Source organism: Python bivittatus, unplaced genomic scaffold (assembly GCF_059951505.1).
Source record: "Python bivittatus isolate LINGU-HERP-01145 unplaced genomic scaffold, Pbiv_v1 ctg000980_np1212, whole genome shotgun sequence".
NCBI lineage: Eukaryota > Metazoa > Chordata > Lepidosauria > Squamata > Pythonidae > Python > Python bivittatus.
Genome location: NW_028277125.1, coordinates 21,993,163 through 22,053,289, shown reverse-complemented (window position 1 = coordinate 22,053,289; position 60,127 = coordinate 21,993,163). Strand labels below are relative to the sequence as shown.

The following is a 60,127-nucleotide window of genomic DNA, read 5'->3' as shown; positions in this document are numbered from 1 at the left end:
GAACTTCACCTTTGTTAACTTGCCAAGTTAATCAAAACTGAATCGAATTTGTTAAACATCAAACCACCTGCTGAAGTCAAAGCTGTTGAATGATTTTACATACCTTTGAATGGTTGTACATCAGCTGAAAATACTACTACACAGAATTCCTACCTCAAAATGAATATTGCAAAAGACGCTTACAAAATTACCTAAAAGTGATCTTCAGTCACTCTCTGTGTGACAAGGAGGAGGAGGGATAGTTGTGAATGTCTTCCGGGGCAGCTAATTCTCAAGTTCCAATGCTACTTCCAGCCTGATTCCTCAAATAGGAAAAACAGCTTTTTCTAAGGGAAGCTGCTAGAAAAAGAATTTGCAAAGTGTGCCTCCAACCTGATGCTCTCCCTGATTGTATTTCATGACAATGAACTATTGAACTGTGTTTTACTTAATTAAACCAATTCTCAGAATTTACATGATCCTGCACCAAACTAATAATAGAAGGTTGGTTTTACAAAATATACCCAGCTAATTTATGGTGTCAGTACAATACATAGAACATAGTACAGTACCATGGTATCATTGTGTTTTTTAGGCTGGTGAATCCCCAGGTATTCTTACAGGGGTGCTAGCAAAGTATCATTTATACATCATGAAATGTCACTAACGGCTCCCTGATTACCCTCTGCTTCACAATAAAAAGTAACATGGCTATTTATGCATTACTTCTGACCTTTTGCCTGCAGATTGCCTCCCACTGCCCCAACATGTTCCCGGTCTGCCAGCCAAATCCAGAAAGTGATTTTCAAACTACTGTAGGTATGATCATTTTGGTGGATAAGCAGAGCAATATGTTCTCCAGGAGGGGACAATCTGCACACGTAACAGGCCAGTGTGTGGCAAGGTTCAGCGTAGTGTGCAAACACAGCCAAACTGTATTTGCACCATTAGCCCTTCTTTCACAATTCTCTACATGTTCAGTCTGTGTTGAGAGTAGATTTTATGGGTATTTATTCCCATTTGCAACCTCCACATGTTTTGCTGAAGGAACAACAGACCTTACGTACTCATCATTACTGGAATACCTGTACCAAATGTTGTGTATTGGAGCTTGTCTTTTGTAAAGAAGAAATGGCCTCTTTTTGTTATGTTAAACTTTTATTTTGTTTATATTGGGATATTGGGACCATTTTATGCCTTCTAAATGGGATTTTGTTTTAGCTAAGAGTGAAGCTGTGGAATGTTGAATTTTACATATGTTAACTAATGTTAATATTTTAGTGCTTTGTTTGGACTTTTTACTGAGAATTGGATGGGAGAGATTACTTATTTGATTTGCCTATTGTGAAGAAATGGGTTATGGGATGAAGAGTTTACATTGGTTAGATGAGAGGAGGTGAATAGATTATGGAATTTATACTTGTTATGATGAGGGTAGGCAGTTACTTTTTTGGGGGGAGGGTTTTTTTGTTTTTGTACAGTTTGGTTTCGTTTTCTTACACTTCCCCCCCCCCTCTTTTTTAACTTGTATTCTTTTACTGTTTTATCTAAAGCTTTTAATAAAATGATTGGGGGAAAAAAAGAATATTTGTACCTGAGATCAAGATCTACCACGATTTCCAATAACTCCAATAATATATGTATATAGGTGCACTAGCATATGCCTAATCTTAAAGGAAATCCACCCTGACGGCTCATTGGAAGGACTGATAATGAAGCTCAAGCTCAGATACTTTGGTCACCTAATGCGAAGAGAGGACTCTTTGGAAAAGACCCTGATGCTGGGAAAGATTGAAGGCAAAAGGAGAAGAGGACGGCAGAGGATGAGATGGTTAGAGAGCATCACTGAAGCAATGAGCATGAAACTGAGCAAACTCAGGGAGGCAGTGAAGGACAGGAAGGCCTGGCGCAATATGGTTCATGGGCTCACGAAGTCAGACACGACTTAACGACTGAACAACAACAACAAACAGATAAAAGACAAAAAGTTTGCTAGATCTGAAGGATGAGGCTAGAATAAACGTAGAAGTCAAGAATCAGACCATCAATGGAATATTGCTCCCACTTTCTGAATGCATGTTTGCTAAAGTGATGATAGAGCTATTATGATGTGGCAGAACCCTGAGGTGGTAGAGTTGACTGGGTGAGGAATATGACTGACTGCTTCTCCCACATATATCTCTACTAATAAAAATCTAGCATTTCTGTGAAGTTCATTGAGCATTCCTTTCCATACTGCTTTTGGACTCCTCATGAGTTATTTTCTGTTGTCTTTCTTCCCCAGAACAGAATGTTTGAACCAGCATCTTCCCCCAGAATCTGAAGTGGTACAATCCATTATGCCACATCAGATCTTTGCCACTTTTACCTTTGAAAGCCAGGCCAAGCTGTTGCTCCTGAGGCATATCATCAGAGAGAAGGCCAGGTTGCCCTTACACTAGGGCCAGAAATATGGTTTCCTTTTTCTTATTTAAATGGATAGCGTCTAAGGTAATATATATGAGATAAGAAAATGCTATTTAACCAAGGAGGTGAAATGCAACTTGGGATAATGAATATTGAATTCAGTGGGCGGGTTAGCACTTTTCACATGTTTCCTGGGCTATGATCAAAACAATTTTGACTTCAGACAAGCTGAAGTTCTGTTTATCAGACTGGCTAGGGGTTAGTTCTTAAAACTCATGCAGAGGCATCTACAGAATCCAAAACTTTGGTCCAAATGGTAAAACCAGAGGCATGTCATTGTGCCCCTTCTGTCAGTGTGTTATGTCACAACACTTCTACAAAAGGAGTGGAGCTTGCAGCAAACCATGGCTTGTGCCATTTCCCTCAGCTTGACCACTGCCCTCTGGAGGGCACAGGTATGTGGAGTTGTTCCCTTAGGACTTGTTCCCACTTACATCTACCCCAATACAAATACACCCAAAGCTATCAGCATCTTTTTCTGCCATGTCATCTTATCCCCAGCTCATGAGTGACAGAGGTTTAAGTCATTTTGGTATCAGTGCCTTGCCCCTTAAGCGGATGGCATCTATCTACAGCTACAAAGCCCCTAAAACCTTCTGCTCTTCCATTGAAGCGAAGTCAGATGACTGTAGAAACTCGAAAGACAACGGGGACAACAAATTATGTTGCCTACTGAAGAATAGGTAAAGGCCCTTCAGTTCAGCAGGGGGGAAGGGTCTTTCTATTTTGTCTTGAGGCAGAAGCAACCAGTTTTTTGGTACTGTATTTGGGAGCACTGGCAGGTCACAGTGAAAGGTGATGATGTCATGGCATTACATGAGTGGGCAGCGGTGGGGATTTTGAGGTGGGGATTGTTAAGTACTGTTTTCTGTTGTTAAGATTGCTAAGTACTGTTTTCTGTATATCCAATAATTTATACACCAGTTTTGTTTCCTGCTTTTAAAATAGCAAGCTCTAGAAATCAAGTCTGCATTGTTCCATGGCTTGGTCATGAATTTCAGCAGGGTTTTGATGGGTTTCCTGAAACTGGCTAGGTGACATTGACCAATGGCTAATACAGTAGTCACATTTTGGTCTATCCTACTGCTTGGCTGAAGGGAAAAACCTGGGGACAGGCAGATGTAATAAGACTCTTTGAGATGATCTCTATAAATCAGAGGAAGAAAGTTAGGAGTTTAAACTCACAACAATTAGTTTCTATACTGGAAACTGCTTCCACTGTATATTTATGGAGTCTCCAGAAAACACTTCGATTGAATTGGAGAGATGAAACATTTGATGGTGACAGAAAGAGACCTTTGGGAAGTTGGGGAGTTAAATTTTCACAGGCATCCCTCTTTCCTCCTCATGGTTACTGAGAAGAAAGTCCCCCGTTATTCCTCGACGACCTCAATTGAGGAGTGCAGAAAATCGCGATCCCTGGAAAGATGCGATCAAGATTTCGTGTTGCAAGTCCTAGTCTCTTGACAATCCCAACCACGGGGATCTCAGCCCTTCTCGCGCCGCGAAGGGTCCGTATTATTTTCCAGGCCCGTCTTATGCGCCTTTTCGAAACGGGATGGGGGGTTAGGCGAGCGCTGGGTGCTGCTTCCTCGCCCCGCGGCTGCCCCTTCCAAGATCCCCCTGGAAAGGACGAACCAAAATCTTTAATCGGCCCCCTCCTCGCCCCCGCCTTTCCCGCTGAAAAAGACTTCCAGGAAGCAGCGTTTCATGTACTGTATTCATTTCCCTCCTCCTCTGGCGCTTCGGTCGCTCGTCAGTAGGCGGGCTACGCGCGTCGCCGCCTGCCGCTCTCGCTCGCACGCCCGGTCGGCCCCGAAGAAGGCGGGCCGCGGGGACCCGGCTCCTCCTCGCGGGAGGCGCGTCTTCGCGGGGCGGGCGGCGGGATTAGCTCATCTCGGCGGCGGAGGCAGAGCGGCAGCAGCGCTAGCGAGCGGTAGCGGCTCGTCCGCGGCAGCTTCGACTCTCGCCCTGCTGGGTTCGGCGCAGGCGGAGGGGCGCGGAGAGCTCGCTCGTCCTTCTCGTCCCCCCGTCTGGTGTTTGCCCCCGGCCGGCTCTATGGCTCTGTGCAATGGAGAAGCCAAGGTCAGTGCCGCGCCGGCGGAAGGGACGGCAAGACGCGAGGGGAAAGCGAGCGGGCGGAGGGGAACGAGCCTCCCGGCGAAGCGCGCGGTGCCTTCCCTGGCCTGCCACCTTCCTCCGGGAGCTTTGTGTGTGGCAGGGGAGGCGGGAGCCGGGTGGCAAGGGCAGACCCGCGTCCCCCTCCCTCCAGGGCCCCCCTCGGGCTTCGTCTGCAACAGCAGCAGGCTTTCCTTTCGCGCCCCCCCCCCATCCCCAGCGGCGGCATTTCCTTTTGGCCCTTCTCTCCCCCTTCCTCCTCCGCGGGAGGAGGCTTCGTGCCGGGCACATGGGAAAGAGGGCGGAGGGATGGGGAAGGAGAGGCACGAAGAAGGGTGACTGGCACTTGCTCTCCCCACCCCCAACGCCGGGCACCGGGGAGAAAGAGAGAGGAGGAGTGCGCCCGGCCTCGAAGTCTGCCGCTCGGTGGTAGTCCCTCCCCTTCCCCTTCAGGCACATCCCCGCTGCCACCCCTGGTCCCGCATGGCTTGCGGCTGCTCCCGACACGCCTGGCAGCACCGCGGCCCTTTTCTCTTTTCGCGCGTGGCTGGAGGGAAGGAGAGAAGGGGGGGGGGCAAGAAAATGGGGCGGTAAGTCTCACTTTCGAGACGCTGCTACTTCAAGCGCCCACTGTGACGGGTTCCCCGCCCTCGCTCGCCTTATTTTTTCCCCCGGCCGCTGAAGTTATGAGTTAGTTCGTCCTTGTATCCGCAGGCTAAAACAGTAAGTTCTTTTCCAAAGAATGCTGTGAGGAGCTCTCGGGTTTTTGGCAAATCAGGAGAGCAGGGCACGTGTCAGTTTTCATTACGCCTCCTAAACTCTGTTTATTGAGATAATAAAAGGATCGCCCTGTACTCTCCCTGTGCACACATGTGTACGTTTAAATGCATGCTTGTCTTGGAAGCGTAGTTTTCTTCTTTCAATGTTTGCAAGGGTCTTATCTTGAAAGAAGAATAAATGTGTGTTGGTATTAGACATCTCTAGTGCCTCAGTCACATCCTTGTTTGCTTCGATGTCGCTTAATGGTTGGTGCAGTTTCCTAAAATAAGGTAAACTTGAAATGTACACTTTCACGTCAGCAAAAAGAAAAACCTTTTCACGTTACAGTGTATCACAGACCCCTCTACCTCCCAAAATACTGCCATATCCAGAGTTTCCAAAATCTGTTATGTCTGAGCATCCTTAGATCAAAGTCAAAAGGAAGTAAGTTGATACTCTGCCAGCCAAATAGGAGCAGGAGTGTTTTGCACAGGTTCTCTCATAAGAACTGTGTAGGAGAAAATAGTAGCTGGAGGGGCTATACACAACAAACTGATTGGCATGGTTAACTTGCTTGTTGGTTCAAAACTCCTGTGTTCGTGAGATTTGATTTAGCCACAAAACACTACAGTACTAGATTTGAATGATGGCGGGTAAATCAGCAAGCTGTATCTTTTTTTATGCACCTTGCCTAGACTGAATTCTGAGGGTGTTGAGTGCTGAGGGTGTTGTATTTTTGTAGTTGGAATATATTTTTCTTTGAATGTTGCAAATAGAATGAGAAATTTCCCTCTCAACCTTACCATCATAAATGTACTTTTGCCACATACAGGCTAATGGGTTTTAAATTGTAATTGGGAATAGGGCTGTGTCAAAAAGAGGAGTCATTCTGCTGGTGTTAGAGCAATCTCTCTCTCTCTTTCTTTAACCTCTTATGGAGCTGACAAGATACATGTTTTATCTGTGTTTTCTTGGCCCTTTATTAAAAATAAACTTGATGTAAGGATTTCAGAAAATGAGAAGAATAATTCTCAAGCCACAGCATTGGGATTAAGAGCCATGTAGTGGGGAGGCATTTGCCTCACTTGGATTCTGTCATCTGATCCTTTTAAGCACCTTGCCACCATTATAGAGTTCCCGGTTCACCACAGAATTTATTCTTGGATGGCCATTTTGTCAAATTTAACAAAAAAGGGAGGCTTTGTAGTAGTTTAGCTTCTCTGACCTTAAATGTGTGCATGTGTCTATGCAAACACACACATCTTTTTGATAGTGCTATGTCAGGCAGTTGTTTTGTGCTCTTATCTCTTGCCAGGACTGTCTTTGCCTCAAAGATACTTTCTGAAATATTGTATTTGTCAATATCATCCTAGAATAAAGGTTTGTGGAGGATGGTAAAACAAACAAAGGAAAGTCAGCTGCTTTTTCTTTGCTTTCCTTGGTTCTGATGTTATGTAGATAAAAAACATTAAAAAAAAACTATGAAGCTAATTCTGAGTAGTTCAGTTCTCAGTAAGTTGCTTTTATGAAACTGTTTTGTTGGTGAATTCCTGCATTCTCCTCCTCCTAGGTATACTCCCTATATCTACTATAAGGGATTACTCACTTTCCATATACATCTTGAGATTAGGTCTGGCTTTATGCTTTATACTTCTCTTTTTGGGGAGTGATGTCTTTGCTGGTTTTTGCAGAAACAGTTTCTCCAGACCACAAAGTTATGTTTTAGTCTAAGTACAAGTTAGGTTACTTGTAGCCTGATCTTTTGCAAAATAAGATTCTGAGCAAATGTATTATTTATTTATTACATTTATACCGCAGATTCCAGATCAACTCTCTGTGGTTTAAACAAACAACAATAATGTACAATAAAAACAAAAATAAAGCATCAGAACAGTAGTTTAATATTTAAGAGGGTAAAAACCATCCTTCTGACCCACAATTATAGATAACATTATTAGACTTCAAATGCCCTGCAGAACAGATCCATCTTCAAGCCCTTCCTGAGGGAAAGAATCGTTATACAAATTTAATGAACAAATAAATAAAATTTTGAAAATAGATACTTCCCAACCTCTGGAACCTGGAAAGGAAGCTGTACTACAAGGAGGAGGCCACCATGGAAAAATGCTGACTTCAGACCCTCACCCATTTCATCTCATATTTGTAAGCAACCCTGATCACCCTCATCTGATTAAGTGTATCAGATGATCAGTTCCATCTGGAGGAGGCTGTCTGAAGATATCTTCAAGCCAAGCCATGTAAGGCTTTAAAGGTTAAAACCAGCACTTTACCTCCCGATAGGTTAACAAATGTAATTCAATTTAGCACACGCAACACTGCTGTTATATGGCTATAGTGGCTATTACTTGTCAGCATGTGAACGGTTTCATTCTGCACTGATTGCTGTTTCTCAACAGTTTTCAAAGGCAGCCCCATATAAAGTTCATTGCAGTAGTCCATTCTGATAGTGACAGGAGCACTGAAATCAGGTGGCTTGAGTACTTAACTCTGCATAGGAATGCAGGCTTCCCTTCTCCACCTTTCTGAAAACATGAATACACTCTAAAACGTTTCAAATCCATTTGCCAAATGCAAATGGTGGTGCTGGTATTTTCTAAATGCTTCACAGAAAAAAAGAAAAAGAAATTATTTCTCCAAGCCTGCCTCATTTACGTAGTCTAGTAAGAATGTGAGGTGCTTTGTCACCTTCATTCATTCATAGCTCTAGTGAAGGACTTACTGAAAATGTAAAGCCAAAATGTGGTTTGTTTCTTTCTACTAAGCATGTTGTTTGAGCCCAGACATTGTCATTTGTAGATCAAGGTTTATGGCTTAGCTTGTGGAATCTGCCTAACTGTGGCTTATTCAAAAACTAAGCTGCATACATATTCATTACATAGTGAGTGAGTGGTCTGCCTATCTATGGCTTTTTGACTTGCTGTGGTAATGGTTTAGTTTTCTCCAAAATGTCAGCTTTTTTCTTCTTTTGTAGACAAGGACTAGAATCACACATCACACTAAGTCAGAAGCAAAGAAGCCATTATATAGTTTAAGTGCAATTTGTGAACCCAGCCAGTTATAACTTACTCTGCAAACAGATGAAGGGGTTGAATGCCCAGTTGGTTTATGTGTGTAGATGAAAACAGTCTATTTTCTCCTAGGTGCCTCCTAGTTGCCTAGTTCAATTATTCTTGACCAGTTGTTGCTGTGGGAATTTTGTTATCAGATTCTTTGAGGGAAGGATTTCAGCTTCCTTGTGTTAAGACCTTGTTCACATCTTTTCCTTTGATGGTAAAATACTTCCCTGTGACTTTCTCTTGTCAGTTCTATGTTCTGAGTATTTGTTACAGAGCAGCCCTTATCAGATAGAAGGTTTGACAACTGACAACTTTCCTGGTATGATAATGTACTGCTGTCACTTTGTAGCAGGATGTATAATACTCTCCTAGTGATATTGATGAGATGAAATAGTCTTGTGGACTTACCCTGGGAAGTGGGAATGTGCGAACTGGTCTTTGGGGAAACAAATTAAAGAAAGAGACTTATACTATTAGTAGTCTTCAGTCCATGTTCTGGATGTGGGCCATAAGCATCTGGTATAACCCATGATATCAACATGACATCACTTCCCCCCTGTGGCTGCCCCTAGTATATACTCTTGGTTTTCAAGGGAGAGAGCATAGGGGAAAAACAGATCACTGAACTGAGTTGAGTGAGCATGTGGTTTCTTAAAGCATACGGAATAGACTGCTGTTAGTGCCAGGGATCTGCTTGCCTAGCTCATCCATTCTGAGAACTGTAGAAATTTCTGAGCATATTGTAGTAGGAGGATTACAGTTCTATGACTGACATTTAAAAGAAAAGTTCCACATTTACTGGGGCACCCTGCTACATGACTTTTACACTTTTTAAAATACAAAGACACTGTCCCCACTGGTGCTGAAATGACATTTAAATTCACTTGAAATAATCTACTTTTCAGTAAATAGGGTAGGAGGATAAGTCTGCAGTAGAAACATTTCAAAGGCAAGGCAGTTTCAGCTCTAGTATGTGCTGGTTATTTGCTGTAGTTCCCACCACTTGCTTTGAATGCCTGGCCCACATCTGTTCTTTCTTAGTGCAGCTGTGTGAATAATATCTGCTAAACCAGTACTATGCTCTGAGTATTTCAAGCAAAGAAGTTAGACTTGCATTTATTTATTTTGTCCACCCAAATTTCCTACATAGTTCTTTAACTTGCTAACAAAGTACATTGTATATGACTTGAACATTTTCTTCATGTAGTTAGTTTATTTGGTTGATCAGCCACAGAAAACATCAGATTTTTCATGAATGAAATGATTTCTTTCAGTGCAGATTCTTATGATTTAAATTAATCTACATGATCTGATAGCTTGGAAGTGATTAAAAAGGACTTCTTGTAATTTTATTTCTTCTCTGACTGCCATAATGTTCTTTACTGAATGAAGTTCTCTGATTCAAAATGCCAGAATGTTCCTAGCTTCTTAATGGCTTCCCCTTTTATTTAATTGTGGTTATGTCTGAGAGTATTTACAGAATTCTATTATAATTCTCTATGGATACATTTAGGATGGAGGCATATGACCAAACATGACTTGAGTAACAGTGAGGTGAGATTGGGCAATCAGCAATTTCCCTTTCCAATAAGTAAAATTCATGCTAGCAGCTTCCAGTAAGTACCCCTATCTATTTCTTTAAAAACTATTATTTTACAGATAGTTCTATTTAATTAACTTCATGTATAGCTTGCTTTGCTGTTAAAATAGTGGTTAAGGCGTCTAATGATAACAGAAAAATACATTCCAAAATGACCCCACCAGTCTTCATCACAAGGTTGTGCTTGGAATCTTTCAATATGGTTTCACAAGTGGAAAGATTTTGCCTTACTTTTTTCTTTCAAAATTTGTATTGTTTTAAAAAAAAATATTCAATAAAAATTAAATATGTGTATATACATATATGTAAATTAAAATTTTTATATACTCACACACACACACACACACACACAGAGAAATGGAAGGATTTAATTTCATATTGGCTGCTCATAAACTTCAGAATGCAGTTTCTAAAGTAATTCTGAAACACCGAAAAAGCCAAAGCAAGGCAAATTACTGTAACAGAATGGCTAATAACAGAGTCAAAAGCATCTTTCCTCCTCTTACATTCCTTGTGACACTGATATAGATCCCAAAACATTAAAATAGAACTGCCACTTTATCAATGAAATAAAAGGTTGGTTTCTTGCTGCTAGTTATGCTATTTATAATTTTGTTTACTGTTTTTTTTGTTTTGTTTTTCATTGTTAGCCACCCAGAGCCATGCCAATTTATTATATAAAATAAATAAATAAATAAATAAATGGTCTACCAACAATTACTGCAAAACAACATCCACCCACAAGATGGTGAGACAGAATGATATATAATCTTTGCCAATCAACAAAATTCACTTCTCCAAAGCTCTTGCACCCATGATGTTACCTTATAGGATAATGAAACATCTGCAACCTCCAAACCAAGTTTGGAGAACTCCACACACTGAAGTATATCTATCCTTATTTCTATTTTATCAGTGCATGTAAGACTGCTTAGGTGTTAACTGGCATATGTACACTACTTTGTGAATAAAGAGTATTTGCAAACAAGTACCATGAAGAACATTTTAAGAGCCTGCTGAAGTAGAAGAAAGATATATCTTGCCTCGCATCCTGTTTCTCACAGTGGTCAACTCATTTTCCATAGGCAGGACATGAAGACAGTGGCTTTCCCACTGTTGTTTCCTAGGAACCAGCTCTGAGAGATAAAAGTTGGCTCTGATCTTCACCAACTGCCACTGATAACTTTAGCATCCATAACTTTACTTACATATTACAATGGCCTGTGTTGGCCATCATAACAACAGTACAGTAAGTGCATAACTAAAGGCTGCTTAATGTTACGGAGAAGCAAACAGACTAAATCAAGCTCCAGCGTAGTGTTGAAGAGGATCCATGATTTGATCTCCTAATGCCATTTATTCTTCCAAAAAGTAGCTGTGGGATTACAGATATAAGCCCTGCTGTCTGAAACCAATAACTCTGAGCTGAGTTGTTCAGTTTCATATATGTGAGTCATATTTGCCAAGGGGAAGAGATGTCTCTGAATTTATGGGACCCCTAGTAATGTTCTCTGCTTCAATCTTTGTCCACTTTATTACATTTGATACGCTCTTATTTTTGGTTTAAGTAGCTATGAAACATTCTGTTCCCCATTTTCTAAACTGGGAATTCATCATTGATAACATTAAGCAGTAGTGAAGAAAATAGATTGGAAGGAAGACTTACATAAGATATCCAGCTGCACTGTTCTTTGCCCTTTAGTGTGCCTCAAATATGCTTTGGAGGGTCCCCAACCTTATACTATGGCAGTATGCAAGATGGAACTGAATTGCTGGATAAAAAAGGACTTTTCTTTCCCCAAAGTTCAATGTTAAAAGTCTATTCATGGACCCTTACTGATACTGTGCAGGAATTGTTGTTATGTTTTGGTGTTAAGCCAGGATTTTTAAAACCATTGTTGCTTGACTGAATAAATGTAGTGACTTGGTCTTACATAAGGCTAAGCAGCAATGGATAAATTTTTGATACCAATAGAAAAGAATATACTGTATGTAGCTCGAAGTTGAACTGTGGAGTCCTTGGGGTTCTCCGAGCTTGGTTGTTTTCTTGCAAATGTTTCGTTACCCAGCTAGGTAACATCTTCAGAAGCCGGGTAACGAAACATTTGCAAGAAAACAACCAAGCTCAGGGAACCCCAAGGACGCCATAAATTTTTGAGTCACATTATATTCTAAAACCAGGTTTACCTTCTGGCATAATACAATCTGTGAACTGGAACATTGAACATAAATTTGCCAATACCATAATCAGACTAATATAGCTAAATGTGCCCCTCTCTCTTATCTGCTCTTCCATTTAAATGGTTTTCGTACATTGTGATTAGCAATATGTCTGCATGGAATCAAACAGGGTCAGTTGCTAAAGAGTAGCCCATGGGTCTGCAGAGACAGGAAAGTACAAGATTGAAAAATATCTAAGACCCCTAACTTAGCAAGCTTTTCCAATACATTCAAGTAATTTTTTGCTTATTAATTATCCATATTAATCTCTAAAAAGGGTGATTTCAAAGTCATTTGCCTGTGCAGGCCGATACATCTCAGTTGGTGAAAATCATCTGAAGTTTCCTTTTGCGCTTACAGTCTTATTGAAAATCTTCCTTGATTCCACAATGGCCTTGATCTTGCATGTTTGTCAATATATATCCTTGTTTATTAAGATGCTATTTGTTTACCCTCTCTGATGCTGAAAAGCGGGAGCACCTAACTTTCTAGATTAGAGCGCACTCCAAAAACTCTTTAATGTGGCCATGCCAAAAATTAAAAGTGCATGCAACCTTTCTGTCATAGAAGATGCTAGAAATAGGCAGTGTTCCCAATCTGATGCTCTCTAGTTGTATTTTATCTTCAAATCCCAGGTTTTCTAGGTGTTCTGGAAGTTGTAGAGCTGCCATATCTTGATGGCAACAGGTTAGGAAACTATTTCAGACTAGCTTGAGACTTTTGTTTTGGACAGAGAAAACTGTTTTTGTTCACTCAAAAACTATAGAGGTAGAATGTGTCTTTGGCAAGCTTTTAATAGCATTAATCATACTATATGTTTAGATCAGTTAGCAAAATAGGACTTCAGGCTCAATTTTACAACGGTATTTCCTCAGAGGTTAACATGAGCAACTGGCACTGAAGAACTTAAGGCCTATGGTATCCTACAAGACTCCCTCTATCTTCTCTGTTTCTTAGAATCTCCATGAAACTGCCTGTTGAGGTTGTACAGACATTTGTGGGACACTCTTATCAGTACAAATGTGTACAAACTCTCTTTTTTCCATCAGATTGCAAACATTGTGTTGATGACATGTACCAGCACTTGGAGAAAATAATGGGCTTTCAGACTGAGACTTACTGAATTAGCATAGTACTTTGAGAAAGAGAGAAAAATATCCTTGTCTATTTTCTCTAGTACTTGCATGATTTGTATACAATCAAATGGGGCAGGGAAGCTTAGCAGGTGCCAAGAGATTATATTTGCACCAGGTGCAGTAGCACCTAGGTATTAAGTTCTAGGAGGTGAGAGCATCATTTATTTGTAGACTATACTCCAATATATTCATATTGTATCAGTCACTCCTTTCTAGCTTCTGCCATTTGGTGAAAGCCAACTCAGATTTTTAAGTGACTTCTTGTGCAGTTTCCTAATTTGGTTCTTAATTGTTTAAGTTGTTGACGGCTTTGTTTTTAGAATGATACTCATGGGTTTGAGTGCTTCTTTGGTAGCAATAAGATGGGAAATACTTTATCCTAATTAGTAAAGAAAACAGAGAAGTGTTGCAAGTTATATAAAAGTGACTGTGCTTTATAACTGTGGAAGGTACCTCCTTCAATAAAATTAATGCTCCAAAGGAGCATACTCTGTCATAAAAAGTTCTGTATCATCCAACTTAACGTTGTAATTCTGCACCTGGACCATCTCTCACTTCACGCCAAGGTAAATTTGTTTTCCCTCACAGCCAGGAAGTGATTCTCCCTTCTGCACCAAACAGATTCCCGACTGCAGAAAGAATGCCAGAGGCTAGATGTCAGAGGAGGCATCATGATCTACCTGAGTAGAACAAAAGAATTCAGAGCTTTGGAGAGTCTCCTAGTATTCTTCTGACAGGCTAACCTGGATTGCAAAGCTTCACTGACCAGGATGCATTAATTAAGGTATCCATCAGTGTAAGCTATGAGTCTCAAACCTCAATCACAAGGGATTGTGACCCACCTTGTTAAAAGCACAGCCACTTCGTGTGTGTGCATGTGTGTGTGCGGGTATTAAAAAGACTTTTAAAAAGGAAGATGAAAACTAATACAAACAATATAAACTAAGAAAAACAAAAAAGGAAAGAAAAAAGAAAGCTAAAAGTACAAGACAGAAAAAAGAAAAATAGAAAAGAAAGAAAAAAAAGATACAAAGAAGTAGCTTCCGATCTTCTTTACAGCAGTTATAAGTACAATTATAAATTTACCTCTTACTCTATGATTACAATATAACTTTCTTCTTTCTATAATCTATCCTGTCTAATCATCAAAACCATAAATCGTAAGTTCCTTGTTTTTCTGTTTCATGCAAAAAGTCCATAAGGGCTTTCCAGTCACCAATAAGTGCAGATATTGTCTTTTTTCTGATCAAAGAAGTCAATTTAGCCATCTCAGCAAGTTCCATCATCTTCACCAATCATTCCCCCTTGTGGGTAGTGCCGAATCTTTTCATCTTTGTGCATACAATAATATTGCTGCAGTTATCATGTACAAAAACAAGTTCCATGACTTTTTTCCAATTATTTGTCCATCAATCCCAAAAGAAAAACCTCTGGCCTCAATTGTATATTGATCTTTAAAATCCTCCGAATCAGTGTATTTATTTGAGTCCAAAATTTTCTAGTTTTTTTACATATCCACCAAACATGATAAAATGTCTCTTTTTGGTGTTCACATTTCCAACTTAAATTTGAAGTGCCTTTATACATTCTAGACAATTTCTCTGGTGACATGTACTGATGGTACATCATTTTATAAAAAAATTCTTTAAGTTTATAACATAGTGTAAATTTCAATTCTTTCAGCCACATATTTTCCCATTGTTCCATCTGTATATTATAAATAAAAAATTTAGCCTATTTTATTGTACATTGTTTCACTTGTTTTTCTTCTGTTTCAAATTTCAATAAAAGTTTATACATTTTAGCAATTATATGTTCATCATTTGTACACAATTCTATTTCAGACTCAGTCTTACAAAGTTCAAAACCATAAATTATTTTCTCTACTTTAAATTTTTCTAATAATTGAAAATAAGAGAACGATTGACAACTATATCCCTCTGCCACCAATTCTTCTCTTGATTTTAATTTGTATTCCCCTTGACAAAATTCTAGTATCTCATCATAAGTTAGCCATTTGTGTTTGTCTATTATTACTCATCTGTAAAATGCTTCTTGTGCTGAGAGCCACAGAGGTGTTTTGGGGCACAACCTGGGTTTGTATCTATTCCATATTCTCAATATAGCATGTCTAACATAATGATTTTTAAAATCCACATTAATCTTGACTTTATCATACCACAAATATCCATGCCACCCAAATCTCAGGTTGTGTTCTTCTAATTCCAAAAGCCTTCTATTTCTCAGGAATACCCACTGTTTCATCCAAACCAAACAGCAAGCTACAAAATATAATTTCAAATTGGGTAAACCCAGTCCTCCTCTTTCCTTTGCATCTTGTAACACCTTATATTTAATTTGAGTTTTTTTTCCCTTGCCATACAAACTTAGATATATCCTTTTGCCACTGTTTAAATGGTGTATCAATTGTCAAAACAGGTATTGTCTGAAACAGAAACATCATTTTAGGCAAAACATTCATTTTTATCACAGAAATTCTTCCCAGCAATGACAGTTGTAGTTTCTCCCAACTCAACATATCTTTTTAAACTTCATTCCATGTCTTAACATAATTATTTTGAAGTAACATACAATTCATATTTGTCATAGTGATACCCAAATATTTTACCTTCTCAATCTTAAAACCCGTTTTATTCATCAATTCTGTTTGATCTTCTATTTTCATATTTTTTTAACATATTTGTCTTCTGTTTATTAATCTTAAAATCTGCTAATGCACCAAATTCTTTTATTTTGCCCATTAATATTTCAGTTCCCTTAAAAGGATCTTCCAGAATCAACAAGTCATCTGCAAAAGCCCTTAACTTGTAAGTTTCTGTTTTTTAATCTTTACTCCCACAATCCTCTCATCTTATATCTCTATTCAGTATTTCAAAAACCAAAATAAACAAGAGAGGAGACAGTGAGCATCCCTGTCTTGTTCCTTTTTGTGTCTCATAGGGTTTTATAAGATCTCCATTAACAATGATCTGTGCTTTCTCTGAAGTGCAAATTGATCTTACCCATTTTATAAAGTTCTCTCCAAAGTTCATATCTTCCAAAACCTTGGACAAGAAAGCCCGTTTCAAATTGTCAAAGGCCTTCTCTGCATCGAAGAAAATCAATGCAGCTTGTTTTTCATTATGTTGCTCCAAATATTCCAAAATGTCCAACTCATTTCTAACATTATCCTTTAGCTATCTTTTAGGTAAAAACCCACATTGATCCTCATGAATAAATTCTTGCAAAATTATTTTCAGTCTATCAGCTAGAATCGTTGTGAACAACTTGTAGTCATTATTCAATAATGATATTGGCCTATAGTTCCTTGTTAGAGTCAAATCTTGTCCCTCTTTAGGTATTGATGCTATATTGGCCTCTTTCCAACTCTCTGGCATCTTTCCTCGCTGTAGGATAGAGTTCACCATGTTTTGTAAAGTTTGTAAAAGCTCATCCTCAAGACATTTATAATAAGAACCTGATAATCCATCTGGTCCAGGCACCAAAAGCACAGCCACTTTCAATATAAAGATGTATGTTATAGTGCTGAACTTGATTCTTCATGTCCTCCCATATTAGTCACTATAAACTTAACACCTACAGCTTGGCTAAAGTATTATTCAGCAGTAGAATGAAAATTATTCTTTCCAACAGCAAAATCCCACAACCATGGACAGCTGTGGTATGTTCACTGTAGGTCAGTGATACAGTGGGCCTTTCCTGAAGGTCCATTCCCTGTAGTGGAGACTGGGTATCCCGTTCACCTAGGCAGTATCAAAAAAAGGAGGAAGACACCTTGTAGCCCCATCAATATCTGCAGGGAGCGAAACATACTTCACACAAATCTCTCCTTTGTATTTTTCTGAAGTGTTATTTTTTAGCTCTTTTTCTGGCATGCCACTTTCTTAAACCCAGAAAGGAATTATCCTCTCTCACAGAAAGTTATGTAAGAGGATTTCTGAGCCCTGTTTCCAGAGCAAATAGGAAAAAGATGCCCATTTTGGGTTGCCTTGTCTCCAATGTACCATTTTGACATGGATCATCCATGTTAACGGGCAGGGGAAAGAGGAAAAAAATGGTTAGCACCACGTATCTAGGGATACTTATTTGTAGTTTTCAGAAAATTGGTAAGGATTTCTAACTCCTACTCTATTTAATAATAGCAGCAACTGATTATGACAAATCAACACAAAAAGTTAAAGTGTAGAGATCTCACACTGCTAACAAAGGATTGTCAAGGATTGGCTTTCCCAGTCATAACATATGTCTGTGAAAGGTAGACCATCAAAAAGGCTAACAAAGAAAAGATAATGCCTTGGAATTTTGCTGCTGGAGAAAATTGTTGAGAATCCACTGGGTGGAGGGAACCACAAATAATTCAGTGCTGGATGAGATCAAACCAGGCTGCTCACTGAAACTACTAATAATGAAGCTAAAGCTTAGATATTTTGGATACATAGTGTGGAGGCAAGAATCTTAGAATAATCAAAGGCAATCAGAAAAGATTCAAGAAAATAAAACATCTAATTATAATCATGGTTATAAGCTTACAAGGACTCAGAGAAGCAGTTCCTAGCAAACTGTTTTCTATCGCCATGATGAATTAGAAGGAACTGACTGATTGAACAGAAAAGCAACAATATGAGACTGTTCCACTACCCTAAATTATACTGCTGCCCTTAAGAAAGTTTGGAATGTGCAGGAACAGATTTACGTGTGGAGGGATCTCATAATGTTCTGATGCTCCGAACAAACTCCTGCCTTTGTAACTAATTCTATTTCATCAGCCTTGTCGTTCCTATTTGTTTGTTTTTTAAAGTACACCCTGGAAATCTGAAGTATCTGCTATGTGCCAGTGTTGTTCTATGTAATCTTTAACATTATGTGCGTAACTGGAGATTCAGCTCAGCACTTACGAATCACTTGTTCCATGATTAAAAGTAGAAAAATAGAATAATCCTCTCACTCTGTTTTCCTACAAAACTGATTTTGTGCTTATCTAGTACAAACCTGGTATGTATGTATGTATGTATGTATGTATGTATGTATTTAAAATTTTTATACAGCTTCCCATCTCACAAATGTGACTCTTGGCAGCATACAATAAAGTAGTTAATTTTTTTACTTTAATGTAAAAAATTTATATAGCTTCCCATCTCACAAACATGACTCTTGGCAGCATACAATAAGAGGGGTTTTTTTCTTTACTTTAATGTATGTAATTATGTACCGAATGGAAGTAATACCCTGTATTCTGGGACTATTGCTATATCAAATTCTTTCTGTTACTTTTGTCTCAGTTATAGCCTAGTATATCCTTATGTTACAAGATTGCCTTAACATTTGATGAGCATGGTAATCTTGTATCAAGTTATGTGCGTATAAATTAGGCCATATTACAACAACTTGACACAAGTCTTGAAGTTGAGTAATCCAGTGAAATCCTATTTCAAATTGGTGGCAGATTTTTAATATGGTGTCTGTTCTACACACACACTTCTTTGTTAAGCATGCATGGAAAGAAATAAGTGTTTTAGATTTGGAAAAGTTTGGAATAAAGACTTACTGAAAATGAAAGTTTTCTGATTCGATCTTCATCTGTTCTCTGCATGTGACCAAGCTATCTAAATGTATTTATTTTATCCTGTTCATTTACTTTTGTATTCAGTCCACATTCATGTAGCACCCATTCATTCTTGACCTTATCTCTTCTTAAGTGCCCATTCCCAATGCACTCAATTTACTTTTATGTTTCTCCTGACATACTCAACTCTCACTCTCATACAACAAAGTGGGTAGAAGCATGCTTTTGCGAACAACGGTTTCCTTTCTTTTGACAAATGTTCATTCCTTGCATCGGATGATAAACTATCCGCTGTCTTTCTACCAGCATTGGTAAGCCTTAATTTTTTTCACCTATTTTCCCATCTTTAATAAACATTCTACCAACATAGACAAATACACCCATTTGCTCTTCATTTTATCATTTATGTATAATAGACAGTTCCTGTCAAACATAACTATGTTGGTCTTTGTTATAATAATTTTCAGATCCATACTTATAGTATCATATATTTTAACAGTAATTAAAATCATTCAGGTTCTCAGCCAATAATACAGTTTCATCTGCATATTCATATCCACAAGCAAAATACATCTAACATTAATCCTATCAGTCCTCATATATTTATCCATAAATACATTATACTCCTAATGGGCATCACATATCCTTGTCTTATTATTTGCTCAATATTAAACTATTCACTAAGTATTCTATTTTTCTCACACATACTTTGCTTCCATTATATAGCACACTTACTATATTCAGCAACTAACTTTCAACTCCATTATTTAAACTTATTAACTTATATGCTGCTTAATTTCTAATAACCTTTCAATCAGAATTCTACAAATTTGTTTCCAGGCACACTTAATCAACTCTATAGTTTTTGCTGTCTTTCCCTTTTTAAAGGAGAACAATAAAAGCATTTTCCAATCATCATGCACAGATGTAGTCTTCACATTCGTATTAAGCAAATCACACAGCCATCGTATAAGCAAACTGCATCCATATTTCATCTTTCTCCAGTTCCATTGTGTACAGCTCCTTGCACCAGGATAAGTAAGTCTGGTATAAATAGGAGGGATCTGGGTTAAGGCTTCCCTTGGTCAAAGACCAGAGCATTTTACATCCTGAGTTTCAGCCTGTATTTGTTTCTCTCATTCCCCCACAGTTGATCATACCTGCCTGGTTCTGACATTCAGTTAATGTCTGATTTGGGACTGGAGGGGGTAGGGGGATTAATGTGATATGTTTGTGTTCAAGAATTCTGCCATTGCATAATTTGGAGGCTTCAGTTGCCAAAATTCTCAGAAATGATCATGCTTGTTGAGAAAGGCATCCAGATTGGGGAAAGTTTGCATAGTCCATAGTTCAGGGCAGGATCTGTATGCGTTATTTCTCCCTCTGTCTCTGTCTCTCTTGTCAACACCAAAGTTGACTTACAGATAGCAAACATTTAGTTGAAGTTTGCCCATTGTCTAGGGGAAGAAGTTAATGTTGTATGTTGTAGAAATTGTGGAATTTAAATTTTTTTTTGCAATTATTATTGGAGAATAAATAAAATACTGTTCTGTTAAATAAGATCCAGAAATAAGACAGTGCAGGCAACTATTGCATTAAGGAGCTATGCTGGTATTTATATTCTACCTTAGATTTTTGTAGGAGTGCAGAGAAGGATTTTAAAAACAAAGTTCTTGAAACTTAATGGCATTTTACCCCTTATATAAGAATTATGGAAATATACATTGGTTACTTAACTATATACTATACAATACAATATTGTGAAACAACACAAACCAGCTTATGGGCATCTCTTTCTCTTCCATGAGCTTCCCATGACACAGTACAGTGGTACCTCGGTTCACAAACTTAATTCGTTCCGCGACTCTGGTCGCGAACCGAATTGGTCATGAACCGAATCAAATTTTCCCATAAGGTTCAATGTAAATACGGTTAATCCGTTCTGACCCCTCCAAATTTGGTCGCCAACCGATTTTTGATCGCATCCCGAATCAAATTTCCCCATAAGGTTCAGTGTAATTACGGTTAATCCGTTCTGAACCATATGTTTTTTTTTTTAAAACCGCAAAAATATGAAACAAAATACAGCACGAAGAGAGAGAACGCTAACCTTGCTCGACGCGACTTCTAGCGTGGAGGACAGGCAGGCAGGTGGGGAGGCGGATATTGCTTGGAGGGAGAGTCCCCCTCCCTACAGGAAGCCATGACCACGTGTCACGGGAGGGAAAATGGCCACGGATCCTGTTCGTCACCCGATCCGGCGTTCGCGAACTGAGGCAAAATTTTGCGAACGGAGCTGTTCGTGAACAGAAGCGTTCGTGAACCGAGGTATTACTGTATAAGCACAGTTATAGCCAGCTCAAGTCTGCCAGCTAGATTTGCAATTTATCCACAAAACCAAAATGTCTGTTAGCAAAACTTTTATTATGCTGCTGGTGATAATTTGTGGGTGGTCCTTAGCTTGATAAAAATAATCATTTCATGTATGAAAATATCTGGGTGAACAGGGTCAGAAAATACTTGTTTATTCTCAGATAAAGGTTTCTGTCACTTCCCTTGAAAGTGCTGCTCCTCCCATTATTAGATGATGTTGCAGTTTTAGAAACAAAAAATTACTGCTGCAAATGTTTATAAAGCTGTTGTGGTCACTTATCTATTAAAGTGATAATCGCTAGCTTTTGCTGTATAAATTATAGATAATCTGGCTTTCAGGAGTTATGATATTAAAGATCTACCTAGACTTAATTTTGTGCAAAGATCAGTTTTGAACTTGAGCTGATGAAGCAGTTCCTCTAGAGATACTAAGCATGATACATTCTACATCTATATTTGTTAATAGTGCTTACACAGTGTTTCTTTAGAATTCACTAATTGTTTAGGTTCATACAATGTGCTTGTTTGGTTTAACAATCCATGAACCTAGCCACTTCATCTTAAAAACCATGGCTTATGCTTATTTTTAAACCAGAATTCAATAGCTTGTTCCAAAAATTATGATTAAAACATGGCCTGGTATGATATATGAACACAGGACTGTAATCATGTTTAGCCACAGTTCATTGAAGAAGAACACTTGTAATTTATTGAATGAACTGCGGTTGACAAAATCTTAGCATAATGTATGACACCTAGAGTGTTATGGTCAAATTCTTTGTGACTTGGTTCATAATTTCACATTAAACTATAATATGATATGCTTGTTGAATGGTGAACCCATTCATGCTTTATTGTTTAGTGTAATGCCAATCCAGCCTATGCATATTAACTTTCTTTCAGTTTAGTACTTAGTATATACACTTCTCATACCAGTAGGCAACAAGTAAACTTGTAGTAAACTTCGAATAGTTTAACTTAGCAGCTATTGCTATTTCAAAAAGACATGCTTTATGCTTATCTGCTTGTCCCAATAAGATTCTTATAAATAATGTTTATAGTTGGAGAATACCGGAGAAGATCTCAAGGATGGGGTGTGTCGTTATGAAGGAGCTGTTGTAATACTCGATGCTGGAGCTCAGTATGGAAAAGTCATAGATCGCCGGGTCAGAGAACTGTTTGTCCAGTCAGAGATCTTTCCTTTGGAAACACCTGCTTTTGCAATTAAAGAACAAGGATTCCGGTAAGATTGATTCTTGTATTAGTTTTATGTATGCTTTACCAACTGTTTTGTTTCATCTGTCAGGCCAGAAAATTACAGCTTACAGCCTTGAACTGTTAAAGACTGACTAATCTACAGAAGACTGCACTTGAGCTTTTAAGTGGTATGCAGGAACCTAGACTCTCCAAAGTCAGTAAGACTAGAAAAGAGAAGTAGCCAGATCCCGGTCATACCAGGGGCCATTTAGTTCCATTTAAATGAAAAGTGTAAATTACATTAATTCAGTGTAGTCCCATATATTTATCTATTTCCTATTGCATCACACTGAAATTAGTGGCAAATTTTAGAAGGGATTTAAGGAATGCACCCAAGATTTTAGGGATTCACATGCTGCTCTATAACTTTATAACGTTAGCCAGCACACTCCTGATTTTTATATTCGAGAAAATGCATGTGGTATATATCCCAGGCTATATGAACTGTGCTGGATCAAACTGAAGGCTTGTCTAGTTCAACATTCTGCTGTCAAGGTAAGTTGGCTGTGACATTTGAGTAATCTAGATAATTACCTCTTAAAAGAGGGAATGAAAAAGAGGACTCTCAAAAACCAGCCTAAGAGACATGCTCCTAAAGTGTTATTCCAAAATGAAAAGCCCCATAATTTGTTTATAAGACTCTTGGCCCTGTGGGCCTATAAAAATTTGATGTATCAAGTGAATGGCAACTCAAGAGGTAGTTTGGGGCCAACTAGTGATAGGATTCATGGTTTGGGTTCTTTTCAGTTCAGAAGCCTTGTGTGCATTCTATTAAGTATTGCCTGAAAACATTGAGATGAGAAGCAGAGACTGGGTGGAGCTGAAAGATCAAGCTGAGTATCATCGACATGCTGAAATCAGTTGAATTCTATCAACTGAAATATTTTATGTCATTTTGTTTTAATGTTATTAATACATACAAACATACTCATCTTGTGATTCCCTACTAGGTAAGTAACATTATGCGGAGTATGGGAAAGGAGTAAGAAATAATAAGCCAAAACAATTAAAGGCATAAAAGTATGAAAATGGACAGAGCTAAAACTAAGTTACACTAGTAACTTTCACTATACTTCATACTTTCTATCCTTACAAACTCTCCTTGCTTCCACCATATCCATACATTGCTTCTTTTGTTTTTTAACAAAACAGTCAAAAGTTTTTGACTTTCTCTTTAAAATCTCTTCAGCGTCATCCAAATACAGCTTTCTCAGTCTTCTCTCTTTCTCTCAAGCCAATCACCCTTCATACAGTTATTTTGTAATCAGATGCTCATTCTCTGTATTATCAAACCTTTCCAAAGTACTTCTTACAACCTGATCACTCACCTTTTTATTAAATCAACATTCATTCAGCACCCATTCATTCTTGAATTCTCAGTTATATGAAAGGAAGCTATAGGGAAGATTGTTTTTTCCATGGCCAAAGAAGCTAGGAACAGAAATAACAGGAATAAGTTGCAGCTACCTAGATTTCATATAAATATAGGGGAGAACTTCCTGATGGTAAGATCTGTACAACAGCGGAACAGTCTACTTTTGGAGACTCTGGGTTCTTCATCTCTGGAAGTTTTTAGGAAGAGGCTGGATTCCCACCTCTCATGGATGGTACAATTTTCCTGCACAGTGCAGAGCGTTGGTCTAGATCAGGCCAGAACAGCTCTTAGAGGGGAAAGGACATTTGCTACATTAAAAATAATTGCAGGTCACAAAGGAATAGCTGGTGCGCCAATCAGCTGTTTGGTGGCTGGTGGCAGGGCAGCAGTGATGTAGCTACCAGTGTTGGTGAGGCCTGGAGTCATTGCAGGTGCCCTACAGCGTGTCTTTCAGGGCAGAGGTGGCAACAAAAAACTATATAGCATATCCTTCCTGATGGCAGTGACATTTGACGGCAGTGGAATTTGTTTGAGTTTTTAAAAAATGCCTGCAGGATGAACAAGGCTGCTTAGCGGGTTGCATGTTGTCCAGGCCTGCTCTAGATGATCCATGTGGTCCCTTCTATGATTGTATGAACCTGTCTCTTCTTCTTTTACCACATATACTTCTAAGCATCCATTCCCATTGCATTCAACTCACTCTTCCTCTCACTTTCCTTTAACAAAGTGTGTGAAACATTCTCTTATCAGAGCTGTTTTCATTTCTTTCAACATTCATTCCTTACCACAGACCACATATTACCCACTAAATGCATACCAGCATTTGCTCATCTTAAACATTTCTCCGTCCTTTCCCTCATCTTTAATTAACATTTTACCAAGGCACCCAAATCCATCTAACTTCTTTAGTACTTGAACATCAAAGACCCCGTGAATGAATACAATTGCTGATAAAGTTTGCGTATACAGGATAACAGCTGGCCTTCAAGCACGTTCACTGTTTGTCCTGCAGGACAGAATGCTATAGTAAATACAATGGGAGCAAAATATAACATTTATTTATTTATCAAAGTTACACGCCGCCCATCTCACCATATAAGTGACTCTAGGCAGCTTACAAGCTTACAACGTTTATTTTTCCCTAAGTGCTGGCGCAGTCTTCTAAAAGTTGGTCTCTGTGCGCAAAATAAAATTTCTATTGGACCGGAAGACTCTTCCCTTTGAATGGTAGAAGTAGACCATACATATTTTGTCCTTCAGTAAAGTATAAAATGGTTCATGAAGTTTTAAATTGGGGTGGCAGGAACAGTTATCTGTTTTCTCTGCATGGTTGCCTTGAATATGCAGCCTCCTATAGTCTTAGCAGGAGCAAATATTGGTAAGTAACTGTTGCTTTATCATGGCAAAAAACAGGCTTCCCATGACAATACAAGCCTTCAGGGTTACATAAAATGGGAACAGGTTACCCAGATTCAAAGGAAACAAGGATGAGTAGGCTAGTCCTGCTTTCTTATATCACCCTTCACATGTGCAGACTGACTATCTGTAGTAGAGGGCTCTGTTTATAGAGGCTCTCAAGGCAATTGATCTTTGAGGGTCCTCAATTATCTGAAGAGCCTCCAAGGATACAAGAGATGTTTTAGCGTAGTTTTGTTGAATTCAGGGAGGTCAATATGAGGAATAGAGGCCTTTGTACTTCTCCCCCTGCCCCCAAACACAGGTAGTTTGTCTCCACTTTACAGTGTAAAGTACCTGAAGAGGGCTGTTGTCTTCCCTACACTGGTTCAAGTTTGTTTTTACCAGATAAAGAGTTTAACGTTGGCAAGCATGGGTTGGTGCATTTTGTTTCTTTGATTTGAAAGCTATGTTATATAAAAAGGAAGATGATACAATCTGTATAGATGTATGTTTGCTCTCCTAAGGGAATATTTATGTTGCTTTTCAGTTCCATTAGTGAGTGGGTATAATCACTGACTTGTTCAAGTCTAATGGAAAAGCAACATTAGTATAGTCGCTGGCCATAGCTTACATAAATATAAACTATGGTCAGTGCATATGTTAAAGTATACATCATAATAATGCAGTGCATTGACCACAGCTTGTGGCTTAGTGTGAACATATAAAGTCATGCCAGCTAGCTCCTCTCCTCTCTAAACTGTGTAGCCTGAAAATAATTCTGCTACATTGTTTGAAGGATCTTTCTCATATGGTGGGTGTATTGGAGATTTTGAGAACATGATGTGAGGACTTTCAGAGAATCGTTGCTGGGTGCTTGCCAATTCATGGAATGCCTATCAGCAATTACAAAGCAGATTTATCAGAATAATACCTGTCACCCTCCTCTAACCCTCCTCTTTCAGGATGTTTTCTATGATCCCTGCCTATCCTTACATTTATATGGAGAAATAGGCATATTTGCAAATAAATCAGCTATCCTTCCCCCTTTTAAAAAAAAAAAAATTCCAAGAAAGCTTATGGGGCTCATTTGAAGAGAATGGTGATGCTGGAGGATAGTACAGCTTGCCAACTTGTCATTTAAAACAAAAGAAAAGTATAAGTCAACTGGGGCAGGGAGACTGGTAGACTCCAGAGGGAATATCTATGGTCACATTGGTGCTGCTGGGTGACCTACTAAGGTCCTGAGTTTAGAGTATCATCTGCATGTCACTTCCATCTGCCACTATCTAGATAAACAAATCTAAAATAACTTGTCTGTTAGTTATTTAGTTTGTTTTTTTAGTTAGTGAAGCTAAAAACCATGGTCAGAGGACATGTTAAACAGGAGCAGGCAACTTGGTACCCTCCATATATTTTGGGCTACAGCCCCCCAAATCACTTGTCACTAGCTATCCAGAACAGTTACAAACTATCTAACACAGGATTTATTCACTTGGCACACAACTTGTGCTGATGTTGCTGTTGCCTTCATCTTCAATTACATTTTCATCTTTTTGGAAAGAATCATATTAAAAACATGTAGAGCTTCACTGGTAAATCACGTGCACGTCCATTCAAGTTTCTTTATATTCATCGCTGGAGAACTGTGTCCTCTCTTTGTTTCTAGTGGTCTGTATGGCTAGGTTACATACGTCACTAAGCATGGTTCATTTGGTTTTTATTCAGTGGGTTGTCAGACCCCAACCATTGTGATTTGAAAACCATGGTTTATGGCATAGAGCAAAATGTCCAACTAGTTAGTTGTGATTTATTTAAAAAGCTGTTATCAGAATCTTGCCTTAGTGTGAGGTGTGAACCCAGCCAGTGATGATATCCAACTGCATTGTTGTATGCCTCCCTTGATGAGATTAAGTTGCTGGAGTAGTACTCTGTGTACAGATGGGCAGAAGATCCTAGCAGAAAGCAAGGATCAGTATGGGAACTGCCACAAACCAGCAGTAAGGGTGTTGTTCTTGGTAATGTATGCATTTAGTCTTTAATCTCCGGAATAGTAGTCTTGTGCTTGAAGCTTTTTTACTATGGGAAAAAGTAAACCCCAGTTGAAAGAAATTATAGGCTTCTGAAATTATCCAAATCTTTGTTTATTTAACTGCATTGGATAGTTAGCCCATCCATCCTACTAAACTTCACCTGGATCCAAAAGAAAATAATGCCAGGAAATATCCATTGTTTCACAAGTGAAAATGCCGTACTGAAAACTCATCCGCAATCCCAAAAATGTTGCAACACTGAAATATAATATTGGAATTATCTTTCTCATTCTTTCTGACAGGACATAAAGTCCAGATAAGAATCTCTGGAAGTACTTCAAATTTTAAAAGATTTACTAAGCTAACGGAAAGTGTTTTATAATTTGGTCTTCACTGTAAAACCTATGGTTGTTTTATTTCTTTTTATATTAGTAATTTTTTGGGGGGGGGGGGAATTCATCATATCCTCATTTTGATGTTCAGTAGCTGTGAATAATCCAGTAGTAATGTATGGCTGTGAGAGCTGGACCATAAAGAAGGCTGAGCGCCGAAGAATTGATGCCTTTGAACTGTGGTGCTGGAGAAGACTCTTAAGAGTCCCCTGGACTGCTAGGAGGTCAAACCAGTCAATCTTAAAGGAAATCAACCCTGATTGCTCATTGGAAGGATCGATAATGAAGCTCAAGCTCAGATATTTTGGTCACCTAATGCGAAGAGAGATCTCTTTGGAGAAGACCCTGATGCTGGGAAAGATTGAAGGCAAAAGGAGAAGAGGACGGCAGAGGATGAGATGGTTAGATAGCATCACTGAAGCAATGAGCATGAAACTGAGCAAACTCAAGGAGGCAGTGAAGGACAGGAAGGCCTGGCACAATATGGTTCATGGGGTCACGAAGAGTCGGACACGACTTAACGACTAAACAACAACAACAACAAGCTGTGAATAAAATTTAGGATTGGATTTCAGAAATTATCCATAAAGAGGGTTACCAGTCCCAAGGCAGCCACAGAGAATGCCTTTGCACTATGTAGGTCTACTGTACTGTTGATACTCTCAAAAATGCTTTTAATTAGCCAATTGGCTTGCAGTGTTTTCTTAGGAGGAGCTGCTAGGAGGTAATGGACTTTAGCAGAACCATAACAATAGTGAAAGGTAATGATCCCTTCAATTATATTTTTTTAATGGGGAGGCTAATGGTTTTTAGTACAAATATTGTTTGGCTTTTGTATTTTCAGGGAAGATGAGATGTGTTTCATATTACTGACACTGACTTTTATTAGTTCTGCTGTGTAGTGTTAATAAGTATCTGTGAGAATGAATTTTTCTTGTACAGCTTAAAAAGATGCCTCACTTCTAGAAACTTAGAATTTGCTGGATGCTGAAACAAGCTTAAAAGAAAAATTCAGTATTTAAATATGCTATATTTTAGGTTACGTATGATGTGTCTCGTTTACTTCTTTTGATTTTTTTTTTTTAAGAAGTTATTCTGATTATCTTTTTTCAAAGTTTGGACAGTATAATAGTTTTGCTCTTTCAATAGATTTAAGGTATCTTATATACATGTACTATTGCTTTTATCAAAGTTTAAAACATTTAATTTCAACATCTTTACTTTTATAAATGATCTCTTTCCTTTACAGAGCTATCATCATCTCTGGAGGACCAAATTCTGTTTATGCAGAAGATGCTCCCTGGTTTGACCCTGCAATTTTTACAATAGGCAAACCAGTCCTTGGAATCTGCTATGGCATGCAGGTGCTACTTACCATTTCTACAAATATTATTTTATGACTCTTTGGGGTTTGCTTTTGGTTTTTGCTTGGTTAAGACTAAAAAACTATCCTAATTCATACATGTGTAATATATGAGAATGTTATTTGGAAGTAGACTAAAATGAGCTCTTAAAAGAAGAAAGTGTGCGCTCATTCCATGCTTATCGCTAATAGCACAGTCCCAAATGCAGTCTGTGCAAGGAAGTGGAAGTTCTATAGGCCAATCTGTTGTTCTACATGTGCAGAAGCCTGCTGCGTAGTGATTCATGAGCTTTTTGAGGCCATCGCTATGGAGAATGAAACATGCATCATTTTTAAAAATGGGATTGCTGTGGTTTGGCATCTCTAATGAGTGGTATGTCATTTTAGCCTTGATATTTATTTGTAGCATTTCAACACATTAACTAGGGATTATGATAGTGGTACAGTTTGCATACACAAATGTTCTTGCAACCCCCCCCCCCCACACACACAACATAAATTTTTTCAGAGTTATCCTTCTTCTCTAGTATTATTTATAAAAGGACTTGAAACTGCCAAGATCCTATACATGAATCAAATGATCCAAATTACATGGGATCAAAAAGAGCGGTGATCTGGAAAGAAAATTTGTACTAGCTGGATCAATTTAACATTTGAAGTAGTTGGGATCAACTAAAATAAAACAAAGGAGATAATAATACCAGTTTATAAATGAGAAATTAATTTGCTCAGTCCAAAGCATTACCAGGCATGAAATACAAAGGATAGAAGAAATGCTTTTGATAATTATTAGATTAACACAAAGTGGTCATTTGCCAAGAAAGTTCTATGAAAAAGAGAAGATGAGTAGAGAAGAAAGTAGCACAAGAGAATGATGGAAGCTGAGTTTAAAAAAATACTATTTGCTGAATAGTGAGACAGAGAAGAAGAATAGAGGGAAAACAATGAAGATATGGATCAAGACTCTAAAAGAATATGCAGGTCAGAAGCAGTTAGATCTAATATGGGACAACAGAGGAAATGAGCAAAGGGAAAGCAGAAAAGGCTATAACCTAATCAAAATCTGTTAAAAAGCAGAAATCTTGAAAATAGAGATAAAAAGTATAAATGGAAAGAGGCAAAGTGGTAAGCAAAAATATTGTAATAAGCATAGAATGAGAATGTGAATAAGGATTTCAGAAAAGAAGATAAGAAACTATAGATTTTAGAAACATTAGAAAAGAGCCAACAGACCCTAAGTAGAACAGTAAGGCCACAAGGAATTAAATATAAGGCACAAACTGTTGAAAAGAGAAAAAGTGAAGGTTTTGTACAAGTCAGAACACATGTCAAACTCGAGTAAGGATTGGAACTGGAGATATTTACCTGAATGGATGAATGGAACAGAGTGCAAGAGCTTTAGATTAGGTATGACCCTCCAGTATCACTGCTATAAAGGAAAAAGCCAGACCCTCCAAGAAGAAGTATATTAACTGAACAAAAAGGCTAGGGAATCCATCTTTGGGTAACAACCACAGGAAGAAGAAACTGAGAACATCTGACAGTGAAAATTTTGAATGATATAATTCTGAGATAGGACTGATAATAGAAAAGGTCACTACATCCAAACTTTGAAAATAATGCTGAGGAAACATTGAGGAGAATAAGGAAATTCCTGTGAGTTGAAATTCTGAAAGGCTAAATCATTAAGGTTTTTCCCCTTATATTTATATTTCTACAAAAACATTGGGGCTCACCTTCCTTCCTCTTGTTCATGATATTGTTATCTTAGGAGCAGAAGGGCTGCATTTGAAAAATCAAGATTGCTATGTATCTAATTATAACATATAGTATATAAAGGTCGAAAAGAGTGTTGTAAGAAAGGTTGAGGTTCTGGGAAAGAAATAATTCAGGTTGTTTAAATATGAAAGAAATTGGAGGAAATCAGATGGTAAAGCTCTAAGTAGGACCTCTCCAATAATTAGAGAAAATATGGGACATTTAAAGTAAGAAGAGGCAGCACTAGAACAAAGAAAAAAAATATTTTAAGAAATTGAATTACCCCAAATTAAATAAAATGAAATGAGAGGTAGGCCTATTGAAGGGGGAAAATGAAACCAGACATGAAAAAGAGAAATAACAGGATTATCACATCGTTTCCTTATAGTGGTGAAGAAGAAATAAAAACTTAATCAAATAATGGACTAAGTGTTAGGTAGGGTCTGATGAAGAAATAAAATAGGATAGAGAAAATGAGAATTAATAGCCAAAAGCAGGGACAAGAACTAGAAAAATAAGGAAAGGAAAAATCAGTAGAAAATAAAGCATTTAAAAAGGATTAAAGGATGAATTAAAGAAGGCAATGAGGTTTATGCAACAGTCTTAACTTAAGAAATATATATTTATCTCAAAATATCATGAGAGACTACTCTGGATAAAAAAACAATTGTAAAATGCAAGACAAACAAGAGAAAAAGAATCCATAGTGTAAGAGACTATGATAAAAGCAATGAAGGCTATATTCAAGAGAAGATATAAGCAGTAATGAGATTATGAGAAAGTAAGAACCGAGCTTTTGATGGTTTAAAAACACAAGCTGTGGACTGGAAGGGAGAGGAATAGAATATAAGAATTCAAGTTGGGGTTTGAAAAAGCAAAGAAATGGAATTAAAAGTGGGAAATTAAAGCACCATGAAGAAATGACAATGCCAAGGACGCTAATATGCTGGTGTGTGATTAAGATGCTGGTGCAGATTGGGGAGACTGAGGTTCAAGTCCCCATTCAGCCATAGAATTTATGAGTCCGACTCTCTCAGCCCAAGCTACCTCCCAACCGGGAGGAAGTGAAAGAATGAATTTGGAAACAACAAAAGTGTGGCAGCAAGCTTATTATATGGACAAAGATGGAAGAGTATTGAAATTCCCACAATGGAGGATCATAAAACTGTCAGAATTAGAAATGGCAAAACTGACCTGTTTGGTTAGGGAGAAAACAACAAGTGCTTTTTTAAAAGGCTGGAAACCTTTTATGGACTTTTTGCTAAAAGCAGAAAAAAGTGAAATGACGATTTATGGATTTAATGATTGAAAAAGATGAGAATTTAATATGGGGCTGAAGGGATTTCTGGAAGAGATAAGAGGGAGGGAAGATGATAGGTTTGTCAATATCTGTTGAAGAGAAAGTTGGAAGTCATTATTTTTCATAACTTTAGTTTTCTTTTTTTCTTGCACCTTTTTCTTTTTTCTTTCTTTCCTATCTTTTTCTTTAGATTTGTATTTTACTTCATGTAAAATTCTCCATAAATATAAATAAAAAAGAAACAACAAAAGTATGAAAGTAAAAATTCTGATCTGCAGGGTAGCTAGAGTGAGAAAAAGTTAAGAAGTCAAGAGAGAAATCTTGTGTTTCAGTGAGAGCAAGAAGAAAGGCCAAGAGAATCTGACATGGAAACATTAATTTATAAGTTATTAGCCCTGAAAAATCTTGACTGAATTTGAGGAAAACAGAAGGTGGCTTTCATAAATACCTAAATGTCTTTTGTTCTGGGAAATGGAAACTACTCTGCAGTGGTGCAAAACTCCCCCAAGCCCTACCAGCCCCAGAACTGAGTCTGAGCAAGCTTTTGGTAGGCTGCCTGCTGATTCTATTCATCTCAGCAAAATCAAATACCACTGCTTAAAATGTGTTGTAACAATACAGAAACAGTCGAGCGTAATAAATGCCATGTCAAAATAGAACTCCCTCAAATAGCAAGGTTTCATGCAAGATCAAACACAGTGTAGTGAGAAATAATAATAAAGCAAGCTTTTAAATTGCTGACTGCCGTTGTCATGTGTAAATGCACAAGAAGAAATCTGTTTATGGAGTCTGCAAGCCAAGATAAAAATACTAGCCTATGGGTAGCCCAAGTAGGACAGATAATCTTCTATTATGGAAGGAATAATAATAGAGTTTTTTACATCTCTCTGAACACTGTAATAAAAAAAATGCAATGGTAGTATCTTATATTGCTTTATAATAGAGATAACTAAAAAGGTTGGGTCTTGAAATCTGGCATCACAATGTAATGAGCCCAATGCAGACATATATCTGTATCACTTTTATTATGATTTTGAAACCCATTTTCAGCTATATAGATTCATAAGCAATCCTAAGGTCTCATAAAGAAGCGAGGAAATAGTAAACCTATTCTCAGGTGAATTACATGATTGCTATTTCATATTTTTAAAAATCTGCTTTATGTAGAAAGCTATAAATATCTGCTGTAACAACTATGTTTTCTATAGGCAAAAAAATTCTTACTGAAGAGGAACAATTGTGAATTTGCACCTGCAGTCTGAATTGAGTGAGATGTACTATAGTGTTTAAGGTTGGAAGCTTAAAAATGACTGGATATAATCCTGGTTCTTACAGAATTAGCTAAACTCAGTCAAGAAGTTGATGTTTTGAGACATCTTGGGAATGACTAAAGACAACATCAAGATGACTTATGAAGTCCAATTCTGGAAGAAATGGGAGCAAATGTTTATTATTTTAAATAGCTCTTGTACTGTTCAGAATTGACTTGCAAGTTAGATATCTGCAGAAAGGTGACAGCAGAGCATAAAATGGTAGGTGCTGCCCGAGTTGGATTTTGTTTCTCACTTTTCTTGTATTCTGCAGCATTTAGAGAATTAGGGAATATTTAAATGCAGAGGAGGGCCAAGCAGCTTCTCTATTGCTGTAGAGAATAAAGCAGCGCAAGTGGGAAGGGATAGGTAGGTGAAATTACCAACGCCATAGTAATTATTTACAATATTAAATATATAAATTACTTGCACTTTGGTAAGCAGTAAACAGTTCTGATATCCTGAACAGGTCGTCTGATTTTTGGTTAATTCTGTGCAAAGGAAATGCTAAGCAAACGGAAAGAGTAGCCAACAGTAGCTGAAATGTAGGAACTTACTAACTGACTAGTAACTTACTTTTCTGTTTTTGACAGATGATGAATAAGGTATTTGGTGGTACAGTACACAAAAAAGATGTCAGAGAAGATGGTGTCTTCAGCATTACATTAGATAACACTTGTTCATTATTCAGGTATGAAAAACTTTTGGTAATGAATTATGAAGCTGAAATTAAATTGGATACCTTATGAATTACAAAGGGCTGTGTTTAACGGTCATTTTCAAACCATGGAAAATATTCATTAATGCTCTGAAAAAATTGTAGATACTTCATGTTTCCTCTTTATTATTTTAAACTGATGGCTTTTAATGATGTAAGACCTTTTATTTTGTGATCTTGCATCTGTTCAGGGGACTTCAGAAAGAAGAGGTTGTGCTCCTTACCCATGGAGATAGCGTAGATAAGGTAGCAGATGGATTCAAAGTTGTTGCTCAGTCTGGAAATGTTGTAGCAGGTACTGTATTTTCCACATTATCAATTTTCTGTAAATTTTGATTATGTTTTGGTGCTGGTTTGAACAGGAATTTGTTTTGTAAAATATATTTTCAATGAGTTGCATACAGTGCAGGGAACTGTGATTTTAAAACTAAAAAAACCTAAAGGCATAACTTTAATTTGTAGTGTATGTAGATTTAATTTGTAGTTCGTTTCCAAGAAAATAATTCCAAGACTTGGCAGATAAAATGCTAACATTTTTAGACAAAAAAAGGTGGGGGGTGTCCTATTGCTTGATTACAATGGCAAAAGGCAAGATGTTTGTTTGTTTATTTATCCAATTTATATAGCTGCCCATCTCAACAAGTGACTCTGGGCAGCAAACCAAATTAAAATAGAATAAAAACAATAACAAACATAAAAGTTAAAATACATGCAGCCGAGAAACAACAACACAAGCACTAACACAAGCAAGGAACAGGTCCCTGCGTACAGTTGGGGCCCCAGGGCTGAGCACAGAACCAGGTCTTTTAGGCCTTACAAAAGGCCAGCCAGGGTCGGGGCCATCCTGATCTCCGGAGGGAGAATGTTCCATAAGGGTGTCAGGTTCAGCCCAAGAATCACAGGAGAGAGTCCGGAAATCAGCTCAGCTTCTTTATTAGCTTGCACCTAATAGACAGAATCTCTCCAGACTAATTCCCCAGTGAGAGCAGCTATAACCATCAAGCCCTTAGGGAGGGGCCAGTTTCTTCCTCCTTCCTTTCACACAGTCCAGCCGGAGGCTGAGGAGATGCTTGGAATGTCACTCCCCCTCCCTGTAACCTTGAAACTTCCTTCCAGAATCCTCCCCGCTCATGCCTTCCATCACAAAGGAGGATGCTACGGCAGAAAAGGCATGTCTTCTAGACCCTGCCAACCGGCAGTCCTTAGGCGACAGGGCCTGAAGCATTACCATCCTGCCTGACCAGATCAGACAGGTAGAAACAACTGGGGACAGGCAGTCCCTCAAGTAATCCAACCCTAAGCCATGAAGGGCTTTAAAGGTGGCCACTAGCACCTTGAATTGTACCTAGAAGCACACTGGCAACCAATGCAGCTCACAGAGTAGCAGTGTTACATGTGACAAGTAACTGGTGCCATTTACTACCCATGCTGCCACATTCTGCACCAGTTGAAGCTTCCGAATGCTCTTCAAGCGTCAAATAAAGCGTGTTGCAGTAATCCAGATGAGAGGTTACAAGGGCATGAGTGACAGTGAGCAGGGCCTCCCGGTCCCAGAACGGGCACAGCTGGTGCACAACCCAAAGGTGTGCAAAGGCCCTCCTAGCCACAGCTGCCACCTGCCCTTTGAGCAGGAGCTGTGAGTCCAGGAGGACCCCCAGATTATGCACCCCATCTAAGACCAATGATGGAAGGTTCCCAGCACCAGAAGGTCCAAATGCCCAAAGCTACGCAGTCTTGCTTGGGTTGAGCCAAAGGCTTTTGCGCCGCATCCCACCCTCCATAGCCTCCAGATACTGGGATAGGACGTCCACGGCATCGCTCAGGCAGCCTGTGGTGGAGATATACTGTAAACCTGAGTATCATCAGTATATTGGTGATACCTCACCCCAAACCATTGGATAACCTCACCCTGCAGCCTCATGTAGATGTTAAACATGAGGGGAGAAAGGACCAATCCTGCAGCACTCCACAAAGTAGGGACTGCAGACTGGATTCCCACCCCCCACCCCCCATATCAACACCAACTGGAAGAAATTTCTTAGTGACAGTTTTGTACGATGTAAATGGTGGCCTGCTTTAATCTGAACAATTTACCTATTAAGTATAGTAATAAGCCATAGTTCCTAATTAGAAAGTTTTAAACCACTTCCTCTGGCATATGACACAGTGGGGCAACACTTATATGAGCTAGCCAGTGTCATCAATATATGGAGCATCTATATAGATATTTTAACAAAGTGAACTGAATCCAAAAGCCTTACTTTGCTTATGGTAGCAATCTGTTACTCTTAGATATTTTCTTAGTAGGAATAATATTATTTAGCATGTGTAAGTTGCTAAATGGTTTCCTTGCTTGTTTCATTGCTTCAACAGAAATACATTTAAGTCGGTTTTAGCACAACTCCTTGTTTTGAACCTCTAAACACAGAATGTACAAGTAGTGGCTTGTACAGCTAATATCTGTGACCTGAGAAGACTTGATATAAGATGCTCAGGAAATAAATTTAATATCAGTGGGTCATTTTCATATAGCAATTTGCTGGTCATTAACCGAATAAAGATGTGTTCTGGTTCTGTTCATATAGCAAAGCATTGATCAGACTCATTTTATTTGACTCACTCATTTGTCATCTTATAAACTGTGTATTATTTAAAACCATAGTACAGTTTTCCTAAAACTGACAAGCCAGCTGGGAATTCTGGAAAATGGAAGTCCCACTACATCAGGAGGGTATCAGCTTGGGAAAGGAAAATACAGTAGATTCTTATTTTAATAATATTTTGACATGTTTGTCCTGTAGACATATTTTTATCTTACATATTTTTTTAAAAAATATGCTTTCCTTTTCTTAGAGATGAAATTATTACATTTTTTGTTTTTAATAACTCCCAAGCTATAGCAAATGAATCTAAAAAACTGTATGGAGCACAGTTCCATCCTGAAGTTAGTCTTACGGTGAATGGGAAAGTGATGCTGAAAAACTTCCTTTTCGACATTGCTGGGTGCAGTGGTACCTTCACAGTTCAGAACAGAGAAATGGAATGCATTCAAGATATTAAGGAGAAAGTAGGATCATCAAAAGTCCTGGTAAGGTTTGAAGTTTAATCTATAGTATTCCTGTTAAGGATAGTATCTGATGATGATTTGGTTTATCAGTTTCAGTGTTCATACTTCATATGCTTTAAAAAAAAAAACACCTTTTGTTTTGTTTAGCTGAACAATGACTTCAGTGTATTGAGGCTTGATATTGGAGTGAAATGGGAAAGAGCAGTTTTTTCAGCCAAAACCCAAAGAATGTGGCAATGAGACTGTGCCGAATTGGAAGTTGGGGAGATACCAACATGTCAGCCCTTTTTTCATGCATGGAGATTTTAAACATAAAAACAAATAAGCAAGCCCTGTTAAACAAAAAAGCATGCAACCAACATTCTGTGTTTACCACTGAAATAGAGGAGCCCAGTCTGGGGTTAAACCGCAGAAATGGGACTAGGAGCTACACATGTCCAACCCTGTAATAAAAACAGTGGAAACTAGAAAAGCAAATGTAATGTTATGCTTGATCATATTGTTCTGTTTATTAAATGTATTTATTGTAGCCTTTTCACTTATTGTTTCCTTGGATGTATTAGACTTCAGCTTCCAGAATGCATAGTCAATGGCTGGGAATTCTGGGAGCTGTAGTTTAACACTTCTGAAAGCTACTAGATGGGGAAGGCTGATTTAATTATTTCTGTTTCCACTTAACCCATTCAGGTTTTACTCAGTGGAGGTGTGGATTCTACGGTGTGCACAGCTTTACTGAATCGTGCTTTAAATCAAGACCAAGTGTTAGCAGTGCACATAGATAATGGATTCATGCGCAAGAGAGAAAGTCAATCAGTGGAGGAGGCACTCAAAAAATTGGGAATTCAAGTTAAAGGTATTCCTCTTATACTAAGTTTTTAAAAAATCTTTCCGGTATCTTTGCTGAGTTTTAGAATATTTAGCTTTTACCTTTTTAAAATTTAAGTGCAGGATAGTTCACCTCATTTTAATTTTTAGTTTTGAAAAATAAGGATCCTTAAGAATGTAGGAGTTTTCTTGGAAAATATATGTGCAAAAATTTAATATATTGGGTAGATAGTCTTGTCATCATCATACAAGTTACCACTGGATCTTTTGGTAGATATCTCAGCATTTTTTATATTGTTGTTATTTTATTTGTAAGATTGCTATCTTATATCCAGTCAGCACTCAAGGCAGCCAATAATAAAGAATAAAACAAACTTTATCAGATTTTTAGTGGTTAAAATCACTATTATTAATTGAAGGTGAAAACGCCTGGCTAAAGAGGAAGATCTTTCCTCCTTTTTTAAAAGCAGAAAATGTCATGCCTACCTCCTGAGGGAGCTTGTGTTTTACCCTGGAAACTATATGGGGAAATCCATTCATTCATTCATTCATTCATTCATTCATTCATTCATTCATTCATTCATTCATTCATTCTTAAATTTGTATGCTGCCCATCTCCCCCAATGGGTGACTCTGGGCGGCTCACAATTAAGTTGTACATTCCTACAATTTATTTTTCCTTTGGTTTCTACAACACTTTTTGAATGCTCCCAAAATTGGACTAGCTCCAACTTTTTAATCTTTCCCTGTTGTTATCACTCATCAGCCAGCCTTTATCATAGAATGTTTGGCTTAATACTTTCTTCAGTGGTTCCAGAGTAGAACTGCCCTCCTCTTGAGTGACAGAGAAAGGCCTCCAGCAAAAATTGCACCAACTGAATGGGGGAACCTCTCAGCTTCCAACTCCTGATATCCCTGGTTGTCTCCCTGCCTACAGTGATTTAGTAATAATCTGTATAGTGCCATTGCCTTCGCTCTTTTACACAACATATAATTCGCTACTGCAAGATATGGTACAAGCTTGGCTGGCTTCAAAAAGGGGTTCGACTAATTCATGGAACTCATGGGGATCAGTGGCTATTAGCCTTGGTGGCAATGTGACTGCATCTGAAGGCCAACTGCTGGGAGGCTAGTAGACTTCCTTGTTCAGCTGGTTGATCACTATGAGAACAGATGCTGGACTAGATGGGCCACAGGTCCAAACCAGCAGGGCATTGCTTATGTTCTTATGTTATGTATTAATAAATTGGATTTTTTTCATGCTGTCTAAGGAAATTAGATGATTCATTACATTGTGATGGAAGAAAGGAATATTGTTGTTTTTCCATTACATTATATGAAATATCTGGCTGTAGTAAATAAAAAGCTTTATCCTGACAACAAGCTTGTAATATATATTTGGCATGAGAGAAAGTGACCGGTTTAAGTGACTCACAGAGTATCATGGCTATCTGGGGACTCCAACTTAGGTCCCCACCATTGTAACCCAGCAATTGAACTGCAGTGCCTCAGTGGTTTGTGTTTAAAATGATGATTGCATGCTTTGCTAACCCCTAATAATGATAGTAAAGAACAAAGAAAAGAAAGCCCAATGAACAGGAAAAAATATGTTTTATCTTGAATTAGTGTTCCAATGCTGAATCCTTGGAAGTGGGAAAAAATGTTGGAATGTTTTCAAAATATTTCAGCAATGTGATTAACCACAACACCTGTATGTTATATAGTGGTAAATGCAGCTCATTGGTTCTACAATGGTACAACAACTTTACCCATCTCTGAAGAAGACAGAACTCCCCGAAAAAGGATCAGTAAAACACTGAATATGACTACAAGTCCTGAGGAAAAACGCAAGATTATTGGTGACACTTTTGTGAAGGTACTTAATGTGTCCATTAGTATAGTCTATCTCTGGTTTTCAGAAATCTCAAGTGAATCTTTTCTTCAGTTTTTATGAGGAGAATATTAAATCGCAATTGTGTTGATGCTTTACAGTAATTTCCTTTTAGGAATGTATACTTGTACCAGCTAGCATACTGGCTAATTTGGTAATTTAGGTTTTGTATTAGTTCACAAATATTTTTGAAAACTGACCAAACTGACATAAACTTCCCTGCTCTGATGGAATACCGTATTTTTCCGACTATAAGACGATACTTTTTTCTAAAATCCTTACCCTAAAAACTGAAGGGCATCTTATTCAAGGAAGTCAGCCGAGAATCGCGCGGTTGCAAAACTGCCCATACTTTGTTTCTGTAGAGAGGCTTCCTCCTATTGCTAGCCTCCAATCACAAGTGAAATAGCTTGTCTCCCAAACAGAGTTCCTCCAATCACGAACCTGATGTAACTGACGTCAGCTGATGCTGAACAAATCAATTAGAGGAAGGCTGTTTGCAGAGACAAGCTATCGGCAGTTTCACTCATGATTGAATGTAATCAGCTATTTAAAAGAGCCTGGAAATAGAGCTGCAGAGAGACGGTTTGGACCTCCTCCCACTGAGTGTATCAGGTAAATGTTAACTAATTACTAAATAAAAATGTGTTCTGCACTATCTTTAAAATATTGATTTTTTAATTTTGGGTTGGAAAAGTGGGGGTCGTCTTGTACATGGGGGCATCTTATTGTCGGAAAAATACGGTACTTGAAAGGATCAAATTACTAATTCTTAGTACCTCATTTACATGCCCTACTATGTTGTTTATGCATCATAAACCATAGGGTAAAGCAAGTACTCACAAATGTCATGATAAAAACCATACTATGGTTTATCTGGCCTTTTCCGCCATTTTGGTGATCAGTAGTAGGACTTATCCTGCCATACTTCAGACATATTGGAATAGTCCAAGCTCCATTTTCCCTGTAGACTTGTGCACACTTTTAGAAATAAGCTTTTAATAAAAGTGAAACAAAACTGTCTTTTAAGCAAAGTCCACAGTTTTATCCAGTAGGGCATTTTATTTTATATACACTGAAAATGACCATATTATAATTCAGTTGTGGCATGTTAAGTCAGTGCTTCAATCATTTTTGCTTTGGGCTGCTTTGAAATTGTCTACAATTCATGTTTCATAAATTGCTGTGAAAGAATTAAAGGATTCTCTTGTAGCCAGAACAAATTGTTACAATGCAGCTATTGCTGGCTCAGCTTAAAATATTAAAGAGTTTTGCATAATAAAAATGTGATAAAAATGTAATAGCATAATGAACACAATACTAAGCATGAGTCTATTATATGCACATATACAGAAGAGTGTATTCACAAAGAAATATTGTTGTAATAAAACATTATGGTTAAAAAAATGAACATAACTACACTCTCAGTCAGTTGCATTGTTTTCTTCCAATGCTGTGGAGTTCCTAACTTTAGTAAAATTTCTTATGTTGACTGTAGACTATGAAAGGACAGATTGTTGTAGTAATTACAGTTTAGTTTCCTGCTAAGTGCGATGGAGTGTCAGTTTGAGCCAGAGAAGGGGAAGGGGAATGCCAAGCCTTTACAGAAAAAAACACAAGTCCTAGGAAAGTAGAAAGAAATTCAGAACAACTCTACCTTGATTGTGTTAGATAAAAGTTGAAGTATAGAGAGGCTCTGAGAAGCTTTAAGGGTCCTGTTACATTACTATAACTGGGTTGAAGTACATTCCCAAACCCCTAGCAACTCCGGTTTCCTGATCTTGCCCACCTCAAAGGCCTGACACTAAGTGACAGAACTGCATATGAATTAAGAACTGTGCAGTGCTTTAGATTTGAAGACAAAAAGTTACTTTAGATGATGTGGGATGTTCATGTAACTCCAGTCATCAACTTGTTAGGCTGGAAAAGGCACATTTAATTGTAGGAGTTGCTGACAGGTCCTATGTGTATACCCCCATGATTTCCAACACACTTTTTGCCTGTGTATCCAAAGCACTGCCCAGCCCTAATATGACTATCACTTATCATACAGGTAATTCTCGCTTAACATCCACTCATTCAGCAACCATTTGAATTTACAGTGGCACTGAATGAGGGGTACTTACGACGGGGTCTTGTAATTGTGGCCATTGCAGTGTCCCTGCAGTCACCTGATTGCAATTTGGGTGCTCGGTGACCAGCTTGCAATTACAATGTCGCAGCATCCCATGGTCACGTAATAACCATTTGCAACCTTCACTGCTGGCTTCCGACAAGCAAATCAATGGTGAAGCTTGGAGGAGGTCGCAGATGGCAATCACATGACTGCCTGATGCTGTGATCACATGAGATTTGTCTAACAATGGCAACTGGGACTGCTGGGACTGCCTTTGTAAGTCGGCGCAGTTACGTGACATTGTGCCTTATGATTGCATTGCTTAGCAACAGAGTTCCTGGTCTCAATTACCATCAGTAAGTGAGGACTACCTGTATTGGCATAGCTGCCATTCCTGAAGAGTTATGGCTTATCTTAATTGTAGAATTTCATCTAAAATCTTTCTCTTTCTCTACCCCATATCTAGATTGCTAATGAAGTTATTGGAGAACTGAACTTGAAACCAGAAGAAGTCTTCCTTGCCCAAGGAACGTTGAGGCCTGATCTCATTGAAAGTGCTTCTGTTGTTGCTAGTGGCAAAGCAGAAGTCATCAAGACGCATCACAATGACACAGAGCTCATCAGAAAGTTACGGGAAGAGGTAAATGGAACATCACATCTGACCTTTCAATTTTCTGGAGAAATAGTTGAGCATTGATAAACTCTGCCCAATTTCTTTTCTAGTTGCTTATCTAGTATTATTGAGGGTTTAAGGCTTTGTTAGTTAAATAATTATTTTTGAAATTTAATAGTACTTTCACATAGGAAGGACTAAGCTGCAATCCAAAATATTTGTATGCAACCCACACAAAATGAGACTTTCTACTGTTCTTTTAAATACACAAGCAATATTAGATTCAATCTTATCAATATATCAAAATTTATTTCCTGCTTAACAATAAGAGGTTAAAATAAATATAGTGTATTGCGTTGTTTCTGTGGAGTATGACTGTATGTGTGTTGAATGCATGTACATATATGTATATTGGCATTATATCAATAAATAAGAGAGTTCTTTGAGTCACTTCCCTGTTGTTTTTGCTTCTGCTGATATTTCATTAGGATTGTAGATACAAGATTTAAATGATAACCTTAATAGTGGTAATACATTAGAATTGTTTTCATTAAGTATACACTATTTAAAAATGAGTTCCTGAATATAAATCATACTGTTTTCCCTTATAGGGAAAAGTAATAGAACCACTGAAAGATTTCCACAAGGATGAAGTAAGAGTGCTTGGAAGGGAACTAGGTTTGCCTGAAGAACTGGTTTCAAGACATCCATTCCCAGGTATAAGTTTAATTAAATTTATCAATACTTAGAATGATAGAACCTCTGATTCTAACAGGTTCCAAAGGGGCATGTAGGTTCAAGCGGGAATTGAAACCCATCTCTCTATATAACAAAAATATCTTTTTGTTCCCAAATATCTACTGCATAAGCAACATTTTACAATGTATTTAGTTTTTTTTATAGGTCTCTATTTCTCTTTCCCTCTCCTAATTCTAAGGTAGGCTGAACTACATGGAGCAAAGTGGAGGGAAAGGGAAAACAGAACAATGGGACCAGAATGTTGCAGTACAGGAGAGTAAGGAAGGAGTAGTATTTGAAATAGGAAAGAAAGTTGGGTATGTAACCCTCGTGTCTTATTTTAGTGGAAGTTCTTAAGAGTATTTCTGATGCACTTCAGAAGTAATAACCATGATCATATATTTGCAAGCCCTTTGCTAAATTGCTTTCTGAGAATGATGGTTTGATTACCATACTCTTAATTGCTGTCATGTAATATTTCTGAAGCATAACTAATCATTTTCACATTGGGTACAGATGACATTAAGTTGTTCCATTTTTACCTTTTAGGTCCTGGCCTTGCAATTAGAGTAATATGTGCTGAAGAACCATATGTTTGCAAAGATTTCCCTGAAACTAACAACATTTTGAAAATCATAGCAGACTTTTCGGCAAGCGTTAAAAAGGTAATACTAGAATGTGAAGATATAAATTAATTTATTTTTCTTTTTTTTCCATTTTGCTTACATTTGTGATAGAATTTGGTTAGATCTTAGAAGCAACATCTCAAGTAATTCAGAGCTTGACTGAAAAGTTTTCAAGTCATTTACTTCTGTCCAGTATCTCCTAACTTATTTGCCCCATATTTCCTTTTTCTTACCATTTTTTATCCAGCTGTGTTATATTGGTGACCTCTTTCCTTATTTAGTCATCACTACTTAAGTCAAAAATGCACAAAACACAGTCCCAGGACTGCATATGATTCCTAGAATCCATAAGTATACTCTCACATCCCTCTAAAAGTTGATGTTGAATTACATTTGTTAATGTGTCTATGTATAATGATGTGGTAAAGTAGCTTAACAACCTGAATTTATACCCTCCCCAACTGGCAAAAAGACATATTACTATACTGCTATATGTATATAATACATTAATCCTTTGAAGGACCCTATAGGACTTCAAAAAGCCTTAAGCAATTTTGTGTAGCAGTATAGAGAACCAACTGGAAATCAATTACTTGACAAATGGAAAATCATTGCATACATAGGAACTTGTAATTATATCTAATTACTTCAAATTAAATCAAGATTTTGATTCTGCTTACTTCTTTACTCTGGACCATTAAGGCATGTAGCTCTTTGCGTGCACCTCACAGGCCAAAAGCAGCTTTTATCTGTGCTGTTAGCCTTTGTTTCTTATTTCCAAAGTAGCTCCCAGAGGGTTCTTTTAATTAAGAATTTTAAAACTCATCCCCTTCATCCTCCTACATTTTCTATCCTTTATATTATGATCCTTCATAGCCTTTAAGTTCACACTATTTTGTTTGCCAGAGATGCATAGCCAACTAACCTTTTATAATACTTAGATTTGACTGTCTGTTTTGTTATCTAGCCTCACACTCTGCTGCAGAGGGTCAAAGCATGTACAACTGAAGAAGACCAGGAGAAATTGATGGAGATCACAAGTCTACATTCATTAAATGCCTTTTTGCTGCCAATCAAAACAGTGGGAGTCCAGGTTGGTGAAGCTGAGTCTGTGGCAAAAATATCTAAAAATGGGGAAAACAACAGGTGTTGCAAGGGTTTTTTAAATTGAATTCTAAATCAAATCTGATCAGGAAGGAGAAAGAAATTGAAGAGTAACCATGAAATGAAAGATAAGCCATTAGGCGTAGTCAAGAAATGAGGGCATCAAAATGTCTAAAAGTCTTGAAATCCTGGATGTACAGTGGGGCAAAAAAGTATTTAGTCAGCCACCAATTGTGCAAGTTCTCCCACTTAAAAAGATGAGAGAGGCCTGTAATTTTCATCATAGGTATACCTCAACTATGAGAGACAAAATGGGGGAAAAAATCCAGAAAATCACATTGTCTGATTTTTAAAGAATTTATTTGCAAATCATGGTGGAAAATAAGTATTTGGTCAATATCAAAAGTTCATCTCAATACTTTGTTATATATCCTTTGTTGGCAATGACAGAGGTCAGACATTTTCTGTAAGTCTTCACAAGGTTTTCACACACTGTTGCTGGTATTTTGGCCCATTCCTCCATGCAGATCTCCTCTAGAGCAGGGATGTTTTGGGGCTGTCGCTGGGCAACACGGACTTTCAACTCCCTCCAAAGGTTTTCCATGGGGTTGAGATCTGGAGACTGGCTAGGCCACTCCAGGACCTTGAAATGCTTCTTACGAAGCCACTCCTTCGTTGCCCGGGCGGTGTGTTTGGGATCATTGTCATGCTGAAAGACCCAGCCACGTTTCATCTTCAATGCCCTTGCTGATGGAAGGAGGTGTTCACTCAAAATCTCATGATACATGGCCCCATTCATTCTTTCCTTTACACGGATCAGTCGTCCTGGTCCCTTTGCAGAAAAACAGCCCCAAAGCATGATGTTTCCACCCCCATGCTTCACAGTAGGTATGGTGTTCTTTGGATGCAACTCAGCATTCTCTCTCCTCCAAACACGACAAGTTGAGTTTAGACCAAAACATTTTACTTCGGTTTCATCTGACTATATGACATTCTCCCAATCCTCTTCTGGATCATCCAAATGCTCTCTAGCAAACTTCAGACAGGCCCGGACATGTACTGGCTTAAGCAGGGGGACACATCTGGCACTGCAGGATTTGAGTCCCTGGCGGCGTAGTGTGTTACTGATGGTAGCCTTTGTTACTTTGGTTCCAGCTCTCTGCAGGTCATTCACTAGCCCCCCCCCCATGTGGTTCTGGGATTTTTGCTCACCATTCTTGTGATCATTTTGACCCCATGGGATGAGATCTTGCGTGGAGCCCCAGATCAAGGGAGATTATCAGTGGTCTTGTATGTCTTCCATTTTCTAATTATTGCTCCCACAGTTGATTTCTTCACACCAAGCTGCTTGCCTATTGCAGATTCAGTCTTCCCAGCCTGGTACAGGTCTACAATTTTGTTTCTGGTGTCCTTCAACAGCTCTTTGGTCTTGGCCATAGTGGAGTTTGGAGTGTGATTGTTTGAGGTTGTGGACAGGTGTCTTTTATACTGATAACAAGGTCAAACAGGTGCCATTACTACAGGTAACGAGTAGAGGACAGAGGAGCCTCTTAAAGAAGTAGTTACAGGTCTGTGAAAGCCAGACAACTTGCTTGTTTGTAGGTGACCAAATACTTATTTTCCACCATGATTTGCAAATAAATTCTTTAAAAATCAGACAATGTGATTTTCTGGATTTTTTTCCCCATTTTGTCTCTCATAGTTGAGGTATACCTATGATGAAAATTACAGGCCTCTCTCATCTTTTTAAGTGGGAGAACTTGCACAATTGGTGGCTGACTAAATAATTTTTTGGCCCACTGTATGACATAGGATTATTAAGCTATTATGAATGTTGTCTGCCAGCCAGTCACTCATGCCAGGCATCAGTAGAAGAGACAGATGTCCAGGGTCATGTGCAGAGTCATATACCCCAGCCCTTCTCTCTGCTGGAGATAGACACATTGAAACAAAGGTACAGAACTTGGCAGAACTCCATTGGAGTCTGTGGACCAAGGCTGGAAAAGGCACAGGAATACCACCAATCCCATAGCCTCTGATTGAAAGGGAAGACCAAGTAATTGCAACCCTATGGGACAGCATTCCCCCCTTCCCCGATGGAAATCTGGATAGCCTCAACCTTGTCAGCCTTTTGCAAGGCTCTGAAATGCTGGCTGTTTTCCTAGGTGTTTGGGCCAGGAGGTTAGGTGAGGTCTGCTCCTGTTGATGTGTGCTCCTGTTGATGTGATGTGGTTGGGGCTTACTGTTTTAACCTTGGGCACCATGGGCTTCACATTGCGGTTTTTGTTTTAATTTCTGTACGCTTTCCAGAGTCACTTTTGTGAGATGAGCACCACATAAATCATTTAAATAAATACATAATTTGTAGCAGGGGAACTTTTGCTTCATGCATCTGCTCTTTCTGTAGAAATAAGTGAAATGTTTAGCCAGGAATTTGCACTAGGCTTAATTTTTTATTTCTATGTTATGCTAAAATCTCATTTTCTAAGTTAAAGCATTAAGCTTTTCAACTTCAGCTCTCCTCCATTCTTCAGGTTGTGTTCATGAAGTTATATTTTTGTAGAATCTTGCCACTTGTAATATTAATTTGAAACCTATCCTTTATCTCCCTGGAGATTCTGGAAGGGAACAGTCACTCAGAGAACGCCACTGTAATCTTGTGGTCTATTTGGAGCATTATATTTTCTTTTGAAATTTCTTTTTTTTAAAAGTGATTTGTAAGAGGTGAATTATGATCTAGGCATCTCTGTAAGTTATATCCTTCAACACTGAATGTTTCAGTTTTAATATTTAAAGTTTAAAAAGTGTATGTGTGTGTGTTTAAAAATAAAGTTTGATTTTGATTATCTCTCATAAGATTGGTCTCTCCCCAAGGGGAGAAATAAGGGGTGAGACTTCTAGACACCACGCCTGTATATGGCCAGGAGGTGGCATTATAACAATGATTTCATTTTCTCTATTTTGATCTTTTAATCACCAAAATTTCTATTACATACCGGGGGTTAGTGGATGAATGCCAAGTGAGGTGTCACCTGGAAGATAGGAGGTAGCAGGAGGATGAACCAAGTTGCTGTCACAAAGCAGGAGGAGGGGCAGGATTTGATGACCCAGAGGGCTTCTGGGAGAGGACAGTGGAAAACTCCAGCTTTCCACCCTATAGGTGCCCATTGTCCAATACACAAACCTTCTTAAGAATTGTCCTTCATTAAGATTTGGGAAGCCCAGCCTTTTCCAGCCTACTGCCTTCCAGATGCATGAGGAATGCTAACTTCAGACTTTCTAGCCAGCATGACTGATTTGTAAAAATTCTCCCATCTGGTGTAATACATTGATCTTCTTACTGGAGCTGAAATAATGCCTCTGTCTCTAGAAAAAAGGAATGTTTTTTGCAGCTTGGGACAGCATCTTATAATTATTACTTTAGTTGGCAAGAACCATGCCCAACAGGGCCGTGGCACTAAGATGTTGCCTAAGTAAGTGTAATTAAAATTTTTGATCTCCTCTCCTCTCCTCTCCTCTCCTCTCCTCTCCTCTCCTCTCCTCTCCTCTCCTCTCCTCTCCTCTCCTCTCCTCTCCTCTCCTCTCCTCTCCTCTCCTCTCCCCCCCAGATTTGAAGGCTTTTAAAATGTGTTTTATAGGTGCAATAATTCTACTAGAGGCTTCACACTTGAAATCAATTAAATAATTTTCTACTGAAAATCAGGAAATGATGTACCATTATTCAGCTGTTTGCCTTCACATTTCAAGAGTGTGATCTTGGCTGTAAAAAGTGGCTGAGCCCCATATGCAACAGGTAACTGCCATATATACTTACAGATAAGCCGAGAACTTTAGGTGCCAAAATACCCCCGCCCCGCCGAATTTGGTATGGCTTATCCAGAGATGGGCTTATCCACAAGTATATACAGTAATAATTTTTTAAAGGACCCATGTATCCTGTATATAGTTTATATAGTTATAAACCCATCCCCAGATAAGCTGACCCTTGAATTTTTAACCAAAATATCATGAAAAATGTGCTGCCTGCGGATAAGCCAATTGTGAAAATTAAAACATACAAAGATTTCAAGGGCCAGGTTATCTGCAGGTGACACATTTTTGATGGTATTTTGGTTAAAGATTCGAGAGTCAGCTTATCCGGGGATGGGTTTATATGCAAGTATATACGGCAGTGTTTCTCAACCTTGGCAATTTTAAGACGTGGACTTCACCTCCCAGAATTCCCCAGCCAGCTTAAAGTTGCCAAGGTTGAGAAACACTGATATACGATATTGTCGGAGTGCTTCTTTGGCTTGAGTTGCTGATTCCAGTGCATATTGTTGTAAATGTTTAAAAGTTGTGCTCTTGTGTTGCTGCTTCATAGGGCGATTGTCGTTCTTATAGCTACGTATGTGGAATCTCCAGTAAAGTTGCTCCACCTTGGGAGTCCCTTATGTTCCTAGCCAGACTCATACCACGGATGTGCCACAACATAAACCGGTAATATGTCCATCGATACATAGATCTTTAATAGTTTGTAAACTAGCTGCTGTTCAGTAGTTCACTATGTGTCACTGGGAGAAAAAAAATCAATTTACAGTATATGTAAGAAACAGAGAAAAATACTGGAAAAATATTTTACTTTTCTCATGAACCTTTTAAAATACTGGTAACAAGAAGAGTTAAAAGCCCAGTTACAACATAATCCACACTGCTTTTGTTTTTTGTTGTTTTGCTAATTCGTCAAGGGAATTATCCAGTCTTGTTGATGCTTGACTGCATCATGGTAATTTTGTGTTTTATAGGTATTGGTCATGTAAACCATTAATAATGAAGAAGTATTATTTTTACATTTTACAATATAAATGCATCACTTCTGGTATGCAAAAAACTAAGCAAGACTAATCCTGTGAACTGGAGACATGACTGTTTTTCTGGTAGAGGCTTTAAAGCGAGACAAGAAAGGAACATAAATGACTTGCTTTCTGAAAGCAAGTTTGGATTTTCAAAATGGGATACAAAAATAAATGGGCTTATATTGAAAATATGTCTCTTTGATTTACTGGGGCTGCAGTCAAGCTTTGCATGATTAAAGGTTTGGAACTACCTGTAATCTTAATCAAAGATACAGTAACTTTTAGATGCGTTGTTGAACAAAGATATATTTAGCCAATTCTATGCATTATTGACTAATATAGGGATAGACAACATAATACCAGCAGGTATCACCATTTCCTTAGATGCTTCATTCGGTACCCTGTGCTCAGCAGTTTCCCTGTTCCATCTGGCTTTTTAAAAATATTTTAATTTAAAATGCATTCAAACACCCAAAGACTGTCTGTCTGCCTATTGATCTGGCATACTTTAAAGCAGATCACCAACTTCTGGCCATCAGATTTATTTGCAGGAATGTCTTTGGCCTGCAGAAATTCACAAATCTGTGAACAGGCAGATTTCCCATATCAGCCATTTTGAGACTGTGTCCCACGCATATTCACAAAAATCCAAATGTACCCCCATCCCCAAAAGGTTGCCTACCCCTGAAAAATACAGAGAGCACTCCTTCTGATGGATTTTCCTTCCTTCTTCTTAGGGTTGTCTATGTATTTGGCCCACCAGTCAAAGAACCTCCCACTGACGTTACTCCCACTTTCCTGACGACAGGAGTTCTCAGCACATTGCGGCAGGCTGATTTCGAGGCTCATAATATTCTCAGGGAATCTGGTTAGTGTGTGGCTTTCTTTAGTGTGGTACTCTGCATTTGCACCATCTGTCCCAGCAAATATTTTTTGCAAGCTTAGTAGAATAGAGTGTGTAATTCATTCTTTATTGTTGTAAACTGCCTTGAGTATTGGAATAGACGATAATAAAGACGTTAGTATTTGTTTTGCAGGGTGTTAGAATTTAAAAAGTTGATTTTCTTGAGATGTTGCTGTTTTCTCCATTTTATAAGAGAAAATATTATATTGCTATAGAAAGGAAATGAGATTAAAGTTCTAAAGAGGACTACACTTGGTATACAATGCACACATCTCTAAATAAGTGCAACTTCTATGTTACAGTTTCCTATCCTGGTCCTCTCCAGTTACAGAAGGATTACATCTCTCAGAATTTCCAACCTATGTTGCTCAGTTCTTAGAGTTGCAATCCCAACACATCCAAATGGCACCTGTTTGAAGAAATCTTATTTTAATTCAGAGTTTGGAGCACAATATCTCTTGCTGACTTTTATTATTCTATCTGTATCCCACACTTCCTTCAAGGCATTAGCAATAGCAGAAAAACTCCCTCCTGTTATATCCTCACAACAAGTCTGAGATGCAACTGTGGCTTGGATAGGGACCAACATAGGTCATTCAGTAAGATTCACAACTGAATGGGGATTTAGCTTATGTTGCCTTACTTGGAGATCAAACACTCAAATAATTTGAACAGGGTGGGCAACCTCTTATAAGTGCATCTAGAACTTACCCTAATTTGGAAAGCACATACAGGATCTCTGGTAAGAGACATTTGTTCCTCCTCTGTCACCATTATAAGAGAGAAAAATGGATAGGAAGACAGAAAAAGGAATCTCAGTGAAAAAATGGGTATTCCATTACTCCTTCCTTAAGCTTGCTTTCCATATTTACCCCATTATCTCTGCCTCATAGTATGTTATTCTGTAAGCCACTATAATCGAATCTGTTGGATCACACCCAACTCCTGATGACTTCACAGAAAGATCGATGTAGTGTTCTCAGCAACAGTATTTGCCATTGTTATCTTCTAGGCAGTTATTTCATTTCATTTCCCAATCTAGCCTACAAATCTGGGATTTTCTGGTGGATTCACATCCAAGTACCAATTAGTTCCAGATCAGCCCAAATCAGCTAAGTGTTGCCATCTAGCCAGTACAGTACTTTCTTGATTTTTGTTCCTTTATTCAAGGTTATTCTGGAAAAATCAGCCAGATGCCAGTCATCTTAACACCATTGCATTTTGATCGAGATCCCCTGCAGAAACAACCATCCTGTCAAAGATCAGTGGTTATTCGAACTTTCATTACAAGTGATTTCATGACTGGCATTGCAGCAACTCCTGGCAATGAGATACCAGAAGAGGTAAATGTCATTTAGAAAATTAAAGTTGACTTTGTTTTCTTTGTTCGTATAGAAAGTATCTTATTCCTTTGTTACAAATGTATACCAATACATATTATTTTAACATTGAAATAAATGTTATAGAATGCAGTAGAATAAAGCCTGTGTGGCTTGGGTATATTTGACTGCCTAATTTTAATTGCTAAAACTATTTGTTTTTTTAACAAAAATGTTAGCTCCTTTAAATATGTCAGTCTGCCTATGGAAACACATTGCTATATGGAGATGTGGTCTAAAGGCTGTGAACACTCTGGCTTTTTTAGATTTCAAAATCAGAATCCCTTAGCAAGTGCTTGATTTCACTGAAGATTATGGGAATTGAACTAAATGAGAGAGAGAGAGAGAATATATTTATTTTATTTATCATATTTATATAGCTGCCCATCTCACACAACGTGACTCTTATATCTATAGGACATCACACTGAGGAAAAATGTCATACTATTTTTATTGTTACTACTCTTTATCTGCAGCCTAACTTCATCAAAGATGATTGATGGAGGCTAGTTAGGAGGCTACAATTAAATTAAAAGGGTTAAGATTTCTTTGAGTCAAGCTCAACTCCTGGTGCTTAAGTGAACAAGTGTATACAATTTTCTTGCCAACAGTATTGAAGTGATTTGTCATTGCATTCTGGGGGTCTTCTTTGCAGATACTAACCGGGTCTGACTCTACTTAGTTTTTTCCCAACCAGCCAAGATCAGTTGCTGCTAGGAATAAATAGCAAGTAACAATTGCTAAAAGTTGCATGGAGGTGTGTGGTCTGTGGCAGCAGTTCTTTATATCAGGGCTTAATAGTAATTCTGGGTGCCATTTTCAAAGCTGGTAACGTCCCCCGCCACCACCACCACCCCCTTATTTGTTTTGGTTATATAATCTTATAACTGGAGCTGAGAAATGCAGAGAAATGAGTAGCTGGCATTAGCAAATAATTTCCTGTGAGACCAAAAATCTCACAGGAAAGAAAGGCCATACTTAGATACCGGTTTTTCTTCTGCAAACCATTTGCCTTTTTGCAAATTAAAACATTAAAAAGGAAAAACTGGGCATCTTGGCTCCTTCCACTCTGTTCTGGGAGATGAAGCAGAACATTTGAATCAATTTATTTCATACTAATCTGCCTTCCTAGGTTGTCTTCCTCTTCTCTCTCCCATCCCTTCTTCCAAATGGGGACACTGGCATTTATGTCCTTGACGTCTCTTTCTTGCCGGCTGTTTTTAAACATAGGTTGTGTTGAAGATGGTGACAGAGATTAAGAAGATTCCTGGCATCTCCCGGGTGATGTATGACTTGACTTCAAAACCCCCAGGAACGACTGAATGGGAGTAATTATTTCCCTCCCTCCATGAAAGTACTGTATGCAGTTTTAAATTATATCAGAAACCATTCCCAGTGTTGACATGCAGTACTGTGAAAAGAGTGACTGGAGCGGCTGCTACATCCCATGTGATTACTGTTTTTTCTCCTGGAACATAATCTGCAAATTAAGAGTGCTGATGAGGGTGGGCGGGGAGTCAGCTAAGTGGGGCTGAGGACACGTACGGGTAAATAATTTACGGCAGCATTGCCTATGTGCAGACAGAAACATATTGCTTTGCCTTTTTGTCTTACAGACTCTTCCTGGTTTTTGTGTTTTTACTGTTAAATGTCATTTCAATGTCTCTTTTTTTTTTTTGTATACTGTGTAAAAAGAGACAGTTTATTTACATTCACCAACCCCATTGTTAGAGCTATTAATAATGTAAAATGAAAAAAAGTGACCAACTGCTTTTGAAACAGATTTATTATAAATAAATATTTTGCCAAATGGAGTAGTGAGCATTGTTGAATTGTAGAGTAATGTATATTTATTTTCTGTATATTGTAGTACCTGTTCCATATCATTTGGAGTATTAAGCTCATGGCAATAAGTGTTGGTGTATTCAAGAACTGTATCCAAAAGGACTATATTCTACCCCCCACCCTGATCCCCCACTTTTTAATTCTTTCAAAACAAATAACTTTTTAAGGATGTTAAATCATATGTCTTCCCACACTCTATAGCTACTATCTATATTTAATGTACATTAAATCAGTTACAAGAGAAACAAACATGAATTATATATATAGTTGAAAACTCACCGCTTGGAAAAAAGAATCAGAGTAACAATTCTCACAGCAGCCATCAAAATTGCTGTGCTGTGCTCTTGTTTTCTTTTCTTTTTTGAACTTTAATTTTAGTCAGATCTTTTAGCTTTCTGTTTTATGTGAGGCTTCTTAATAAAGGCAAGGAAATGCTGCATTTAAAAAAAAAACTTTTTCCAAGCTGTGTTTAAATATTATGTTTATTTCTGTGTGATTGGTATTAGAGCCAGCTTGGTAAACTTGAGAACAAATGAGTTGTTTTTATTAACACCACTCATTGAATAAGCTACCGTTAAGTTAGAAAGGTGAATATAATTACCTTTTTCCTCCAATTTATTGAGCCTGAATCAAACTTTCTTTAATACATTGTTTGTGAAACTAGAATGGAGGAAATACCAGTTACTATGAGCTGACTCTTCTACACGTGCCATAGCTTTTGTTACTCATTCTGAATACCTCCCAGTGCATTGTAAATCAATGCAAACTAAGATTTTGCTTTGTACACAAATATTAAATGGCCCAGTATAGTCATATTAATAAGTAGGATACCAACAACTATCTGCCATATAATGGCTGTTTGGAAATGCATTGCATTAACTGGAACCTTATGGGAGAGATGATGAAATAGCTGCTTTTCTTTAATTCCAAATTTGATGGCAAAACATATCATTCAGCATTTCATTCAAGATGCAGATCTATCCTTGTATCAGTAACAAAGTTGTAGCTGAATTAGAGGCCTAAATCAATGTGTGTGGTTGGATAGTCCCTGCTGGGAGCATGGCGCACTGTCTGCCTAAAACTATGCAGAAGGAGAAAATAGGATTGAAAGAATGATACTGGCCACACATCTGCAATGACCTATCAGTATATTCTAGTAGATTTGATTAAACCGGAGGGTTCCCTTGCTGTACCAGCTATCTTGCTGTGCCACGTAATTATTTGCAATCTTTTCAAGATTGTTCCCATGGAGATCTTGCAGCGATGGTACCAAGGATAGGAGCGGTGTCCACTTGAACCAACCCATGATGACCAATCTTCATACCTACCTACAATCCATGATCTGGATCCAAACTATCCTCTAGGAAAAGTTTTAAGTAAATGTTACGACTGTAGCATCTTTTGAGAAGTAGCAGCTTTGATCCCTGGCTTGGGTGGGGAACAGGAATTAAGAAAATGATTAAGGAAATGCTTCCTAGTCATTCAAGTTCATAGCACTGGGATACTTCTGCATCTATTTGTGTGCCTGTATAGTTGAGGCTATGACAGTAGCAAAATTGTGGCTATTTTGAATGTTTGTTTGAAGCTGGTTTAATATTCAGTCTTATTGTAATTAAGGTATAGCCTGGGAAAAAGAGGTATAGTTAACAATCAGAAGAGTCAGAAGTTTGACTTAGTTGGAGTTCAAATATTTCCATTTTCATATTCACTTACTGTAGATGCACATATTGTCAAATTCTATGGCTTTTAGATTAGTAAAATTTGTTAGGTTTTGTTTTCTCAAGATAATAACAGTGTACTTATTTTTAAATTGGATCCATGAATAAAATGGAGTTTGGAAACCTTTATAAGGATTATTATGCTAGAGACAGAAATGAACACATATAAAGTGCATTGCAGTATAAGTAAATTGTTTAAATGAAGACATCGGTGTTGTACAGAAAGGGGACTCTTTGTGCATGACTAGTGTAGTACAGAAGAGGATTTCTTTCTCTTAAACCCACACTGATTCAGTTTAGGAGGGCAGTGGAATGTGGAGTACACTTAAATGGCCAGGCTTCTAGTTCTTGAATGTATTTCATAGTACTGATTCCCGTAATCTCAACCAGATGCAGAAAACAGGCTTGTTGTGGTCCAGGAGGGAATGGGTAATATGTAGCCTATGAATGCAGATGCCCTTGTTAGATCTGTTTGCCCTCTAGTCTCCAGTAAGACATGTCAACTGTTTTCAAAGACAATTGTATAGGGAATAATTCCTAGAGCTCTCAGTTAAAAAAAAAAAAAAAAATCTGTAAATGATAACAGTACTGTCAGCCTTAATTTTTATCCTCAAATAAAAGTGAACCCATTTGGATACTTCTGTGATTTATTTTATTTCATCATTCTTTCTGATCCATTCTTTTTTTTCCTGGTGTTCCTTCATTCTAAATCAGGTTTTGGACATACTGGCTAGGAAAGTTGTAGTTCCAGCCTATTTGAAAGAAAGGGGTCATCTAAAGAAGGTACTGAGAACCTCTTAATGGGGTGGAGGCATTAGTATAGCTTGCAAGGCTCTCCTGTTCAACCCATGGGTGTTTGAGTTGGTGCCATCCTCTCAAAGCTCCTCTGTTCCTTTCATGCCTCATTCTCATTTGAGAAGCAAAGGCAGAATGTGGAGAAATGGACAGAAGCTGGTCCTGCTGGTAGGATCAGTATAGTCAAAGGTAACGAAGAGGAAAGTTTTTACATATTGAAATGCTGGAATGTCTTAAGCCAAACCCAAGGATCATGTTAATCGGTGGTGTAATTTAGTAAGGACTGGTCCATTGTTACAGTTGGACTGGAAATACAAGTAATCATCCATGCTGCTTGATGAGATTTGCTTTGGAATTACTACCAGAGAGTAGTTTTATTTATCTCATTTGATTTATTGAAATTATCTCAAAGACAAAAAAAAAAGCCCACCACGTGGAAAAGCAAACTGAGGAATTAGAAAATTATAAATATGGTGGGAAAGATTACAAATAATTGACCTTCTAGTGTAATGGCCTGTGAGACTAACCTTAAGAGATGGGGAAGAGCCTCAGCCTAGACAACAGTCTGATAAGAGAAATCTGATTCCAAAGGAGGGGTGGGGGTAGAGACAAGCTCTCAGAAGGACCTTCCCTAGTTCTCTGGAAAGTAAAGGCAGGGGAGGGGGAAGCGCTTTCAGATTTGCAAGATGGTTGTCAACCCCTTGAAGTAGTCCAAACCAGGAAACCAAAGTCATGAATGCTAATATCACTTTTACTGTAAGGTTACAATAACAAAATCTTGCAATGGGTTTATTCAGGAAACCCCCACTAAATAAATGCAGCATGAACCCAGACAATATTGCTTTGTAAGTGCAAACTTCCAGTATTGCTTGAGTCCTGTCATGTGTATTATCCAATAATACCAAAGAATTTAATGATCACTACATCAGTTCTGGATCATATACTGTAATTGATCCTTAACTGAAAAATGTCCTTAAAAACACAAGCTGCTTGCACATAAATTCACTGAGGATAATGTCTGGCAAGATAGTCCTGTTGTCATGAGGCTAAGCCTGTCGTAACTTGTATGATGCTTTAAAGTAATTAAATCTATGCCATGACGAGAGATGGTTAGCTTTCCTTCTGGTTCATTATTTCAAAGAATAATCTGGAACATTGAATTAGGATGTCAACTGAACTGCTGACTTAGAGCATGAAATATCTTACAGTAATTTTTGGAGTCATTCTGAATTTCACATAAATTATAGTTTTGGTTTTTGGTTTGATTCATGAACCTCATCTTTGAAACGGTCACTTTTAGGCTCTTAATCACTTCCAAATTCATTCTACACAATTTTCTATAGATTGGCTTCATTCTGTCACTCCACACTGTGGTGAAGAATCCAAGTCTTAAGTAGGCTAATACAGATAAAAGGCTACATTTTTTGTGCCTCTTTTTGGATGAATATTGACTCTCCCTGAAGCAGAATTAGGAGACTGAAGTTTCTTCAGCTATGAAGTTTCTTTTTCTTTCTTTGTTTTACCTATAACTTTACCCTGCTATTGGGCCCAGCTATTTGAGGAAGAAACTGTGTGGCTGTATTTATAGTCTTAAGACCCTAATTCTAGTTCTATTAATTAATCTATTATTTAATGCTTTATAAGAACCTAGCAGCAACAGCATCCTTTCTCATTTTTTGTAGAAGTGGAACAAATAAAATTAATAATGGCATTTTGCAGAGTTAAAGCTAACTAGCATGCATGGTTCTTTTCCACACACACATACAATCGTTCTCATGATGAATAAAGAACGGCTCAGCTCCTGTATTAGTTCTCCCCCAGCAGACTACAACCTTCTTTAAAAATAAGGGTGAGGAAACTGCAGCTGTTCAAATGTTGCAGAGAGTGCTAGGACATCAATCACAATGGCAAGTGCCCCCCCCCTTTTTTTAGGAAGAATGTAGTTAATATACTAGCTGAGGCTTGGAGAATGCTAAAAAGAAACCTAGTCCCCATTCTCCTCCTGGATATATAAGATGATAACTGGACAGAGGGCTACTACAATGTCTGTGTTTGGGGGCATCTGGGGAAATGTCAAAAAAGTCAAGATGGCAGCCACCCCTGGGTGGTCAAAGCCCTGCCCTTTTTTGACATGCATTACATGTACAACACTTTTGAACAATGGGCAGGTTTTTATCACCCAGTCTTGCCTTTTTCTGACACTCCTGTAGATGCCTTTGGCCATGTTCACAATATACACATAACTGTCATTGGTGCCCCTACATGGTGCAGCAGTGCTTTTTCTGCATAGGATCATTCCCCACCTTGCCCCCCCAAATTCCCAAAGTACACCACTAGTTGTTGGGTAACTCATCTCAGTCTTACAAAGCCATAAGAGATGGTTAATTTCAGCGTAATCCTTCCTTCTCACTTCTGGTTATAGATACGTTGAGATGACTGGCTAAACAGGCCAGCAAAATGGAGGGAGGGCTAAATGACTCAGCTAGTAAACTCATCTGTTTCTCCTCATGCACAGAACTTATATATTGTAAAAAAAAAAAATAGGATTATAGCTAACCCTAAAGGATACTAAGGTCTGACTCACATATTACATAAAGCTATGGATTGTTTAATTGTGACTAACTGGATAAGCCTGGATTCATGCAACATGCTAAGTTAAAATTAGCCGTATTATGACTCTGTTTTGGGTGAACCGGTTGTCAAACTAGAATCATATACTGTGCTCATTCATATGTAGCTTAACTAAAAAGCTTATTAAACAGGTCAAGATGAGCGGATTCAGACATTAGGTTAAGGCAAAAGCAATCACATTATGCTTTAAGATGATAAGTGAAATGAAGCTTTGAAAAATGGAATCACAATCAGCTGGGCAGATGATCAACCACACTGACCCCATGTTTTAATTCTGAATCCTAACTGAAGCAGATGTCAATAATTGGTATCATTTAGGAGTTGTGTCCAAGATTACTCTATCAAAGCTCAGATTAAAAAGTGAGAAGCTAGGAAGTAAGATATGGCTTCATAATCTGTAGAGGACTAGGTATTGATTCTTTAAAGATATACAGGGCTCCCCGGAGCGACTGTAATGGCATAATCAATTTCTCCTTCCTGCAGCTTTAGATGCTTGTACTAAAGCTCAATCTATTATCCCCTTTTGTTGAAGTTAATAATTATGTTACTGGCAGATTAAAACTGTTCAGTGACGAAGCTTTCTAATGCAACCAAAGCAGTATGCCTGCTGTAGTCCTTAATAAGTCCTTATTAAATAATCTCCTGGTGCCAGGAAACATGTCATAAAATGCTACATAATATCTCTAAGTTCTCTGGAGTAAAAGAAGCTGTATAATTGCATATACTTGTTTTCAAAAGCAAACTAAATTCAGCTGACTTAGAGAAAACTGTAACCCAGAGACCCATGAGTTCCATTCAGAGTTTTTGCAGAAAGGTGCTAATGTTGA

General features: G+C 38.1%; 1 protein-coding gene across 1 annotated transcript; it reads left to right on the top strand.

Moving 5' to 3' along the window:
• Positions 1-4,234: 4,234 nt before the first annotated feature.
• On the top strand, positions 4,235-56,509 carry GMPS (guanosine monophosphate synthase). The gene is made up of 16 exons (XM_088131730.1): positions 4,235-4,530; positions 22,374-22,555; positions 29,014-29,128; positions 34,089-34,186; positions 34,405-34,508; positions 37,108-37,301; positions 37,968-38,133; positions 39,830-39,981; positions 42,579-42,752; positions 43,337-43,442; positions 44,013-44,128; positions 45,057-45,182; positions 49,557-49,672; positions 50,766-50,896; positions 52,103-52,275; positions 53,542-56,509. Exons 1-16 carry the CDS (start codon positions 4,504-4,506, stop codon positions 53,641-53,643), a joined length of 2,082 nt encoding a protein of 693 aa, XP_087987856.1. The 5' UTR covers positions 4,235-4,503; the 3' UTR covers positions 53,644-56,509.
• The last annotated feature ends 3,618 nt before the right edge of the window (positions 56,510-60,127 follow it).

Coding starts and splice junctions, on each gene's coding strand:
- GMPS (XM_088131730.1), top strand. CDS start 4,504: ATGGCTCTGTGCAATGGAGAAGCCAAG. Junction 4,531..22,373: donor TGTGCAATGGAGAAGCCAAG/GTCAGTGCCGCG, acceptor TAATGTTTATAG/TTGGAGAATACCGGAGAAGA. Junction 29,129..34,088: donor GAATCTGCTATGGCATGCAG/GTGCTACTTACC, acceptor TGTTTTTGACAG/ATGATGAATAAGGTATTTGG.